This window comes from Megalops cyprinoides, chromosome 20 (assembly GCF_013368585.1).
Source record: "Megalops cyprinoides isolate fMegCyp1 chromosome 20, fMegCyp1.pri, whole genome shotgun sequence".
NCBI classification, from domain to species: Eukaryota; Metazoa; Chordata; class Actinopteri; order Elopiformes; family Megalopidae; genus Megalops; species Megalops cyprinoides.
The window spans coordinates 24,293,015-24,350,000 of record NC_050602.1 but is presented as its reverse complement, the minus strand read 5'-3'; the positions used below and the strand labels follow the sequence as shown (position 1 = coordinate 24,350,000).

Here is a 56,986-nt window from a genome sequence, read left to right as displayed (position 1 = left end):
TACTTCAAGGGCCGACAGCACATAAAATGACACTGTAACAAAAAAAAAAACAAGGCTGATGTATTTAAAAGTTAAAAACGCATGACCAGCTGGTCACCTGTCACATAAAATCTGAAAGAAAAAAATCTTAAGTATGGGCTAAGAGAAAAGACACGTTTTCTTACTTTACCATTAAGCTGAACGGAGGAAGTGCTGAGAGGAACATCGGAGAGAATCATCCCTCATCCTGTAGCAGATCGGTTGTGATATAAAACACATAATCGTTCGGTCATATTGGCGATAACGCTGGGGGGGGGATAAGCTTGGGACTCCGCTCAGCAGAGTCTTTTTTTTGCGCTGAGGTAGGTCTGAGATGACTGCACGACGACAGCGTGTCTGGCGATAAATCACCTCTCGCCAGATGGAAGGCTTTACATAAACGCTGCTCAGAGAAGAGACTGCCATCCATAACTTTCCATGACAAATGTTTGGGAAGGAGCAGCAATCGATGGGAAGTGGGATAGAAATGCATCGCCCTAACAGCCTGAGTCCCAGGTGACCCGTTTGGGTGAGAGAGGGGAACCAGAAGCACTTGGCTGGAGGCAGTCGCTTAAATGTGAGGGGGCGTGTCCGATTCCAAACACTGACTGGCTGCAGGAGGCGGCTTTCCGGAAAGACCTTTCCAATGCTAAAAAGTTGGAAGGGGTTGAGAAGGAAGTTTCAATCCCATGGGAGGAGGGGGGGGGTAAGACGCTGAAAGGTCAGACGCATCAGAAGGAGTTTAGCTTTTCATCAAAACTTCACGTTGCAATCTGCTGCCGCTGACAGGGACAAAACAGGGGAAATCACACCAGCGTTATTTATCGAGCGCGGCCTCGCAGCCTCAGGGCACAGCCAGGAGAAATTACACACCACCCCCCACCCACCCCACCCCCCTGACACTACTTTGCCAGATGTGGATTTGAAATAAGCGTACAGCTGTGCAACAAATACATCAAAAAGCACTTGATACCGTACCAGCTGCTACTTAACTGATTTCACAAGAACCACAAAATCATTTTAGGCTAACTGAAGAAATATTAAAACAAACTGTTAGTAAAACTGCTTCATGTGCAATATCCACTGTAGGAAAGGACTGCGCTGTATCAAAAGATAATGATGTCTTTCCTCGCTTCAAATAATCAGGTTTTCTCTTTCCTTGGGTGAAATAGCTGTGCTCGCTGGGGCCTGAATGAAGCATGGCAAAGAGGAGAATTCATTACCGAGGCGAGAGACCTCTGCAGCTGAAACAGGATCCAGTATGAGCAGTAATACAGTATGCATTTCAGTCAGGTAAAGCAGTTAGCATAGCAGTGATAGCCACCATTCAACGTGGTTACGTGGTAACGGCCATTCAATGAGTATCCAGTGCAGGGGTAGTGTACATTCCAACATAATAAAATCACAAAGTTTTTATTATCACCATTACAACAAACTACCGTTACTATACCACGACATTAGCAACAACTAGGACATGGAAAATATGGTGCCAAGCATTATAATTGGTTCTGTATTTCAAAACAAACAGAAGTCAAGGTTGAAAGCACCAGATTTCGAGGGGGGGGGGGGGGTGTACACTCTAAGGGGGGGGGGGGGGGGGGGGGTGGTACACTCTAAGGGGGGGTGTCTTCGGCTGTGGCCTGAAGCAGTGAATGACTCAGCTGAGGAGCAAGAAAACACAACGGGCACACCTCAGCTGGGGGGGGTCAAGGAGTGATTCATGCATACGATGTACCATCCTTACCAGCGCATTTCACAGTCTGATCTACAAGCACAATAATGCCCTCATAATTTCCCCTGTGTTGCAAGCTGATTCTCCAAACTAATAATGAGTGCGCAGCTAACCTGTAAATAATTTAAATAAGATGAATCTACATATTGTTTCTCTGACTGGAGGGGGAGAGGCAGTTGTTTTGATTCTAAGCATCACCTGTGCAGGGACCTGGCAGAGATGGCCAGGTGGCCTTTCATTTTCACATGTGATTTCGGGGTCCCAGCCGCTTCAGAGATTGTTTATCATCAGAGAGGCCGCACATTCTGCATGCCCTCCTGGTCCCCACAAAGGAGTTCCTACTGCATCTTAAATAGCTGAAGTGAAACTAGGGATACAGTTTCAAATTAATTTGAAATTTCTGTTCCTGCAGTATTTAAATTTGTAAAGAGTTTTTCTATTTGGAAAGTACTGTATATCACACACACACACAGTAGTTTAAAGAAAGTCACTTATTTACTGTTTGTATGTTTTGTTATTTTGCCCCAGTTCAGATACAGACCTGACATTTAGGTTGCTTGTCTCATTTTACATTCTGGTGTCATTTTGTGAAATTGCAAGAGGAAAACCAACACCCAATAACTAACATGAGTACAATCAAATTCAATAGAGCTCCCACTTATCCCTCCAAAAACAATTTAACAAACTACCAGTTCTAATCAATTCAAATACGTTATTCATTGTTTATATATATGAAGTTGTATTCACCCATTTTATTTACACTTTGTCTCTAAGAAACAACACATCTAGCTGTCTGAAACTGTAAATGTCTTTCTCCTGTCAAGTCACTTCTGTGGCCAGTTTTTACACCATGCATAAGTGATAATCCTCTTTCAGCGCCAAGATTAGATACTGGAATGAAACTGGAAATCTCTGCACATTTCTCAGCCTGGGCACAACGGCCTGAAGTCACAAACATTTGCTCCAAATGCACTCCCCCCTTGCATAGACACAAGGCAGTGTGCTACAAAATTCAAGCCCGTTCTTTCCTGGAGACACTCTGCTGCTAGTCCTGCATGCGCTCTGGTGATGGCCGTCTGCAGATGGAGTAGTTCAGATGGCAGAAGCAGGGTGTAAATACTGCTTTCTCACAGAGCTACCGAAGCCCTCAGAGAATGAGACATGCTGGCTTAACACTCGAGAAGCTGGCCAGATGCGAGCTAGTGAAGTCACTGACAACTGTGATCAAGTTTATATGCAGTAAAAAAAAAAAAATTATATATTATGTATATATGTCACAGAATTCTTTTGTGTTGGTTCATGGTCCTGTGGGACAGACAAAAAACATCTACTACGGCTGGCGTGATCATCCAAGTTTATTCTAGATCAATACAGTTGGCAGTAAACATTAGTATCACATGGCAGCCTCTCACGCATCAGCAGTGATCTGTGAATTGGCTGACTGCAGACAAAGTCAGAGATGCTCATTTGGAGATCACAGTCCATCAAGCGTAAAACGAAACATGAGCAATTTCTCTGACTCCACCTCACACCTGCTCGAAAGCAGAAGGGTGCGGGGGTTATCAACGACTCACATCCAGCCAGCCTTTCAGGTGTCAATCCAAAAACACCCCCCCCCCTTTCACTTTTACTGACCATTCAACACAAAAATCATTCCACAGACATGCCTTGGTGAAGTGTGTGTATTGGACTGCTTTTTGACTGGTGTTTTGAGCCTATTTCCCCAATGATTCACACTGTGAGCAGCTCACTAGAAATGCCACAGTGTCTCTCCAGTTGAGAGGTTTTCTTTTCCACAGGAAGCACCCTGGAAGGGGCCGTGTGTTCCTCGCCAGCGGAATCTCTGCGGTTATAAGCTCCTTACTCTCTGGTATGAGGACACGCTGGCTGCCAGGGCCCGATAACCCCGGTTTAACAGCAGCCAGCATGCAGGATTATTCCTCAGTCAGCAGATAAACGAGCCACAACAACTGGGTCCTTGGTTGGTGCGGCAGGCTCCCAGCCGAACTGCCAGGTCCTTCAGACCCTGAGCGATGCTGTCCCCCTGTAAGCCTGGGGTAAAACCCTTCAGATTCAACCCCACCCCACAGTCCCTCCTCATGACCTAAATGCCTGACTAAATACTATGTTCATCTGTGGTGCACTCCAATGACTGAATAGATGGAAGTGGTTGTTTATTTGCATTCTTTCCATCAGCCTAGACAAGTTCAATGGATGTATTATTGTGCATGGATATTGCAAAGGACCAACCACAGAAGCAAATAAAGGCAAAAAAGGACAGCCCAGCAATTCTCTAGAGATGTGCAAGGTCAATGTAATAAAACAGCAGACTGCTGAAGTGAGATGCAAGTGTCTCTTATTACAATAACTATGTCATGGTCTAAACTCTACCTCTAGTGCAGTTTTGCAACATTACATTCAACCCATTGAATAGTAATGGGTCCTCAAAAACCTGAAAATTGTGATTAATATTTTATTTCAGTGATCTAATGAGATTCCCTCAGCCATGGAATCTATCTACTTGTAGCTAAACACAAACAATGTTTGCAGACAAAAGAAATACCTCATCTAGATCCAGGATAAATACACATTTTAGGAAATTAGATTTTAAAGATTACAATTAAAGATGAGGCAAAAAATAAACATTAAAAACATTAAAAAGGTAGGATCAAAAACTAAAAGTGGGTTGTAAAAAAAGAGTAAATGCACTGCAAAAATAAGCTAGCATCAGAAAATGCCTCCAGGGTTTGAAACGTGATCAGAAAAGTAAACATTCTTCAAGCGTGTCCTGGCAGCAGAACTCTGGAGCGCCTTGTAGGCCCGTCTTTCTTTTATTTTTGTCACGCCCTCGTTAGGACGAACGAGGGCCCGAAACTCAGCAGAGGCGACCCTCCCGTGACCGCTGTCACACTGTGTCACATCGTGACCTTGCCGCTCGGAGCACACGGTCGGGGACTGAGCAAGGGGACGAAATAAACAGCGCTGGAGCGCATGGTTACTGCACTCGTCCAGCGGGCGCATGCCACCTGACTCTGAAGCTCAAACTGACCAGATGTTTACAGGGTACACAACACGCAGCTTCACCCACTGAGGGGTGTCGGCTAGCATAGCGCTCACTGATAAATATAGAGATTACTCAAGACTCTAAGCCTCAGCTATGCCTCTCTGCACCTCGTCTCCTTCAGTGTAGGGGTGCAACTGTCTGCCCATAGACACAGTCTCAACCTAGATACTTACTACATATTCCCAATCTGGCTGTAAAAGAGACTTTCACCATGAAAAGAAAGTCCCTGCAGCAAACTGAAAAGAAACATTCAAATGCTTCAAAAAAAAAAAAAAAAAAACAGAGGAGGCAAAAAGTGTGGGGGCGGAAAAGAGACTTTGGTGTGTCACTGACGTGTTCATTATGTACAACCAAGGCAAACATCTGAAGCGTGAGAAACTCTGGCTCTTGGTCAGATGTAGCTTCCCTCTCATATCTCTAACCAATACCCATCAGGTACCAGGTACAAACTGACATGTTTCCTATTGGCAACCAATGAAACTGAACAAATATGTGGCCACTCATCAAATTTTATGACCACCATTCCAATTTCATAAAGTTCCCATGAATCGCTAACTGACTGCAACTAATTCACTGCAATTATACAATCCACATACTGCTTACTGAACAACAAATGAAAAATCATTTCTAGTCTTAGTTTTTGCATTGGATTCCGGGTTATTTCAGGTAAGAACATTCAACATGCACATACACCGGATACTATGAATACTTAAATTAACACTCCCCCAATAACTGCTTTCTTCCACAACAGCATCACAATGGTCTAACACTAAGCTATTACCAAATGCATTCACATCAATATTTACTCATTTAGCATCTTCATTGATTTTAAATGAGTCAAAGTGAATGAACAAATGAAGAACGCCAAGAAATACAGAAATCCCACGTCAACCCTCCTGAGCACAGAGGAAATGGAGAAGGGACGACCGGCAGGAAGGGCACTGATGTAACATGAGAGATGTAAATGCCGCTTGTGGGCACGCAAAACAAGAGTCTTACAGTAATTCGCTCTGACAAATCTCGCGGTTCCTTTATCCGGGCCTCAGATTTAGACAGAGACGAGAGGAACCCTTCCTGCCAGCCGTACGGCAGGGCTGCTTCTAGCAGGCAACCTCGGAGACGTGCGGCTGGTGAGCTGAGCTACGGCAAAACAAACAGGAAGAACTTCATCTCTCCGTCAAGGGAAATCCTCTACAAATGTCTCCCTGTCCAGAATGGGAATGCACATCCACACACACTACAGGGTGGGGAGCAGGGGGCTGGGGAGTTTGAACGAACCACGACTATGCTCTTCTCTTTCACATCCCATCAGAGAGACTTCCCTTAATCTTCACTGAAATCCCACCGCATTCTTTGCAATTATAAACTTTTAACACAAAGGAGTGAGTGTGTGTGTGTGTGTGTGTGTGTGTGTGTGAGGGTCTCTTCAGGGAATGCAGACTGCAACACCAAACCCCTCCCAAGCTCTCAAGATACTGCAGCAAGCCAGTTCATGGTTGATGACTGTGAGTTGAGTCAGACTTCCAACTGAAATTGGGGGAAAATCCTGGCGACGATGCAGTCCACCAAATCTGGCTCCAACTGATGCTCCCTTCCTGTTTAGAGTCCCTATTGTGGCACTGAAATGTGTCTATTTGGCTACAATATGCCAAACCTGCACAGAATACTAATAACTTTGCAGCCTGAATTCCTCTAATGTCTTGAAACCTTAATGAATCATGGTAATCCATTTTAATTTAGCGCATGTAAACCATTTTCAGTGTTCCCTGAAATTACAAAGATAGCATCAACGCAACCAGCAACATAATTAGAATTAAAATATGCTGTTTAGATGCCGTAACTGAAAACCTGAGGCATGCACACTATATTACAGTAATCACGCCACAATTTGCTGGAAGTACAGTGGATGCGTTTATGTTACATTTAGAATAATTCGCTTATAGAAACAGAACACGTTTTCGTGAGGAGGATGTCCTAGGGCATGAGCAAGCACAACTTTGCACAGTTTTCATATTTTTTTATTCACGGGTAAAGACGAAAGCACAAATTGGTAGTACTGGCTTAGTTACAGCAGCGCTGTTGCCAACAGCAACGACATCAGTCGAACGCTGTCTGGGCGTAATTCAGCTATGGCTTCTGCACACGCACAAGAGACTATTGCAACTCGTAGGACCAGTGGCCAGCTGGCTAACATCTTTTGGCTATATACCCATGTTATGTTAAGCTAGGCAAGCGCTAAACACTGCAAATAACAAAATGAGCACTGCTTCCTCGCTGACAAAATGGAAAAAAATGTAGTCTAGTTAGAATACCTTCATGAGACAACATACAACATACGAAGGTTAGTCAACAAGAAATTGAGAAAAGTATTAATGCGTTAACTGTTTTCTTACCGGAGTAGTCCATGAAATAATCTGCACCGTAAACAAGTGAGGGGAATCTAAAAAGTTTACAGTGGCAACCCCTCAACTAGCTAGTTACGTTACCTAGTGCACTGCCTTGTCGCTACTCGGTCAGCACGGTGTGCAATTCAAGTCCGTGTGCGGACACACGCTGTCCCACGGCTAACGTTACGGAGTTCATGCGAAAACTGAAGAGAGATGACAGAATGCCTCCTACCTGAATATAGTAGGGCTTTTTCAGCCAGGCCCATGTAAGCAGACCCTTTGCCATGGCAAAAATGGCACATCTCACCACATCAACCTGTAAAAAAAACCAAACCCCAAATTAGCATACTGTGGCTTGGTATTGGCTTGTCAATATATCAGCAAAATAAACAATTCTTTCCTTTACCCGGTAATTCTCGTTTTCCAACCTTGTAGGTCTTTTCAAGTCTTCCTCTGGTGCTACAAAGCACCTCCTCGGCTAGTGCCGTTGTCTTAACACTGCAGCTGTTAGCAGACCACCGCTGGATACTTCAGTCAAACGCAGCGCATAAAGGCGCAGACGCAAATGATTATGCCGACACAAAATGCTAAGGTTACATATTGACCTAGAGTAGAAGTCAGTGCAAGCTTTGCTTGCTGTAATAGTACCTCTTCGTTTTGCTCAGTACTCAAAATGAATTACGCCACAGATTTGTCAATAAAGCAAAGACGTCCCTTCCAATACAACGATACACAATGCCATGCTCTTTAATTGCACATTAAAAAAAACTAACAAAAACGTTTCCTCACCGCTTTACCCGATCGGGAGTTGTTAACGGGACGCCACTATCAAAATGGACTTGTTGCTTTGAATCGTTCGAACGTACACTAGAAACTGCATATTAAAATGCTTAAAATAGTACTTTCGATAGCCTACTCTTGTGGCTCGTCAACAAAATCCTGCAATTTCGTAATAGGAAAACATACATGAGCATTATTTTTAAGTTGGTTTGCAAGGTCAAAAAACAACCGATTGTGTATGTGCTTTGAGTAGGCTATATTCCCAGCGAATGTGGCAGTGCTGTTTTTAGCCTTAAATGTTGGCTTGAGTTGATGCAGGACTTCTTTAGCTGTTTATAAATACAACTAGCCTAATGACGCTGGCCAGGCGCTGAGCAGAACACAAAAACGTTTACCAAATAAAAAGTTAACATATTTTTAAATTGCATTCATAATTTTGAAACAACTGAAATTCAATTCAAAACAACCTTCTAATCATAATCGATCATTGAAAACTGGGTTTGTGCCTAATGCAGTGATTTAGATGTCAGCAGTGGTTCTGCCTAGCTGGATATGATCATACAATCGCGGCAGAAGTCATTTGGTCTTAAAAACTCCGGAACGTTATCTGTGCGCGTGAGTCTATGAAGGACAAGTGTCTGATAGGCCCCCAATCTCAACATCAACACTGCAACTGTAGGTGTTTATTCTAGGAGTCTTAATACTTAATACTGCTGCAAGGGGCAGGTTTTCACAAATCAAGTCTCTCTTCTCTTTTCCTTTGCTTACTGCATTTCAGGTTACTAAAAATATTACTATTACCATTGAATTTGCTTCTCAAGTCTTTTGATCTTTTTCTTACAGACAGGTGGAATGCATTATCTCCAGCACTTTCCTGTATGGCCTTTCTTGCACTAGTCATCTTACTGGACTGGGTGGAACTGATTTCCAGCTGTCTCTCTCTTATTTTTGTCTTCGCCCACCTATCACCCCATTTCCTGAGTCTCAGTCTACTGCTGACTTTCATGCCAAGAAAGTTCACACCGTCCTCCCCTCTAAATGTTATTTATCAGTCACCTGGTCCTCTCGATTACCTACCTGCTGATAATGATTTCTCCTCTTCCATTATCCCTTAATCTATAGCACCAAGATATGCAGCGATTTCAGGACTGAATGGTTAAATGCTAACCTTTCACCAGACCTTCTCCCTTTGCCCTGCTTGTCATTTCTCTCTCGTTCCACTCCGTCCTGCCTACAAACCTAAGCCGTTTTCACAGACAGCAGTTGGGACCATTTTTCACTGCCACTTTCAGCCTCAGCCTCATCTTTCTCAATAATAACCTTTACTGCTTCGATCTTCAAATCTTTTTCATAGATTCCTTTTCTGTCACCTTTTTGATTGTGCTACTTCCATTCTCCTTTCATCTTACTGCTTTTTTTTTTTTACTGCCTTTTCCTTCTTATCTCTAGTATTGCTCATTCCCCCCTTTCTTTCTGTGGCTTACTTCTTATCTGTTAATCTCAAAAACAGCCAAAGCTGAACAAGAGCTCCAAACAAGAGCTTCAGACCATAGTTACTTATTGCTCACTCCTCTCATCGTTCTAATTGTTGGCCTCTGCTATATCTTAGGCTGTTCTACAGCCTGCAGGTAACACTCTGTGTAAACTCTTCTCCACTTCTTCACCTTTGATGAATCTACCTCCTCATCCCCATAAATCTTCAATTGCTTCTGATTTTTGTCTTTTTTTCCAAAACTAAAATGACTTTATCCATTAATGAATTTTACACTTGAAAAATTATGACCATCACCATGACCAAATTATGACAGTAATCACCATCATCAACTCTCATGCATTTATTTCTTAGAATTCCCTGATTTCTCTCTTAACAGATACCACTCCTCTTACCTTGTTGGTTGCACTTATGACTCCTCGAGAGGTACCATTTCTGCTTACTCTGCAGTACCCCATAGTTCTCTCTCTCTCTCTCATCCTTCTTACAGTGTTTTTTCCTAGTATCTCAGAATGCATTGGTCATCAGCTTCTGGATACATTCATATTATTTTACACGAAACCATTCCTTGTTTCCTTGTTCCTTCCTGCCTCTTCATCTACATCTATTGACACCCCTGCCTCATTGTTAAACCTGGGAGTTGGTATGACAGTAAGACCGCCTGATCTTCACTCACCTATGCCTTACTAATGCCTTTCCAGGAACATTACACACAACGCCTTGTTCGGAATTGGGTCATTTTTCACATTAATCACACTTTCTTCAGACAAATGCTACAGCACTGCACTGCCTGACCTCCTCCCTAACCCCCCCCCCCCCCCCCCCCCCCCCGCTCCTCCTCCATTCTTGCTCATACTCACTTCAGAAAACTTCTTCATCCCAAAGCTATGTTAGCCATTCAGCTCCATTACCACTTCTTTGGGTAATCCCCTTCACCTTCTGAGATCATCCTCAGCTGGTAGGCCCCTTCTTCCATTTCCTCATTCCTCTTTCGTTCTCATTCTTTCTCTTCTTTAGCTCTCCGGTGGAAGAATGAACTTCTGCCAACATTTGGACCGTCCTTTCAACAACCCATATGGATCTCCCCAACTTTTTAGGATCTCTTAAATTCACACACCTCATTTACAAGAATAAATTTACTGCGGTCATACCTCTTTCCAGTGAAACACCTTTTTTTCCTGTTGGTTTGTTTCTCATCAAGAAGGTCCTTACATATTAATGGATTTAATTTAAACATTTAGACATGATTTGAAAATCGACACATTTATGTGCCTCTTGCACTCATGATTTTTGTTTTGTGTGCCAAAGCCAATGACATTAGTAGCCTCATATTCGTAAACCATGTGCACTATTTTGAAAAAATTGCAGTGGTATTTTAATCGGTTGTGATGCATTGCCTGTTCTCATTTTCACTGCTGTAATTTGCATCACATTCGTTGAGTAATTTATCTTTATTTACATTTAAATATGTATCGCTGTTTACCCTCACAACTGGGAATATACAACCAAAAAAAAGATTAAATTCATGCAATGATTTCTAATAACTGACGTCATTGTTCGATGGACAGATCTTACAGTGAAACCAGGCGATCATCCAGCGGCCCCAAGTGGTGGATAGTAAACTCGGTGAAACCATCCAGAAAACGTGACAGCCAAGCATCCAAGTTAGCTTATCTGTACTACCCACTGGGCAGTGATTTGGCGACCTAAGGCAGCTATATAGTCTACTTGCCGTTGTATATTTTATCAAATACCGGTAGCAAAACCTCGAAATGCAGCAGCACGGACTAAGCTTGATAGTAAGTTAGCTAAATGTTAAAATTCCGTCCGAACTAAGTCAACTAACTGGCAAGTTAGTTTTCTCTTATTTAGTCCATTAATTCATAAAAGTCAGAAATAAATACTTCACATTACTTAGCACACTCCTATCTAGACGAATTGTTTTACTAACTTATACGCAAAATAAATTTGCTGTAGCTCATTGCTAAAAGGTACCATTAACTAAAAGCGATGTAGATAGTTAACTTGGCTAGAAATCAAGAACACAAGTGCGGAGATACACACCTTAATTAGTAAACACGACAAAACAGACTGTGTGTATACATCCTGTTCTTTGCATAAGATGTGTTGCTTATCTAACTTGCTTGCTTGTTTTGTATGCTGTGTAGCAAACAAACTAACTGACTTGGTGTTTTCCTCCCAACGTGACTGCAGTCACTGCACAAATACCCTGCCCTTCCTTTTCAAATATGGTTAGCTGACTAGCTATAAAAAACTGATATGTCGTTGCAGGTTGGGGCTCTTCCCAGAATGCAACCGAGTCTCAGCGGGAAACCAAAATGGCGAATGTATTGGGAGAGAACGACCCGTTTGTAATTTTTTAAAAAAGGAAAAAATCTTTTTGAACTCGGGGAAACCGAAGAGAGGGAAATCTGTCAGTCTGCGAAACATAAACGGGTGTGCGAGGGAGAAGAGCAAGATTTGTCGGTTTTCAGGCCGATTTGTTAAATATATGAAACATTTTGACCCCCCTGAAGTGACCGAATGAGGTAAAAAAAAAATTGTTCTGTTTTTTTTCTCGAGAGAGGGAGAGAGAGGTGTCCGGTACGTCCACGAGCAAACATTTCGCGTGATTAAAAATCCGTCGAATTAACCGCCACATTTGAATTTGTCTGAAGATAACCGTTAAAATGCACGCGGGGGATACATTGTGTGTGTGTATAGAGCCGCGTTCGTTGTATCGCTCAGCTGTATTTGGTAGAAGTCAAGTGGTGATCATTTTCATTGTTCGTTTTGCTAGCTGCCCGGCTAGCTAACAAAAGGGGGACTGTGGTACGAAAGGGGGAAAACGCCTTGAACAGCACAGAACTAGCCACTTAGCTAGCTACCGTCACCTCTAGTTTTTAATTCCGTATTTATGTATTACGGCTGGATATATCGTAAGTCCATACTGTCTCGCACATGTAGAATAGAGGCATGTTTGACATCAATCATCCATAATGTTGTAACAAAACAATCACCTCTACATTGCTCGTTCGGCCATTTATATTGAATGAGGCAGTAAACAAGGAACGTGTATTCACTAGCTATCATAATGGAAATTTTGGTCAGATGTAGATGTTCGGTTCTTGCAGATGTATGTTTGCATACTCGTAGCATTTACCACATTTTGTCATAAGAAGGCATGTCGTTCCCCGATTGCTTGACAATGAATGTCAGATCCAGGATGCATCCTTTCATTATTTTGTTATGTAAAACGTTACTGGCTGGTTACTTTTGCCAGCCATTTGTGGACGTTGAACTACATTTGTGTAGTACATGTGTGTGGCGAAACGAAAGTGTGCCCAGTGTGTTTTTAATACATGCTCTTCCGCAACAGAGACGCAACGGGAGCAGCGAACTTGTCAGTCCACCAAAAATCACCTTCCCCTAGGCAAAGCAAGTCGCCTGCGTCCCCGGGTAAACTGTCTCTCAAGGATGGGCACAGAAGGACCACGAAGCTTGCGAGCAAATTTGAAGAGGGCCAAGATGTCCTAGCTCGCTGGTCGGATGGCTTGTTTTATCTTGGAACTATCACAAAGGTTAAAAATATTGTTCTTTCTATGCATATTGAAAGTCTTCATATTTGTTTTTGTTGGGTGTAGATTTTAAGTTTTGTTGAATTTTATAACATGTAAATTGTACAGTTTTGCTTTGATTCCCGTAGTTACGGTGACATCTTTTCACAGATAAACAAAGAAAACCAGCGCTGTTTTGTTGTTTTTGAAGATAACTCAAAATCCTGGGTTCTGTGGAAGGACATTCAAACGGGCAAGTGCTTTCCACTTAATTTCAAGTTCGTGGGGATGGTGTTGTCGTTTGGAAAATGCGATTTATCATCAGAGCCTGGTTGTAGGTATATGTAGTCTTGCACCCTAGCTTTGCCTCTCAGCCCTTGGAGACATCAGTATCAGCATCTATGCAGCATGAAGGTATTGCACCTAAAAGCTGTTGGGGCTTTGTGTTGTGTAATGCCACTTGTACCATTTCAATGCATCAGTGTAGTTTCAAGCCTCTCTATTTTCTCCACAGGTATTTCCAATAGAAGACCGATCAACAGCCTCAGTTTTTAGATTTTATTTCATTTCACGCTGTGTAATTTATAGTTTGGCTTAAGTTCTTTTTTGGCTCTTATTTACTTGGTTCATTTCTTTCCACTATCTGCTCCATTCAGCTTGAGTTATCTTTAATTTGTCTCTGACAGTTGACAGACCTCAGGGTTTCTGGGCTTACACAAACTGTAAGCTCAACAAGGCTTCCGGAGACCGTATTAGGGAAGGTACTTTGAGTCTGTGTCAGTGTCCATGTATGTAATATGTATCTTTACTTTCCCTTCTGTGGTCTACATGATGTTTCGGTGTCCTATGTTGCATCACAGTGCAGGCTGATAGGTTCTCTTAGGGCATAAAACCAGTAGACTGTATTTTCAACCATATTTGAAGGTTCAGTCCTTTCAGATGTCTCCATACTCTACAGTAACACAACTGCCTTTAGTAATGAATTCAGGGGCTGTTGAAATGATTAAAAGGGTTTGAGCACTTGATCTATTAAACCAGGCTTGTTTAAATCCATACATATAAATACATTAAGCTCATATTTGGCATCATTTTCATATGTCCTCGACGAAAGGAAAGTGTTCTGTTTCGGATTTTCAGCTTGAGATGAGTACATGTACACCTGCCTAATGAAAATAGTGATTGATCAATGCTGTGAATTCAGCTCTCTGTAAATCTTGGTGTCTTTCTTTCCACCCTGTGTGTAAGAGTGCCAGGTGGTTTAGTGGGTCCACATTGTGGTGTTTTCTCTCTTTTTATTTATTTTTTTAATCATTTATGCTGTAATGGACAGCAGCCCTTGAAGACCTCTTAAGTGGTAGCTGTTTGTTGCAGGGGCCAGCGGAGGTGGAGAGATGGTCTGCACAATATGCCAGGAGGAAAGCTCCGAGCCTCCCAACGAGATGGTGATCTGCGACAAGTGTGGGCAAGGTAAGCCCCCGGCCCAGCCCTCACAACGCCCGGAGAGGGGCGAAGGAGGCGTCCCTGCCTGCTTCACCGTCTGAAACGCTGTCTCTGCCTGTCTCGCAGGATATCATCAGCTCTGCCACGCTCCCAACATCGACTCCAGCGTCATCGCCTCCGACGACAAGTGGCTCTGCCGTCAGTGTGTGTTTGCGACTACAACAAAGGTGCGGCCGTGGAAAAACGCTCTGGAAGACCCTGTCTTTCACGCAAAAATGCTGCGCTGTCTGTCATCCTAATGGAAGTTTACGTGCAAAGCTTTTGATGAGTAGCGCTCTGTTTGTGTGGTTGATGGCAGAGGGGTGGAGCGCTGAAGAAGGGGCCGAATGCTAAAGCCCTTCAGGAGATGAAGCAGTCGCTGCCTTACACCCTGGAGGACCTGATCTGGGACCAGGGTCACAAGACCAACATCCAGCAGTGTTACTGTTACTGTGGAGGCCCGGGAGAGTGAGTGTCTCGCTGCACGGACGCACATTCCCGCCCAAACACTCACTCACACGTGCACACATGCATGTGCATAGCCCAATGTCATGGTTGTGTTTTGGAATGAAAAATTCGGTTTATCCACATGGGCACACGTGTGCGCATAGACGCACGTTGGCACAGGTTGTTTTCCATGAATCCCACAGTGATGTAACCCTGCTGTGCTCTCTCTCCAGCTGGTATCTGAAGATGCTGCAGTGTAGCAGGTGCAAACAGTGGTTTCACGAGGCCTGCATTCAGTGCTTTCAGAAGCCCATGCTCTTTGGAGACAGGTGCACTGATGCCCTTTCAAATGCCACCAGTTTGGAGTAAATATGTTTGTTTGGAGCTGCCTTTGAGAAAAATAAATATGTTCTTGTACTTTTTTCACATTAGGTTCTATCTATTTATTTGTTCAGTTTGCAATTCTGGACCGGAGTACCTCAAACGTCTGCCTTTACGATGGTGGGTTTAAGTCAAAATTTCCTTTTCTTATGTTACAGTGATGTGCTTCAGCATGGAATGGAACAAACCCATTTTGTTCACATTAAATCATAAAATATTTCTGTGTCAACATAACATGTAACAATGAATCATCATTGATCAAGTCACATTTTCTGGGGCAGAAAAAGGAAAAAAAAATCTGTAATAATCCAAAACCTTTTCTGGCTGGTCACACCAAGATCAAACCTAGTAGATGGTCCTTACAGTATATGTAAAAATCGCATGGGTTTAATTTTCCGATGAATCATTTTTTTTCAGTGTACGCTCGTTAATCTCTTGGGAAGGGAGAGGTTGTTGTACCGCATCAATGTGAAGACCTTTTGCTTCAGTGATGTCAGTTCTGTTTTGAGTCCCGTGTTCTTTGTCATCCACAGGGCAGATATTGTACACCTGAGCCTTTACAACCTGAGTGTCATTCACAAGAAGAAATACTTTGATTCTGAGTTGGAACTGATGGCCTACATCAATGAGAACTGGGACCGACTGCAGCTTGGAGAGGTAGGGTTTTGGTCATTTTTACGAAAAATTCCTATAAGAATAAGACTAAATTAGAATTATCTTATTTGTTGAATAATATATATATTTAAAATAATAGAGAAAAATTAAATGGGAAGGATTTTCAGACACATTAGACAACCATAAGAGACAAAAAATTATAATTCAGGAAAACTGATGAGATTTCAGAAGTTTTGAATGTATGCTTCATTTTCTTACAGTGACCAGTTTATTTGGGTAATGTTTTCTTTTACTTTGAATGAGTGTAGGAAATGGAGCACTCGGCTGTTTATGAATTGTTGATTGGTTAGTGTTTGAAGGATATTGATGGTTTGCAAATGTGAGTGCAGGAAATAAAACACAGTTTGATGTTTAAATACCTAATCTGTCTTGTCTGTCATCCCCAGCTTGGAGACACTCCTAAATCAGATCGATATGAAAGCATTCTTGAAGCACTGAATAGCAACCACACCATGTAAGTTTTATACACTGATATGATTGATAACTGCTGTAATAACAGCGCTGGTTCAATGTCATTGATCTGTGTGGTCCTGCCGTTTCCAGGTTCATGTCAGGTAAAGAGATAAAGAAGAAGAAGCACCTGTATGGGCTGCGGATCCGCTTCCCACCGGCTCCCCAGAACACAGACTCCACGGTCGACCAGGAGCCCGAGAGGGCCTCCCACGAGATCAAGATCAAAGGCCGCAAGTCCACTAAGCCCTTACCTGAGCCCAGGTGAGAAACTTGCTCTAACCTGCAACCCGTGCACAGAAATGGACCTGTTCAGACAGCATTTCCCACTGATCCATGGTGTGGTTTTACTGATTGGTCACACTGTCTTGGGGCTTTGGTACCCAGCATCCCAGTGTGTGTGGCTTGTGTGTATCATTTTAATTTGTCATTATGTACATTATTTTCAAAATTCTTCTGCTTTACTGCTTGTCTACTTATTATTTATATTCTATCATGCAGTACTGAATGATACAGATTTATGTAGGTAACACTGCTATACAGACCAAGTTTGAGGCAACAGATATAGTACATAAAAGAAAACGTAGAACCGGCGTTGAGTTGTTCGGGTTGTGTTGTATGACTGCAGTGAGATGACCAATGGCGTGGTGCAGAAAGGAAAAAGGAAGCACGTTGACCACTCCTCCTTTGAGACTCTGGCCAAGCTGCGAAGATCCGGAGAGCTCTTGACCCAGGTCAGCACTACATTGGGGGGGGGTTTGTGTGCAAGTGTGTGTGCGAGTGTATGTATGTGTTTTTTTCCATGCACATCCTGCACGCAGGGAGTGCTGAAATGACGCATGGGCAGTCCTCTGGTATAGTCGCCTGATGCTGCTTTACAGAATGCAAGTGCATATCCGGAGAGTCCGAGCTGACCGGCAGACTGAGGCATCTCTCACTAGTGATAGCTCTGGACCTTATGGGCATCTGATAGGACACTAGGAGGTGACCATATGCACTGAGATAAGGAACTACCGTAGCACGACAAAACTAGTTATGTCCTGTCACTGTAGGCCCCTGGTCATCACTGGCCAATGACACAGCCCAGCTTCAGACTAACAAATATGTGATCAGCAGGGCTGTAGCTGTACTTGTGGCCAGGACCTTTACTGACCGAGACACAAAATTAACATTTTTCCGTGGTGATATCATTTAACATTAGCGTAGCAATTCTTGTAACATTGCTGAAACATGTTAGCTTATGTGTGCTATGGGCGCAGTCATGCGGTGAAATGGATCACGATGTAGACATGGAAAAACCAGCATTTTTCTCCATCCTGTACCTCCTGCTATAGGATAATGAAAAGCCACCCACAGTGGAGAACCACCCATTGGACCTACTGGCTTCTAAGAGGTGAGTGTCTGCCGTTGCCTCTTGTCTGGGAGTAAGAAGCCGTGCTTCACTACGTCAGCCTTACTCTCCAGTATTTCTCTTTGTAGCAGCAGAAGTGATAAATCTGCACCATCTTCAAGTACCTCAGATGTGGAATCTATAGGTGCCACAAGCACCACCGAAACTACCTCAACGAGTATTTCGAGACAGTCCAGGTATGTCTCTGCTCGCAGGTGGTATCACTTTTCATTCCTGTAATGAGTCGCAATGTATTTTTCATCCCTGAGGAAAATGATTCACAGTGACTGCATATGTGGGTAAAGATATATGGATGTGTTGTCCACAGGACTCGCAATAAATTCTTTAAATTGAAATTTTCTAGTGTGAGGCTACCAAGGTGGTTAAGAGTTCATCTAAATAATTCAAGTGTGGGGGTAGCAAGCAGGATTTATTGAATTTTTAATTTTATGTAGAGTTATGTTTTTTATTCTCCTCAGCCTGCACCGGTCGAGCAGAACCCGCACGGGCCGCCGGTGGCCAATCACACAGCCTTCCCTGAGGAGGGGGCGGAGACGGGGCCGGCCACGGCGGGCCCTGCAGCCCCCGAACCCAGAGATCCCCCGCGAGCCGGAGCTGCCAGAGCCCTGCCAGCTCCCGGGGCTTCGCACAGACATTGTACACAGCCTGGACCAGGACGCGCAGCTCAGCCACCTCAAGAGCTCCATCACCAACTACTTCGGAGCGGCCGGCCGCATGGCGTGTGGGGAAAAGTACCGCGTCCTGGCCCGCAGGGTCACCCTGGACGGGAAAGTGCAGTATCTGGTGGAGTGGGAGGGGGTCACTGCCTCATAAGCTTAACTTGCCCTGCATTTATCTTTCTATAAGATCTTTTTTTTTTTTTTTTGGTTGTTTTGGTTGTTTTTTTTTTTTCCTTTTTCTTTTTGACTTTGATTGAATAAGATGTTTTGAATTTGTGACGCTAGTTTTAACACACTGGGGCAAGACCAGTTGGTTGAATGTAAGGTGAGATGGAATGATGTGTTGCGATGTGTTGAGCTTTTGTTTTCATTTACCTCTGAGATGTGGGGTGGGAGCGTGGCCTTGCCAGCCTCTCACCCTGCGGAGGAAATGTGTGGTAGTACTCATCAAAAGAGAGGAACCGAATAAAGCATCTAAAAAGTGTGCTGCTGCAGGTTTATCATACCCATTTAAGACAGTTTGATTCTTTCTGAATATGCTTTGGAGCAAGAGCAGTGGTCAGAGGATCATACCGTTTTTGTTTGCTCGTTCACCAGAAGTTCCCAGCCTGTAACTCTGAGGAATTATTTGATTCTGAATACTAAATACAGTTTCCCTGGCACTTACATTGTTTCGAGATTGGTTTATGTATGCCTCACTCACTCCCAGTGGTAACTGAAAACAGGAGCCTCTCCTTGTGTGTGTCTGCTTCAAGTTCTGGCATCCTGTGACTGATCGTTTGCAGTATTATTTCAACAGAATTGTTATTTGCTTTGTCTTTTAAAATGGTTTTTTTTTTTTTAACATGCAAGTCACTGAGTTTAATTTGAAAGCTTAGCTGTTGAGCAAGAGTGGCAAATGACTAAATTTTTGTATCGGGTGGGTAAAAGTTCTCAAGTTTGATTTACTTTCTCAGTTCATCATTCAAACCACATCATTCATTTCATTTCAGATGTTTCAACAAATGGTTAAGAACTAATCGGTGCATATGCAATCATCGGTTATTTCCTGAATACACACCTCAGAGCTGTTTGTTGTTATGCTCATGGAGGATCTCTTTAACATGCTTTTCTTTCATTGCATTTGTATTTCACAGCTCTGTTCAGGTGTACTGAGTTGGTATATTGGACAGCGAGATCAAGGAATCCAACCCATTTGATGTTTCACTGTTGTCTCTGTTCTTTTATCGGTTTCCTATGCAACTCAATATTCAAGGAACTAACTTTGATCGGTTTTGAGTCTCAATAATTTAGCCATACCTTTGCTTCAGGAACACATTGCAATATTTTACAGTTACAGTTTACTCAGGCTTTTTATTACCGGTGCTATTTATTGCTTTCAAATATGTGCACTTAGATTCAGACTTGTACTGGTACCGCCAAACTCGCCCACAACTCTCAGGATATCGTCAGCAACTTAAAAAGTCACCATAGAGGTTACATCCAAGATAATGTTAACAAGCTACGATTTTCTTTTTTAATGGCCAGAAGAAAATGTGATGCTCACATGTGGAATGTACGACAATGTGGAAGAGGCTTTCCTGTGGTGTTAGTATTTCAATTATGTTTTAAGTTCTCTGTCAACGTTAAGACATTTCTTGAAAGTTCATGAAAGGTTTAAAACTCAGTTCTGGTTGGTTGTACATCACCATACAGTCATTTGGCCAACTTGCAATCAGATCAGTGTAATCCTTTGATTCCTTTTCTTGCCAGAACATCTTTTCTGATAGTGTTAAATGTTTCTCTGCTGTATCAATACATTTCAGTGTAGATGTGTTGCTTACTGTATTAAAGAGGAGGACATTTCCACATGAGGGAGCAGTGTTGGACCTTGGCATTGATACCTCTTAAATTAAAATGATTTTGTATAAATATATATAAATATATAACACATGTAAAGAAGCTTTCCCCCTGTCTGTTGGTGTGCCAGTGTTAGACTAAAGCTTTCTGTTTTCTACTGGCTTTGAACAGGCTTCTTCAGCCAAAGAATAAATCTTTGAAATGTATGTTGTCTCATTTGCTTCTGTGAATACTGGACTCTGATCCATCAAGAACTGAAAGTGGATTTACCTCAAAGCAAGTGTGAGGCTGCCAGCATTTATGGATCTGCCAGTAAGCTTGTAAAGTGTGGTTACATTAAAGAAGAAAGCAATAAAATTGAAGAACTGTCTAATTTGTCACATTAAGCATTTATTAACTTTGACAGCTTAAGTGATACCATCACTAGTGATTGCAGGAATTCCACTTTCCTTTCTTTGAAACAGGAGAGCTGTTCAAAAGAATAAAGCATTTTATTTGTAAAAGCCTCTATTTTAAGGTGGATTTTAGCCCCTGAAATTGTTACATTCATGTCATCATAATTGTTCTGGTTTTTTATTTAGCTAAAATCCTCAACCAGCCAGCCAGAGCCTGTAACTAGATTTTACTACCTTCACTTGGTGCTGTTAGCTATGGTAACATTGATTTGTGGAATGCTGGTCAGATCCCATCCATGTTCTGGCTTTTAGTTTTAGCCCAGTGTTTCAAATCACAAAAATAAAAAAAAACCCAATTGTTTCCAAATTGTTACAGTTGTACTGTTGTAATGTCTCCCAGAAATCACTTTGACTATTTTGTACTAGCCATCAAAAACTTTTTTTCAGGGCAGTCTATGAAAAGTCACCTGACAGGAATGAACATAATCTGTCATGGAATGAGGGAGAAGGCTCCCCCAACACTATTGATAGAGAGCCTCAACAGGTTTCTTGGATTTTAGTAAGTGGTTCTTCTTAAGCTCTCTCATGGGGAAGCACTCAGTTCCAACTACAAGATGTTACCCTCTATTTCCAAAGATGTGTATCCTTGGTGCATAATTATATGCATTTTTTCCAATTATGACATATTTTTGTGACTACAGTAACTCATTTATAAAGTAGACATACTAGTCATTGTCACGCAATTACATACTTAAAGAGAAACGATAGAACAATTCAGACAGAGTCGTACCTGGACTCATTTTTGTGAAACATCTCATACGTTGAAAAAAAAATTAATCAGGGTCTGCTTTCTTTTTTTATCTTACCACAGATGAGTCAGTTGCACACGGAAATTATGCTCATATTGTACCATTATATAACAGAACAATAACAGCTCATTGCATTCCCAAATTCCTATACGCACGTCTGCACAGTAGGTGGCGATGATGCGTCGTTGAGTTTGTCGTATATTTTTTATGTAAAGCTCAATTGGGGAGGCAACTTCTGATGTCGACTAACTTCAATATAAGAAACTGCACCAGTAATTAGCTAGCTTAAAGAAACAGTAATCTCCTACTGGATGAACTTCTTTGAGATCACTGGCTCCAGTCTAATTACTTATATTGCAGATATACTACAGAAACTAGTAACAAATTTAAAGGTTTTTTCATCAGATACTGGCAAACATTTAAATTATGTTTCAGCTGTGCATGACAGAAAAGAGGTAATGTTTTGGCTGAGGGTAGAGTTCTGTCAACATGTAAAAAAAAAGTAAAGGTTATTATTTTCTAGTACTGGTAGAGAAGATGTTTTCCCTGTGACACCACACAACTTAGCATCTTTTGATGATGCTTTAATACAGCTGTGCATTACAGGTATTGAGTTTAAATAAATAAAGCACAATGGGAAATGGACAGTAGCCACTGAACCTGCCTGATCTATGAGCAGGGCTGGGGATGGTTGGTACTTGGGAGGCTGGGGTTCAATGGCCTTGTGATTAGTGAGTGCCCTAACCCAAGAGGACTGATGATTAAACCCCCAGCTTAATCACACCAAGACGTAGAGGTGGGAGTTGGATAATGTCCACAGGAACAGGAATCCTGTCCAATGGGCTGTTTTTGTGTATTAGCTGCTTTGCACCACTAAATGAGCCACCCAGCCAGGGGCATGGCTCTTACTATTAACCTTTAAAAAGGACAACATTAAAGGCCATTTTATTTAATTTACGATTACGTTGGTAATTATCACAGAGAGAGGAAAATGACAGAAGGCATTATGTTATTTTCACGAATATCCTACTTCAATATTCTCCTCTGGGCTGTCACAGTTATCGAGTGTAAATGCTGATAATACTCACACTTCAATGAAAAGAGGTAGCTGTCAGCAAGATGTTATACATACATATAAGACTTATACACTACATTTACTTACAAAATCCCTTGTCAGAGGCTTGCTAACACCATTGATCAGAATCAAATTTGACCATTTTTATTTACCTCCGAAGTGCGCCACCATTCGCGGCTGCAGCGGTTCATGACCTCATGCAAACCTATCGTTCCTCCCAACCGTTTTCTGTCTCAGCCAATCAGCTAACGCGATACTGAATCTGCGTTCTGTTTGGATGTCAACGCAGCAGAAAAGTGTCCGCGAAGCTGCAGCGGCAGATGTGAACACAACAAAACTTGTCAATGGACTTAATCTATCTTTAAGTTTGCTAAAGGCTTTAAATCGTATTTTGAACAAGCAGGCATTAATTAACAAGGTCACTGTAACATACTCCCAATAAAGTGGAGTGTATGTTTACAGATACCTTTACTAGCTAGCTAGCTTTTAAGCTGAAAGGTATCCCTGCCAACAGGCGTTACTGGTTACAGGTGGCTCGCTAGGTAGCTAGCTAGCTAGCTAGCAGGTAACTTTAGCTACGATAATTGGGTAGCTCAGATGTTTGTATACTCTGGTTACCTAACAAGTTAACTTGGCTAAGGTTTTTATGATACGATCTATAGGTTACTAAAGCTAGCTAGCTAGCACAAGGTAGATGGGTAGAATTCTTTAAACAAAGTTATACTACCTAGCTAGCTTTTTCGCTAACTTTACCTAGCCATTGTACTTCATTTTGCTGCCGTTATAGTTAGCCAGCTAGCTGTAAGTTTAATTTATAGATTTTATAGATATGCGTATTGTAGCTGAGTGGTTTGCTAACACAGAAAGTGATGGACTCTTTCGCTTTGTAGGACTGGTGGCTGGTGAATCTTGACAGTCATCAATGTTTCACAGAAACGAAGATCTCGTGAAAGATGTAGTTCATTTAAGAAATCAATTAAGGATAACGGAGATCAATTTGCAGTCTGTGGGGGAACAGCTGAGGTAGGCGTAATTGATCTATTTTACAATGTTTGCTGAATGTTGCTGAATACTTGTACTGTTAGAAGTTATTTTGGACTGGTGAAATGTATTGTGTCTCAACAACTGATGTAGGGTCAATGTAAATCATTTCTTCTAATGTAATCACCCTCTGCTGAATCTCACTCTGTAAAATAGGACAGATTTTGGCTTGACCCTGGCAGATTTTCTTTGCAGTCAAGGTCATGGCGTCACATTTACACTCGTGGTGTGCCCGGATACATTTTGGTCTTTGAGATTTGTTCGGAACTGATGTTAATCCTTAATTTCTTGAATTTAAAGAATATGACTAAATATTTTTAAAATATATTATTTTCACAAAGTTTTTGTGACACCATATTCTAGAATAGGACCCCTTGTAGTTTTACAAATAGTGCCCATATTATGTTAGTTTATTAAGAATATTTAGCAAATAGAACATGTGAAGTGTTACTTTCCATGTTGACATGGAAGTGCATTTCTCAAGACTTGTTATCAAGATAGAAGAATATCATCATTTATTGCATATGAGATTGAATGTAATTATTAGTCAAGCTTTGTGTTTATAGCACACTTTTACCTCTGGTGTTTTCTTGAAACCTTCAGCACATATCCAAGTATTAGTTTTCTATCACACAACCCTCTATGTCTCCTGAAGCTTTAACTTTAACTTTGTGAGGTAGAATTTACTAAGCAGAATCATTGTGGAGTGACATAATGGAAAGACTGCTAAGATAAATACAATGATCTTAAGATTAAGAATCTCTACATGACAAAAGCATGAGCCATCATTCAAGAATATTTGGGGTCCGTCCCATTTCACATTGAATGACCCTGCTGGGCAAGTAATACTTACACTGTGTGTACATGGGGTGAATATAAGTATGGAATGGTGTCCGGTATCTCTTAGCTTACAATGGACCACGGATGGGATGATACAGTGTACATACCTGCTTGTTTTCATGTCTGTTCCACGGTGCATGTCGATCAGTGGCAGCACCAGCTCACACTCAGACCACAGTCCTCAGCGCGATCAACCAGGTGGCCTGACACTGGAAGACCTCCAGCAGCCTGATGTCACTCAGCCACCAACAAGCACTCCCACTGTCCCAGAGACCTCAGTTGGGATGGCTGAACAGAAGGCCAGTGGCAGTGCATCACTCACAGACCCCAGGGTAAAGAGCTGGATCCACCCTACAAAGCAGAAACAGTCACTAAATCTCTCACACACAATGCTATGAATTTTGCTGTTGTGTAAAGTCAAGAGCTTTTAATAGAGGAATGCTTTCCTTGAGTTTTGAGAACCTGTTGTGATGCTGGAAGTTTGTGGATTCACGCTAGGCCTGGAGTTACACAGAAAACGTTTAAGACAGATACTTATGGCCTTCATTATTATAGCAATCCTTTGACATGGTAACATTGACTTTCGTCCTGTCTGTGGAGCACTGTGAAATTTGCCTTCCTGTCATGCTCTTTGTCTCCACAAGCCACCCTCAGCCAGGGATGCTGAGATGGAAAACCATCAGCTCAGGAGGACGCTCAGCAGCATCCGTGAGGAGAACTCCTGTCTGGTGCTGGAGAACCAGAAGCTGGCCAACGAACTGGAGGCTGTACAGCTTGAACTTGCTGGCTCCAAGACCAAGGTTCATGAGTCCAATGAAAATCACTACCTGTTACCTGCTGACTAAATATTTTGTATGACAGCATGGTTACTTCTGTATGTTAAGGAGTTTATTTATTTCTCAGAAAAATATGGCCCTAATTATTTGTTTTTTGTGACCTGTAGCATTGTGTAACTGCCAGGGGTGCTTAATGCAGAGGCGATAGACATGTAACCGGAGCCTTTTGCAATGGATTGTAGAAACTATAAGCCGTGTAAGCTGGTCCTGTTTAAGACCCTTGAAACTGAAAGAATGAGTTTTACATATTCGTCCCGCCACTGTATTTCAGATCCGGCTTCTGGGCACCACCATCGGCTCCAAGACCTCCAGTGTGTCAGTGATGAAGGAGCAAATACTGGGCTTGGAGGCTGAGGTGGAAGCCCATGCCAATGCACTCAGGTGACAGAAGAGTCTTCCCTTTCAGCCAAATCACACCACATTTGTGAAAGAGAGACAGTTTGGGAGTCTGCGTTTTAGTTCATGCGGTTGTTCAACGTTAGATGCAAGACGCAGTGTGGTGTCTCTGTGTTTCAGCCAAATCACGCCACATCTGTGAAGAAAAGACAGTTTCTTTGTGAGTCTATACATTTCAGATGATGCAATGGCTCGTCATTAGATGCAAGACGCAGTGTGCTGTCTCTGCCCCGGGTTCTCATGCAGGGCGGCAGAGCAGAGGCTGGAGGAGAGTCAGCAGGCGGTGGTCATGAGCAGCAGACTGGTCAACAAGCTGAAAGATGAGCTCAAGTCTGTCAAAGCTGAATTAGCACAGAGAACCAGTAAAGGGAAAAGGTAATGCCCGCTCTCTGGCTCAGCATCACAGTATTGCCTTCAAAGCCTAACCTACTTACACACTACAATGCAGGATTTACTGAGTGAGAAACTTGCAGTGCAGCTTATAAGTTCAAGGGCAATTTGTGTTGCTTGCAGTCTTCTGTGTTGCACACTTTGTTTCCAATTGAAAGAATACTTGTTCCCACTTTAGTAGTTAAGGTAAAGTCTTGCAGAATGGAATAACAGCAGTCGTCCATCTGGGGATTGGATGCGTGACTGCCATTAGGAACTGCTGCCCGCTGCGTTATGTTACACAATATGTTGAATTGAAATGATTGCAAAGGTATGAGGCATGAAGGACCACATGGATTTATGTCTCTGCCTTGGCAAGGACTGCGCTGTTCTTACGGAGTGTTCTTCTCTTCTAAAGAGCTGAGCAGCAAAGGAATGAAGCTCTCCGTAATGCTGAGAAGCTGACAGTGGCTTTTAAAGAATACAAAGAAAACGTTTCAGAAAAACTCCAGAAGGTAATGAGTCAGTCCCTTCATTTCCAGCTGCAAGCTTCCAAACCTTAGGTGAATCTCACACAGTTCTATGTATATCCATAAACACTGTGTTTGCAGGGAGAGCAGGGATATTTTGTTAATGGTGAATTGTTTGATGATTAAAAAGAAACTGTTGTTCTTTTTCCAAGGTCATTGAAAATGAGGTCAAACTGAAGGAGAGCCTGATTGAGTGTGACAGGGAGAGAGAAGAGCTGGAATGCAAGTGTTCTAAGCTGGAGCAGGAGCAGGCAGATATGACTCAGCTGATCCAGTGAGTGTGATCTGTTTCCCCTACCAGTATGTTTACTGTGGCCCTTTCCAAAGGGATTTCCAGAACAGCAGAACCTCTGTATATATCCATGTTTGCATTTGGCAGCAGGAATAATAGTTAACCTGTTTTTTGTCACAAACTGCTTTGTATTGGACCACAGGTGGGGCATTTGTAGTGTCAGACAATTCAGAGAAGCCAGGTTACTGTAAAAGGATCTTTTGATATGTATTTCCTGTTCTGATGTTAGATTGTTTGTGGAGTATTGAAGTCAGTGATGCACTACTGGATTGAGAGACAGTGGATCAGAGTAAAGAGGAGAGACTGCAGTCAGGAACTGAGCTCTCCGGTGGATCAGTGTGTAGGGGAGAGACTGCAGTCAGGAACTGAGCTCTCCGGTGGATCAGTGTGTAGGGGAGAGACTGCAGTCAGGAACTGAGCTCTCCCTGTTCTCCGCCATGCTGCAGGCAGCTGAAGGAAAACTCCAGTAAGATGCAGGCGGTGAGTGTGGAGAATGCGGCTGTGAAAAGGGAGAACAGAGACCTGCGTGCCCACAGCGCCTCGCAGGAGCAGAAGCTGGCCCGCTGCCTGCGGGAGGCGGAGGAGAGCCGGGCGGAGCTGGCCAGCCTGGAGGCCATCCTCAGCCTGCTGCACCTGCGAGAGGTTACCGTCGCTCTGCGTTACACGCACACACACACACACACACACACACGTTGTCAGTCCCATCACAGCTCCTCACAGCTAGGCCTGCCATCACCCTCCAAGCTCCTGTCTTCCTGAACTGAGGACTTAACATAGAACTTAATGATGGAGGTGTGGCCTTTGTTTGGGTTTCAGGCACATTGTTTTCGGCTCAGTCAGAACTGATTGATGGGGCTTCCAAATCACACGCGTCTCAAGTGCAGGCTGAGCCCTTCAGCTGGGGTTTAGTCCTGTGCCATTAGCCAACAGCACAGGAGAACAAATGGGCTTTGTTCAGAGTAAGGGTAGGTCCCCTCATATCTCCGCTCACAGGTACCCTGTGGCAGTGGAACTCCCAGGGCTGACTGCTGACATGCTCCTCTCGTGTTTCAGGGTGAAGGCGGAGCTCTGTGTGCAAAGCCATGTATCCTGCCTCCTGTGCCACACCCATCAGAGAGTGCCCTCCATGACAACCGGCCAGGTGTGCGCCCCGCCCCTCTGTCCCGGCTCCCGCTTTCACCCTCTTTCAGTTACTGCAAAAATGTTGGGTTCCAGCACTGTCATTGCCAAGATGGGCAGTGCAGCTACACTGAACACTAAACCTCTTTTTGCTGCTTGTAATTGCCTCCTTTTAAACTGTCAACATGGGTGTCAGTCATTAATATACTGCTTGGCTTGGAAGCCAGGCTTTGCCCAGTACCAGCCAGTGTGGTTACGCTATAGGTAAACGGTCTGAGGACTGTTGTCTGCCTTGTCCCTTGGGGTGCAGGGGAGCGGTACCAGCAGCTGCTGCCCGCCCTGCAGGCGCTGGAGCAGGAGAGGAGCAGGCAGGCAAGCCTGGTGTCGAACCTGCAGGAGAGGCTGAGCAGGGCCCAGGAGGAGATCTCCACCCTGCAGTGCAGCATGGCCCAGCGGGCCAGCCACTTCCAGCACATCCACAACGAGCTGATGGAGAAGGCCAACGAGGCCACCCAGCTGGAGAGGGAGGTAGGGAAGGAGACCCTGCCAAGCGGCCCGAAAAATCCCATGCAAAGATAAAGCTATATGATATCATTAAACAAATAGATCCATAATTTCAAAGAACACTGGTCAAAGTCTTTGTGAAAAGTATGATGTCATGGCTTTGATGCAAACAGTTCAGTCAGTAGGTGGCTCTGATCCATGGTGAGGTCCAGAACCTTGTTCAAGGTTACAAAGGATTGCCTTATCTTCTGGTAAAAACTGAAGTAAAACTGACAATGCTACATTTGTTCATATATATATTAAGTTTCAAATGTTCCGATCCTGTGAGGAAGTGAGAGCTTTGTGTGACTGTGTGCGTACGTGTGTATGTGTGTATGCGTTGTGTCCATGAATGCGCTTTTTTTTTTTTTTTACTAACAATGTCTCCCTCTGGTGGTTGATGTGTGGCACTGCAGACGAAAAAGAAGAACACCCGGCTAACAGCCTTGGAGAAGCAGTTGCATGAGAAGACCACGGCTTACTCATCGGCTGCAGTGAAGAACTGCGAGTTGGAGCAGACTCTGCTGGTAACACACACACACACACACACATACTAAATAAAAACAAAAATAATCATAGTAGTATAAAAAAAGTGGAACAGCGTGCTTTCTTTAGTGCGATATCCACTGCCTTCCATACTGAAAACAAGTCATCTGAAGTCTGTGAGTAAATACATGGTAGATTAGATAGTGTATGCAAGGTGTGGGAGCTGTGGTGTGTGTATTCTGCTGGAAGCAGTGAGAATTTGTACACTCGCCCCCTCCCATCACACACCCGCAGATTTATCAGATGAGGTCATCTGGATCCCTGCCTTGGTTGCTGTTTTGGGTTTTTATGTAGATATACATTCATTTGGGGGAGGGGTTACTGACCTAGGCTCCAGATTAACAAGATTAAAATTGAGAGTTCTGGTATCTGATCTGTGTCAGATCAGATTTGTGATATAGGTTGTGTATGCCGCATCAAAGAAATGAAACTTTTAGCAATAAAACATTGGAATAATTTAGTGTTCCCTCAGAACTGCAATTTTTGCTCATAACCATTGCAGTTTCTGTAGTCCACTGACATGTAAGCGTGGTTAGCTCCTCCTCCTCCTCCTGCTGCTGCTCTCACTGCTCCTGCAAACGAGTCTGCTGATCGTGTTGCGTGTTAGCTTTGTGGAGTTTCCCCAAAGTTTCTGCTATTTCACTCGGTTTGCTTGTAGTCCTCCCCAGCTCCATGTCCCTAAGCTCACTCCTCTAGCGGTCATGGCCTAGCTACTTGTCATGTTGTCTGTCTGCATGTGTGTCCGCTAGTGTCCCAGGTGTCGGCTTAGTTAAGCTGTGAGCATGATCTCATTGCTGCTGTATTGCCCCTTCTGCTTGTGTCTAGCTTCAATGATGTAAATGGTGCTTGAATACACTTCCAAAAATCAAAAACTAATCCCTGCACTGCCACCAGCTGTCACACTGTCCTAACGTGGCTGAGCTGCGCAGGAGTGAAAAGGGACTGTCTAGACAGCAGGTGCGGTGAAAAAATTTGCCTTTCCTTTCAGCGGCACGGACAATTCGTGAGTTTTGTTCATAGCGGAGCAAGGTAATGAAACAACTCAACGGCTAGAGAAATAACACAGATTTCACAAACTAATTTCAGTGTTCGGTGAAAAAAAGCCATTTTAAACAGGGTCTGAGTATGCCGTCCATTTTCTCAGCCACAGCGTCTCCTCCAAACAACTGGGAAAGCTTACTCAGACATGAATAACTTACTCCAGACTCCCAGATAAGGACTTGCTTTTATAGGGATATGCTGAATTTTCCTGAATCGTTTTCCCCCCAGTAAAATCCCACTTCATTGTACTCTTTCAGTGCCTCAGACCGTGTCCCATTGACACACTGATACCTTCCTCTTTCAACACAATATTCATTATATTTGTTGACAAAAAGTACACAAAATGCACAACCGATCAAGTTCACAGAAAACAGAATACAGTGTCCGTAAAGGATGTACTTGTTAACTACATAACTAACGTTATTTCCCATTTCTTTTCATGACCTGCTTCCCCTCCCTGGATCCCTCAAATTGTCCTTATACGCCACTTCCTGTTCATTATCTAGCCTTTATGCAGGCTTGTTAAGGCCGTGGAAGGCCTCTGAGCTATATTATCTCATCCAGTGTAGGAACCACACTCACTGTCTTTAGTGGTTGTGTCCTCACTGACCACAGAGTGATTCATAAGTCATTGTTTAATTCATACAGAGGCCTGTAATTCCATCACTTACAAATATACAAGCAGTGAACAAGAAAAGGGGAATTCTGCAAAACAAGTAATATTGTTTTTTGTCCTAAATTTTAAAGGCCAGACATTATTTATAAAAAAAAATAAAATAAAGTTACCAGTCAGGCTTATTTCTCTCTGTCTCTGTTCTCAGGAAAAGACCTACCGTGTCCAGCACTTAGAATCCCTCTTAAGCAAAAAGCAGAAGGACTACCAGCAGGCTCTGGAGAAGTCCAAGAAAGCAAGTTTTGAGCAGGTCAAGCAACTCCAGGACCAAATAGAACTGGTGAGTTTTTTTGGTTTCAGTATTCATCATGTTTTTGTCTTGAGACCTTAATATTGACCTTATGTGAGAGATGTTGTGTGTCTGTGTGTGCCTATTCCATGGACTTCTTTTTTTCATCCCCCCCCCCCCTCTTTTCACCCTTTGTAGTAACAGTAGTGTGATTCATCTGATCTAAATATGCGCAGCATTCATGCAGGATTGCTGCAGCTTAATAAATGCATTCCCCTAACACACTCAATTACAGCTTACAGCTATTTTTCACACCACAGGAGAGCAAACACCAAATGATTTTGTGTGTGTGTGTGTGTGTATGTGTGTCTGTGTGTATGTGTCTGTGTGTGAGTATGTGTGTGTGAGCGTGAGATACCATGTTTCGCTGCTCTGACTGCGAATGCGACCGCATGTATCGGCTGTGTGAGGCATCCGTGTGTTCCTCCTGCAGCTGCAGCTGTCTCTGGGTCAGAAGCAGGCACAGGTGCTGCAGCTGGAGCAGGGCCTGTCTGTGGCACAGCAGGAGAAGCAGGACGCCCTGCGCAGAGTCGACCTCCTGCAGGCTTCCCTGTCCCAGGCCGCACAGGTCGGCCCCGGTCGTCCACAGGGCTACAGCGCTTACATTTAGAAAACGCAGAGCTAATAATTCCACACAGCCACACCCCTTACACTCAGACATCACAGGGCCAAGCCATATTTATCCTAATAATTTCACAGAGCCGTTCCCCATATATTCTACTGCCCTAGATAGTTACATGCCTCCATAGGGCCACACCCCATAAACTCATTTCCACATGGCCACGCACCATGCGCTTTCATTGCTGTGCCTCACACCTACCTGCATATTCAGACATTAAGCCATTAATGAGTACGTTAAATGAATCTCCCTGTGCTGTCATTAACAGGAGAAGGAGATGAAGGTGATACAGATGGAGAAAGCTGTGAAGCATTTTGAAGAGCAGGCTTCAGAATCTGCGGCCAAGGTCTGTGTCTTCACTCCAAGTCCAACCACAGTGCTGTCATTCTCAAGGCTATGCTGAGGAAACCAAAGAGAATTTACCTCAGCTTTGTGTGTTTATTGAAAGAGAAATGGGATGTATAGTTATTTCTCTCACCTTTGCTCAGTACTCTTGAGGTGTTACATTACTTACTTTACATTACTTTATTTGCACCAATTATTTGCTCAATAAATTATTCAAATGAATAATGTTTAACACTAAATGTTAGATGTTTTATATGAAGTTGGTCAGGTCTTCTTCTGAAGGCTAACTTAAATGAAGATCTTGAAATTAAATGCATATATTCAAGAAATATTATACTCAAGCTATTCAAAGCCCAGAATGCATTGATTTGCCTGTCTCCTCCTCTCTGTGAAAATTAAGTTCGCAGGTCACTGTTTTCACTCAGTATTTCAAAAATGTTTTGTTTACTTAAATGCAAAAATAGATTCCAGATTCGTAATTAAGATTATTTGCACCATACTAAGTAAAATAATAATTTATGTACATGTAATCATATTGCTAGTTGCATTCTCACAGGTGGAAGGGACACAGCTAGGTACATAGTGCATTCTGGGAATTTGAGGTAGACAGACAAAAATTTAGAAGAGAAGACTTATGAAATATCTTTCAATAAAGAGCAAATGTAAGAAAAATTGTTCAGGATAGCTGACAGTACATGCCTTGACATCTTAAATGACAATGAGGAAAATCCTCAAACCCTCATTCATTACAGGGAATAGAAATTCATCCATTCACCACATTCTGATTTCAAAGTGGAATTTTTGTAGAAAGAAATGGAAATGTTTCTGCTGTAGAACTGGCTCCTTGTTCTGTAATGTGCATCCATTGTAGAATACAAGATGCCTTAAAAATAGTTTGAGATCTGGCTGAGATTTCTTTGTACTCGTAATAGTTAAAGCAGTTCATACTGGCATGTATTTTAACTGAACAGTCTGGAGCATAAGAAGTTTTCAGTTGTTTTTATTGGTTCCCTGATCGATTTGCAGATGAGATTCTGCAAAGACAGTTGCTTCTTTTGTGAAGTGTTAATACTGAACATTTGTATCTTTTCCAGCATATGAAAAGAACTTTGTTTTTCAAACACAGAAACATTGAAACCATTGCCGATGAAAATATCCTGACATTCTGCTGAACTAAAATGTGGGGATTATAGATCAAGATGGATTTTCCAAACATGATAATTTGAACAGGAACATATTTTAAAGAAAAATGTCGCTCTTTATCCCAAAACCTGAACAAAATTTAATAAATGCTGTAAGTCGTCTTGTCGATATTGTCTCACAGATGGTTAAGTAAAGATTTGTATTTTTGCAGTTCACCGGGTATTGTCTTTGTACAATTGGGGTGGCAGCATGCCATTTGTGTTTAGGGATCTTAGATGGTAACCAGTGGGTAGTAGGTGGGAATTGCAGGTGTGACAGTTGTATAAATGCTGCTGTAACTCTGACCAAGCTGCCAAATCGGAATAGTAAATATCCAGTTATTTAAATAGATTATATGTTGGTATATAAACTCTGTAATTTGCCCTGATAACACTGTCTACGTAGCAAACGAATGATGCGCTCTGCAACGCTTCTCTTTAGGTCAGGAGTCTGGAGACGGCACTTTCGTCATGCAGGAATGAACTGAACATCTATCTGCAGCAGATGGAGGAGGCCAAGGTGCAATATGAGAAGCAGATCGAGGTCAAGTCTAAAGAGGTGCGGGATACACCGAGCTTTTACACACACATATCGGCTGTGCTGCCTCTTAACTGCTGAAAAGTGGAACCCATCTGTCTTTATCAGGAGATTTGAGGTACTCTTTTTATTTAGCACAATGAAGCCACTGTTTGCTGGCCGTGTTTCTTCATCTGCTGCCTATGTTTGGAACGACCTGACTTCTCCACGCCATGTGCTTCCAGTCGCTGCACTGCTGTGAATTCCAACCCCCACGATGAAAAGCGATTTAATCTGTTTTTGTATTTCGGGAAGTCCTGTGAGCCACGCTCCAGCACTATGGGCAGTATGTACTTGCCCTGGCCTTAACTGGCTGCGACCCCTGTGTTCCAGGTGGTGACCCTGGAGGAGGAGATAAGGAGCGACGCTCTGGCCTCCAAGGCTTCTGACAAACACATCATGCAGCTACAGTACACCCTGCAGCAGCAGCAGACCATGCTACTGGAGAGCAGCGCCAGGGTCTCTGAGCTGGAGGACAGCCAGGCCCAGCTGCAGAAACAGGTACCTGAAACCACAAAGCCAGCACTGAGGCTCCCTCTGTCACTGGGCCCGTCTCTGGAGACAGGACAGGTTGGCTTGAGTCTCAAGGTCTGACCCCTCTGGTCTTTCTCACCAGAAAGGAAGGGAGCTGAAGTTCATAGATGTGTGGATTTTATGATCTCAAAAGTCAGATGATTGTGAGACATCCCCCATCTTCTTGCGTGTTTCTTTAAAGCCAAGAGTAAATTTTAAGCAGCTGTGTGATGGATTTATGTTAGCCAGATGGTTTGTGTGCAAACTTTGTTCACTTTAAAAGGTCTAAATAGATGTGTTGCATACAGTGTGTTTACCGCTCTGTGACTGTAATTGAAATCCCCTTTGATGAGAGCTTCAGTGTAAGAATTAGAGCAAAGTACAAAGGCCTCTGTGATGCTTTACTGAAGAAGGTTTTTTTTTATCACAGTGCTCATCTTAGTAGGAGACCGAGTCACACCCGCGAGGCAGTTGAGAGGAAACGTTTCAAATCTTTTTAATTACAGTTGTTCAACTCTGGCTGTGTGCAGAAAGGAGCATTCATTGTTGTGATTTGATGAGAAAAGGTTTTTATATGAAAGCAGAGCATGTCAGGTTCGCAGGGCTTACTCCAGAGCAGTTGGAAGGAACAGGCAACGAGGGCAATGAGCAGGTTTCCACTCATAGTGTTACGGTGCTGTGGCATGAGCATGCATGTACGGTTTGTGGGTCATGAAAGCAGGGTTGACTGAAGTGAGGCTACATCATGTGGCAATGAAGGAATGTTCCTACGCAAAAACAGCTCCTATTTTTGACCTTGTTTAAACTAAGGCACTGTGAAGGACAAGGATACTGCTGTGTAGCTTACTTCTGCTTCAAGTCTTACAGAGGAGTAGGGCATCTAGATGTTGTTTAATTATATTTGATTAATAGGGGGCAACTGGTGAAGGTACTTGTGGCCTTTTTTTTTTCTTCTAATTTTTTTCAGCCGCGTTGTCTGTAAAATTGACACTGTTTGTTGCTTTTTCAGAAACTCTGAGCTTTATGGCTGTTAGTTGAATTTCTTGTTTTCAACAAAATTCCTCAAAAATCCCCTTTAAATCAGTGTATTGCAGATTCTCTATGACAGTTTTGCCGTGGACCATAAAGGTGTGGCAACTTATTCAGCAATTTTATTTGTGTTTTCTGTGTCAAAACACTGATGCTGTCATATACCAGTTAATTTGTCCTGTTTATGTGTAAAATCACATTATGCTGCGCATATTATATGTAGCACTCCTGACAACTCCTGAACCATTGGTTGAAGCGGCCAGAAATTTAATAAACAGCAGCTTTCTGAAGTTATTCTGTAAATCTTCCTACATAAGACAATATAGCCATCTCAAACTGGCGTGAGGGCAGTACACAGAAGTGTTTGCGTTGAATTTACATCAGCCTTTTCCTCCCAGGTTTCACAGCTGGAGCAGCAGCTGGAGGTGGAGAGGGCGGTGACCGCCCAGGAGCTGCAGAGGAGAGCGCAGGAGACCAGCCGGGAGGTGCAGACAAAGGAGAGAGAGAGAGACAAGCTCAATGAATCCCTCGCGTAAGATGCGCCTTGTATTTTGTATCTGAGATGAAACTTGCATCTCAGGTGGCTGTTACTGTCATGACCTAAGAGATCCACTGGTGACCATCTCTGCCTTAAGCATCATACAAGAGATGGTTTGTATTCAGCTCTGGTAGAGAGTGACCGACCTCGAAATGAAGAGGTGTAATGCTGCTGACAAAAGCATTGGTCTTTGTTTTCTTTCATGTGTATGTATATTGTGGCTGGAGCACAGGAGGCCTCTGATTATTATTGCGGCATCATGCTATATGATTTCATTGCATTTACAGCACATCTGCAGTTGGCAAGAATTACTGTTTAGTGCTGATAATACCGTATATTAGTCATCTTGAACTAATGTGGCAGAAGGGAACAGCAATAGCTGTGTTCAGGCTGACATGGTAGACACTTTGATTATTCATTTTTTCATTCATTATTACGGTTTCTGCCAGTCATATATGATTGATTCCCACAGTGCAGAAACTGTGCAGGGTCTGCCCAAGCAGAGATATTTCCCACGTCCACACTCACAAACCAAACATGGAACAATGACAGGACTTGCAAATCATTTCTTCCTTCACTGGCTGCTTGATCGTTTTCTGATTGTGGAGCAATGCACTAAATGTCAGGCATGAAAGTACTATCAGTGCATGTTCCCCTAAACCCCGGGTTTGCATTGTCCTTTTGTCCCTTTACTACCTTGCTAATGACCTTTCAACTTCTCAAAGAAGGAACAAATGAGCCATTGCAGAAATCAGACAGTATGGCCACCTTTATTTGGCCTGTGATACTTACTAACTTCTCTGATTTATTCAGTTCTCATGTTTCGCTCTTTAGACTTCATGCCTCCTTACACAGCTGGAAGTGATGGATAACTCACTAGTGAACACGAATAATTAGCTACAGGACAGAGCACTGTGAAATCTGTTTTATTAGGTATAAACAATTGATAGCTATTTGGCTAACTAATTTTGCAAAACAAAAAAGGCTTCTTAAATAAAAAGCAAAAGGTGTGAAACTGCACTGAATGTGCGGTAAACTGATGCTAAGCTTCACTTAATTCCTTACTTTTAAAATTAAAGACATTAGCAGCCAGCTAATGCCCCTGAAAGGGTGTTTTTAGAAGGATTTTGGAATAACTGACTGCTTACGTCTTTATGGTTAAGGCCAGGGAGCAATTCCAAAGGCGAATGAAAAGACTTCAGTTATTGGCAGTTTTGGCTTCATTGCTTTCTGGATTGCTGTAATTTTACACATTATCTTCAAGGGTGATGAGAGGGTAGCCTCATCCTCTTGTGATTAAGACCAATGTGAAACAGAGTCTCAGCTAGATTACTGTGAAGTTGTCCCAGTTTTCTCTCACTGGATCAAGTAAGAAAGTGGCTAAAGCATGTGGATGGTAAGATTTGCTGGAAGCTGGCTTTGGCTGTGGTACAAGGCAGGCAGAGGTTGTCTCTGTGGGTAGCAGTCTGGACAGTAGTTGTACTCTCAACCTTTCTAGCGCAGCATGGAAGTGATTTGTTTTGAGTGGACAGCTGTAGCCACACAGCATCTTCACAGCTGTGACCAGTTCTGGCTGAGAGTTCAGGGCCAGACTACTGGTGGGATTTGAGAATATGTCCCTAACTCTGCTGCATCAGTGAACATTAGTTAATTGGGGAGCATTAATTATGAATTCATCATGGAGTTCGTGGATGACAAGTTCCAAAGCAGCTTTGAATTAGTGTATGCGGGATGCATAGAGCTTGTTAAATGTGACCTGGTTAGAGCAGAAAATATGAATGGCTTTTTTAAGTATGTATTTGTAATGCTGCGTAAAAGTGTTATACATTTTATTGCGTACAAGTGTTATAAATCTTTATTTTGCATCTAACTTGGCAAACGCCAGCTGACTAAAGAGTGAAAGCCAGTGCTCGACACGCTGAAACTCTCTGCCCCCAATCAGGCATCTACATTATGTGGGTCGAGGGCTAAAATGTCAACTAGCCACAGGGTGTTTGGAGCTGGTCTCATGACTTCCATCTGAAACTTTCTGTACTCAGTGCCTTTTTATATGTAGGCTATTTCCAGCCTTGAGAAGGGATATATAAGCAGCCAGTCCTTCATTCCTTACTGTGAGACTGTACAGAGAAGGCTCAGGGCAGGGGAGTGCACACACTCTCTCTCTCTCTCTCTCTATGAGTGTGGGGCTCAGTAGCCAGCAGATTTGGGAGAGCAAATAGAATCTCAGTAGGAGATCCCACATACTGACCTCTCACTACTCGCCCGCTGGTGGAGCTTAGATGCAGCTTAAGTGAGGGGAGCAGACGTAGTACTGCCACACAGGGGCTAGGACAGCGTGAAAGCCTAGTGTGTGTGCACACTGAACCCCGAAGCAGCCCCCAAAACAGCGAGCGCAGGCGGCCCGGTCCGGCAGGGACGGAGCGTGCTCAGTTGCGGTGTTCGCGTCCCACAGGCAGCTGAAGGCGGAGATGAGCAAGACGCGGGACGAGCTGACGCAGATGGAGAAGGAGCTGCTTCTGCTGCGGAGAGACAGCAGCGCCAAGGCCTCCCAGATCAGCCAGATGGAGGAGATGCTGCAGGAGACCCAGGGCCTGCTGGAGAAGAAGTCAGAGATGGGTATGGCATGCACCGGGGTCCCTTTTAACCATCAGCTTCATCTGTCGTTTTTTCTGTTGATATCGGTGCTCTTTGTTTGTGTCTTTATGTTCTGTGCTAAGATGTATAGGTCAAAGGACCTCCACAAAAGTGTTTGAGTGTTGAACAAACCTACTTCTGTCCTAAGTTTAGACTTTTTTGCTTGCATAGACACATTTCGTGCTCTTTAACGCATGTCCCTTGTGCTCTGTGTGCCCTGCAGTGATGGACCTGGAGGAGAAGCTGCACCGCAGCGAGATGGACCGCCGCAACTCGCTGCAGCAGACGCAGCTGCTGGAGAGCCAGCTGAGCAGCGTGCGGGGCGAGCTGGCCGACACGCGCGGCCACCTGCAGACGCTGCAGGACGTGCTGCAGCAGACGCAGCTGGCCTGCGAGGAGCACGTCGTCGCCAAGGAGAGGCTGGCCGAGGACCTCAGGTGAGGGCCCCCCACCCCCGCGCACCTCCGTCCCCAGCCACGCCACCGGCCGCGTTCTCCCAGCGTGCTCTCCCAGTCCTGCGGGATTCTGGGAGTCGGCTCACCCACGGTGGGAAGATGCCTTCCGGTTTGCCTGCCTGCCAGGTCCGCATCCTCTTCTCCTCCTCTGGGCAACAGACTGGGTCTGAACGCACTGGCAAAGCACAAAGTAGGCGTGTGCAAAGAATTAACAAGAGCTGTGCTTGTGAGAGCTGCTTTTGAATGTCTTCTCTTATAAACAGTAATGAAAGGGTGTACATCCTGCTTCTCAGCTATCGTAAATATTTATTATATCCACTTTCTGTTTGCACTTCCCTTCGCTTCCCACAAAGATTGCTGAACTTTTCACTTATCTGTTGGTTTTTGCTGATAAATGTTTACAGATGTCAGTGGACTGCTTCCAGTATTTTGTCTGTGTCCAATGCAGACTGGATTCCGCACTTGTATTAAGAACACAAGCCCCCTGCTACAAGCCCATGAAAGGCACAAGATGGTGGCCACATCAATCCCCTGCCCTTTTGGTCTGGAAATGTCATGAGTTCCTCACATGAAGGAAAATAAGTGTTGACATGTATATTGTTGTGACAATGTTTTCCAGTTGCAGTGGTACAGTAGCTGTAAACATTTGTGACTGATTTACATACTGTGGGGCAATACTTTGCTTTCCAGTAGTCAACTGCTACACTATCTCCCTTGAATCCCAGAAAATAAGGGATGGTAAAAAAGATTAATTCTCTGAAGTTGCATTTTCATGCTGTGTTCGGGCATATTTTCCCACGACAACTAAAATGTGGGAGTGAATGAGTACTTGATTGAGTGCCATTTTGTCACTGGCAAAGGTAGAAATGGGTGACATGCATTTTCTTATTTAAAACATACATCACTCTGATAATGTAATTTGTGTTGGTTTGGCAACCTGTGTTTTTGGGAACCTCCCAAATAAACAAGCATCACATCTTTATTCTGATGTACATGTGATCAGGTGCACCGGTCATCAAGATGCGTTTGTCATGTTCTTCTCATGAGATCTGCAACATGTAACTCCTAAGATCATAGTTGTGAATGAGCCCACCTTTCATTCTGATTGGCCTGTTTTGATTAGTTAAAAGCTAAGTCATGTATATTTCCACGTATCTCCTGAAAGGTGAAATTGATGTCCCGTTGTCTCTTCTCGCGTACGTGTAAGAATTGCACCCTTTGTCCTCATTGGAAGATGTGCTACCAGGACAAAAGTGCTACGATTTCCAAGAATGTTATCTTGGTTCACAAGGAAACACCCTGCAAAATTTGTCCTTCTTTCACACTCTGTTAGTCATGCTTTATGTGACACAAATAAAAAAAAACACCCTGCCCTTTCCCTTTCTTCCACCACCTAAGACCTGTTGAAAAGCATTTCAGCACAGTCCCCATAAGTCCTCAGAACACTAACAGTCACCTGGGGCAGGTTTTTTTTTTTTTTTGTTCAAAGCAACATTGTGAACACGGCCTTCTTCCGTGGTGTTGCCTTTTATGCTTTCCCTTTTTCTCACCTTATTTGGAATCGACACACATATTAGGCTTGAATCACTGCAAATCTGTCAGTGCCACTCTATGCAAATGGTGTTCTGCCGCCACAGAATCTCAGTCCCATTGAAAGGGAACGACATGGCTCAGACTCATACTCAGGTCTGGGCTTAAGCCCTAAGCCTGTGCTGGCAATGCGTGCCTTAGCTAACAGAGCCACATGGAAACTCAGCTGCCCTGTTTACATGTGCTCTGCAGCCGGGTTTATTCATGCCCTTTCTAGGACACAGCCCGGTTCCCTTATCCCTTAAGCATAGTTTAAAAGGAAATATTGTTTGTTGTTCATGGTAGAGTGCTTGTTGAGTCATTCAGAAGCTCAGTCTGTCAAAGCTCATGTCTGTCCTGTCTTCCTGCTCCGCCCCCCCCCCCCCCCCCCCCCTTGCCCCTGGCAGCCCTCCTAACAAAACAATGTTTGCATGTTTTCATCATGTTATACATCTGAAGGCCTCTGGTTTTCATCTACACCTGGTGACTAACACATGAGTGCACTGATCACAGGAAGAAAGGGCTGAGGCCTGCTGAAGTGCTGTCTGTGCCCCATGCTTTTCACCTCTGACTGAAGATGACCAGATATGCACTTATTGTTGGCATCGTAGTTTAGCTGTGCTCTGGTGTATCTGAAATGATTAATGACTTCAAAAGAGAAAATGCAAGAATTGCATTCAAATTTCAGTAGGTAACTGAAAGTGTTACCCCTTAATCTGTGTAAATTAAAATTTTGAATGTGTTGCAATAGGCGGTAGACAGATGTCGTCTTTGTTTATCGACAAGTTTATTTCATTACGCTACATCAGTGTGTGTTCTGCCCATTTGCTCATTAACAGTCTTGCAAGTTTGTGCTCCAAAATCTGAGAAGGGTGTTCATGATTTGAGAACCCCCCCCCCAATGTCCAAAGTTGTCATGCTGTTCTCATCAGCGTCCACTTAACACTATTGACATTTAGTCACATTTATGAGAAATTGAGTATCGAAGTAAAGTTCTGACCGAAAGCCTTGTTCTGTCCTGTAATTGGTTAACAGAGTTAGCTTGCCCTGTCTGTGATGTTGTCCCTGAACAGCATCACTCTGCGTCTCTCTGTGGGCTGCTGGGTGAAGCTCAGACTGAAAGGCCTGTTGTTTGTGGTCCTGCAGTGAGAGCCAGAGGGAGCTGGAGGAACGTACCCACGAGATCCTGGACATGGACACGGCACTCCGGGAAAGACAGGAAGAGCTGCAGAAGAGAGCACTCCAGGTAGAGCCAACTGCTGTCAGTCACACAAACTAACACATGGGCACATCATACATGCAAGTGGTTAGATGCACATCATTCTCACACACACACACACACACACACAAACACATGGGCACATCATACATGCAGGTGGTTAGATGCAAATCATTCACACACACACACACACACACACACACACACAAAACTGTACACATGTACTGTCCTTACACATGTTCACTGACAAGTAGTTCCTCTACCCATGCTGTCCACACACAGTTCCCTCACATGCACAAATGCAGCCAGCTGACTGAACATGTCAGCTCCTCCCATTCTCTGGTAAGCAGAGTGAGATAGGGAACCTGAGAAAAACGAGTGGTCATGAATTGTTCCAACTAATTCACGTGTGCCCTGTAGTCTCCTTATATAGCCCTTATGGATCATAAATTGGCTTGGTTGAAGAATCAACCACAGTGAAATGGCAATGTCAGTGTACCCCCATGGGTTTACAGTTAAACGCTCATCAACAATACTGATCTCTGATGAGCGCACACAGATCATCACTCGCTAAACTCTGATCGGAAATGGGGTTCCTCAATAAGCTAGGGAGTTGTTTGTGTCCTTGTCATTACAGAAGGACATGTGTGTGATCTTGCATGCTGACTGTCATTGTAAAGGAATTTAAAGCCTTAATGGATGAAGATCGTTGATTTGACAGAGTTAATTGATTTGGCTCTTTTCCCCTTAGTTCAGCCAGCTGGACATGAACATCAAAGAATACAAGCAAGAGATGCAGGAGAAGGTCCTCAACCTACAGAAGGCACTGGAGAAGTCGGAAAAAGAGCTTCAGGAGCGTACCAAGCATGTGAGTTTCCCTGACTTGTTCCACGGTGTGTTGTCTTTTCTCTTATGGCCTCTTTCCACCATTGTGCTCAGAGCAGGCCCAAGATGCTCACCCCGGCCCAGTCTTATCTGCGTTTGTTTTCTGGCTGCTCGAGAAGAAGCCGTGTGGCTTTGGCACTGCCATTCTTCTGACCATAGCCATGAACTTGCAGAGATGTTGTCACGGCAACATAAGTGTATGTAGTGAAAGCAGTAACAAGGAAGTAGATGTGGCAGATATTGCTCTTACTTGACAAACAACAGATGGCAGTAACTAGATAAGTGGCTCACAGCAATGGATATGGCAAAAGCTGAGTGCAAATGGCAGTTTTTTCTCCTGCTTTGAAGAAAATACAAATAATGGAATCTTTTTTTCTGCATCTAACATAATTTAAATTAGTTTTGGCCCTGCTTTGTAAAAACAAATAAGTGAAACATAATGTGATAGGGTTGGGCTGAACTGATATCTAGCATTGTGATCACAGGTATGATTTTCAGAAAGTTCTTTTATGAATTATAAAGTACTGTCTATTTGCCACTCTGTATTGTAACTTGGAGCTAATGTTGGGGCAATCAGAATGTATCGTAATGATTTGCTGTTCTGTCATAACAGGAAGAAAGAGTGGAAAGTTTAACTGTTGGGGTGTTGTCTGTGACCCTGATTAGATTAGTCTGTGTAGAGATTGGAGGGTGTAAGATTTAGAACCAAAATAACTGCTGCACTTTGGAAATTTTTCAGGTTCAAACTTAATGAAACAGAAAAGCCGATTTACACAAATTATCGATGGAAACATCAACTTTAAAGGAAGCATATTTCTTTAAAAGGTGCGAATATGACAAATCCTCACTCAAGGTTTATATATATATGGGCAGTTCCACGTAAAGTTGTCCAAAATGTCAAAAACCACGTTCTAAAGCTGATGATGGTGCGATAGCGTTTGAGGGTCGGAAGTGGGTGATCCTGCAATTTGAGCACAAGTTAAAACTCCGTCTAACGTTCACCCACGTAGCGCTGAGCCATCGTTACTTTGTCCCACCAAAATGTTTCGCTCTGTCGCTACCTCCATCTCCCAAACTCAATGACGTCTTTTATAAAATGTGAAAAATATTTTTTAAAGTTTGAGTTATTTCCAGCTCACATAAAAACCAAGTGTTAATTCGACAACACGGTCGTCGTTGTGAGAGACAGTATTACAGTGTTAGCGGATTTTGCGCGCATTTCTAGGCGCGTGGCTAGGCTAGGCTAACCGAACCTCTCAGGCCTCTCAGACCTCTCAACTTATGTCCAGTTGAAGGTTAATAAGCTTTCTAACGTCATTTCGAAACATATTGGACCCATTAACTCGGGCAAGAGTACGCTGAGCTACCGCTCCTATGTGGTTTATATGTACAGTAATTTTAGCTGCTGTCAACTGAAAACGATCAAGCAGTTGATTGCTATCTTGCTAGCTAGCTGTACTGTACTCTAGCAATTTATCTGATGCTGCAGAGGTAGTTAGCTAACTAGCTAGTTAGCAAAATATGTTATTTGTTAGGAAATGAGTTACAGATTAAGCTGCCTTGATAGTTTTGGAAAAGAGGACGAGCTTGCTAGCGAGCTAAGTTACTAAAAATTGTTAGTAGTTAAGGTACAGAATATAATGTAGCTAAGTAGTGTCACTATCCATAACGTTAACTCTAGGCTATGCTAGCCACCTAGCTAGCTATGTTGTAAGTCCTTAGCTGGGTAGCTAGTTACGAATATCTAGACAAAGAGTTTCTTTGTGCTATAAACAAATTTGACAACGGGATAACTCTAGCAAACGTTAATTGTATCATGATGTACTGTCAACTCCTCGTCATTGTGGTAACGCTAAATGTTGCTGTAGATAAGCATTTAATTTGTAGAGAAAATGCAAATGTTTGTAGATATTTTTTAGGCATAGCTATAGATTGACATTTTATTGCTTATATGAACAAATACAAAATAGTGAGCTGTGGTTGTGTACTGGTGTAGACAAAGTTTTGGATGGTGAAACAGATTTATTTTTCTATTAAGTGCAAGGTGTATGAACAGCTGCAGATCTTTGTAACTGAAGTAAATGTGGCCCAGTGTGTCCACTGAAATGTCTGCAGTGAGTCACAGGTCAGGGTCATGGTTATCTCTGCAGGAAACTCCAAAAAAAGCACTCGGTGCTGTGTAAGTATAGAGTATGCAAAGCTAACCTGCAGCTTTGTAGTGGCCTGTTAAGTTCCCATTATCTGTGTCTCTGGTGCAGGTGGAGTTCCTCAGCGAGCAGTTAGAGATGGCCAAGTCGCAGCTTCAGGGGAAGGACAGCCTAGAAAAGGTACAGCATGTCCCATTGATCTCCCCCCCAGAGGAGTCGATAGTTATATCAAGAGGGGGTTACACATCAATTTAGCGACAAGACAAAAACGGCAACAGTATCTGTCAGCATTTTGCTGGTGTGAATATTCATCATGTTGCTGTCTACTCTGTGCCTCCTGTGTGTTAGGATGCTCGAGAGCAAGGCCAGCAGCTGCGTCTGTGTCGTGAGCAGCTGCAGACGACTGCGCAGGAACTGCAAGAGACACGCAGTCGCTGTGACAGCCTCGCCAGGGAGCTCGACAGTAACAGCCAGCTGCTCCATGAGAGGGTAAGGCATGTCCACAACAATAAGAAGATGACCACCCTCACACACAGGACCCTACATGGGTGGCACCTGGTGCTCGTTGGATGTTGATTTTTGATGACACACGCCGTTTGTTCAGTTTGTTCTGCCCTGTCCTAGTTATTGTAATTAATAGCTACCAGAGTAGCTACAGTAGATTAGGCAAACTGAGCACAGTAGCAAAGCCTAGCTCTCAAGAAATGCCCCATGCTACATTCTCTAGCACTGTTGTCAGTGGATCAGTCTTGTTTGTAAATTTTGACGATGGAATAGGAAAGCTTGTTAACTGGTTTTGCTTGCCCAGAAATTTCCTGAGCAGTATAATGTTTGTCCTGTCAGCGCCAAAGTTGTGCTTCATTGATTAGGAACAAACCGGCTATCATATTTCATGTTATGTCAATTGGCATGATGACTTTCTCATATGATATTTTACATACAATGCTACGATACAGCAGAATATCCCTCTACAGCTAATTTATGGTGTGTCCCAGAAGTAACTGCAGAGAAATCCATACTTCAGTATAAAATGATGCACCAAAAAGGAGGACAAATGAACCATGAACCAACTTTGGCCTGTTCAAGATTTGTTGGCCATTTTTGTTGGGCACAGTGAATACTTTCAACACATTAAATATATTAAATTTATTCCTTCACCACCATTGCTGTCTCACCCACACTGTCACCAGTAGTTACACACATCCCCATTGGTCTCCAGGATTATTTGTTGAATTTTCACCGCTTCCATGTCACATTGAAGCCTGGTGAGTCTCAGTCTTTACAACAGTGTTTGGATAAGTATTGATTGTTTAATACTTAAAGCACACACTGCCTCCACCTGCACTGTGTTAAAGAGCTGTGTTTACATATCCACCAGAGTGTTTTGATGTGCTTTGTTAATGAAGTCTGAAGACAGAGATGAATGCTGTGAATGGAGTTTAATGTTTCATGAGTGGGAAGGTGGAAAACCAGGAGCCAATGATCCCAAGCATTTTTGCCTTCAAAAACTGGAAAGACATTAAGAGACAATGTACAGTTAGAACTTAAATGCTTGTGTGGATCATTTCATCAAGTCAGTTTTTAAGCAGTTCTCCTTAGTCACTCTCATTTCACATAGTCTGTCATGAAATCAACGCAGTGCTGTGAAATCCTGCTGAAGTGCAGGATTAAACACCACACATTCACAGACTGCTCTGCCCTGTAGTTTACCAGTGTTATTCATGAATTTACATTGTGTTGGAGTTTTCCATGACTGATCATTAAGGTTCTTTGGGTTTGGCTAGCACTTGGATAGGAGACCTGAGAAAACCAAGTGTCTGCTGTAAGCGGTATTGGTGGACCAGTAGGGAGCAGTCTTCTGACTGGACCCAGTAGAAAACCTTAAGGCAGTGATGAGCACACTGTGCTCCAATAGACACTATCCTTCAATGAGACATTAAACACCTTTCCTAACTTGGTGAGGTCCTTAAATATACCATTACACACCTGGCTCACAGTCTGGCTGTGTTATCATGCTCCACCTTAACTTTCTACATAAAGTCCTCCCTCTCCATCTCAGCTAATGTGCTTTGCTGAGCATTTCATGTACAAGTGGGTGCCATGCAGCACCCATGTGGGTGCTTAACCCTCACAAGTTGGTTAAAGTGAATCGCACGCCTTTCAGGGTAAAGCTCTTTGAGATTCCCGAAAAAAGTTGTGAAATAAGTGCAGTTCATAATTGTTTATTACTTTATAGTCTATGGAACAAGAATGTGAGTAATTAAAGAAGGAACCGTTTCACCTTACATACACTGTAACTGCATCAGTATCAGTAGTTTATTAGGTGCTACAGCAGGCACACCTCCAGTCCTTTTATTGCTATAACCTCTTACCAGTCCTAGGACTGGTATCTATGTTGTTTCGTTTTGCTTTCCTTTCTTAAGTTATTACTTTATGGCACAAAAATCCTGACTGAATCTAGGAATGCTGTCTGGCTTTGGTCCCTGAAAGTGTACTTTTTCACACAGCATTATTATACTTTTACACATACTCTGCAAGCTTGTTAACATTTAACAGTATTTTGCAGTTCCAGTTAAGAGCCATATGAGGAAAATGGTGCATGAGGATGTGTATATCTGAAGCCCCTGGGTGTTCACAGCCCCACAGTGTGTGAGAGCACTCAGTCTCCGGCTCAGACTCAGTCTCATTTCTCTCTCTCCTTTCTTGTCCCACCCCTGATAGGACGCCGAGCTGAGGCAGGTGGTGCAGGAGCTGGCGGCGGTGGAGGTCCGGGCGGCCCGCAGGGAGGCGGACCTGCAGGCCACAGTGGCCTCCCTGAAGAACGAGCTGGAGCGTCTGAAGGAGGAGCACCGCAAGGAGGTACCAGTATCACCCCCCCGTTCCTCTTTCTGATCATCAGAGGGTTACAAATACAGGTTGCTCTGGCTGGATGGTCTGCAGCATCATTACAGCACCTGCAGTGGTTTTTGAGTGAGCTGTTGTGTCTTGTGTGGGTGTGGATCAGCCAGCAGATCTAAGGCCAGAGGCCAGATCTGTTCCTGACGCTGTTCTCTAAAGATGCAGATCAACACAAACCACAGCCACAGCCTTTCCCTCCTCCTTTTGACATTGCTGGAATTGCTTTTTGGCCTTTTCAGAACCTGTTTTGTCCATGAGGCAAAAATGCCTGTAGCCTGCAGCAGTGCAGGTTTTCCCACACTAGTGTACATGATGAGTATGCACCGCGGTTAACAGCAGTGAGTTTTGCTACCAGTCAACCTCTTTGACTAACCGGTTACATAGTTTGTTAATAGTTTATAATTCCCTTACAGAAAAACGTAGCACATCATCTTGTGATGTTTTTTTCAGGGAATGAGAGGATTAAACATTAATTCTTGAAGTGTCAAAGTAATGTCTTATTAATATCTCAAATGCTTATTTCAACCTGTCCGTTTTAACAGATTTAAGAGACAAACGATGTCAGTTTGTTAACAGCTTTGTTCTTGTATACATTTAGGCTACAACCTCTGACTACCTTGCTAACCAAGTCAATGCGCAGCTGTCTGTCAAAATGTCAAAATGAACGTGTCTGAGCAAATATTTTAAAAACCTGAGGTTATATGACAGCATTCACGGTGTACAGTAGATTTAAGTTCCACAGTGCCTGTGAGATTCAAGAGGAATTCTCAAAACAAATTCTTCTGCTGGTGGCTAATCATGTTGTATTTTTTGTGTGTTAAAAAAAGACATGTATCAAAGTCAACATTAAGTCTAGTATTTTTTTTTAATCGTTAACTATAACAATTTATAGTTGCTTAATGGTTAAGCAGTTAATAACAGGCTTGGTGTGCACAGTATTGCCTCCTTCAAAGCTTACCTTTAAATACAGAAAAATTCATATGCATTTGTGTTTATTTCTCTGGAAAATAGAGGCTGGCTTTCATCATTGAAGCAGAAGGACTACCATGGTTCTACTCACTAAGAGGAGTAATCAGGTGTATGCAAATTGCAGAGCATCCATGTTATAGTAGGTTTGAATCAGGACCTTTGTTCACATTCAGACGATAAAAGACTATCTGCTGTGATTCTAAAATGTCAGGTAATTTAGCAGCACACGGTGCGAACATCCATACAGGACGCCATAACAGTAGAGCTGTCAGCCAGCGTAATAATGCTGTTTGTGTGGTGTTGTCCTTGTTCCCCAAGCTCTCGGCTCACCAGCAGAGTCGGACCCAGCTGCTCAAGTTTTCAAAGTCTGGCAAAGGGGCAGCTCGAGTTGAGCAGCTGGCTGAGCAGCTGAAGGTGAAGGATGTCCAGCTGGAGGAGGCCCAGCGGCAAGTCAGCAGCCTTCAGGACCAGCTGCAGAAAGCAGGCGATGCTCTGCTGCTCAAGGTGCGTTCCTGTCCCCTCACTCCTCTTCGCTCAGGCTTTTTTTCACTCCTCTTCACTCAGGCTTTTTTTCACTCCTCTTTGCTCAGGCTTTTTTTTTTTTTTTTTTTTTTAGCTCTGAGCCACATTCAGAATCAGAATCGGACTTTACTGGCCAGGTGTGCTTTTACACATACAAGGAATTTGACTCTGGTTGCAGTGTCACCATATCACCATATCTGATAGTAACTGACAGGTCATTATCCTCCGTTCTTTGCAATGACACATAATCTGAATCTTTGGTTAGTTTATGAATGTCAGTTGTTAGAGTTTTAGTTTTAGTAGTCGGTTTATCTTGCACTCGTACACAGAGCATGACTGTGCAGTTATGAGCCTCGTTGTGTGGTTTGCAGGAGTCTGAGATCACGCGCCTCCGGACTAAGATCTCCAGCTATGACAGAAGTGCGGAGCTGCAGACTGCCCCGCAGAAGCAGACTGCCCCGCAGAAGCAGACTGCCCCGCAGAAGCAGACTGCCCCGCGGCAGCGTGAATCTGTTCCACAGATCACCCCACAGGAGCCTGAACCCGCTCCACAGAAGGCCCCCCAGCAGCGCGAGCCTCTTCCCCAGCCGGAGGCTGCACCGTCCAGCCTCCAGGAAGAGCAAGGTGACTCCTCCATCTGGGCGGACGATGACTTTGTGGACCTCGGCCAGAACATGCAGGACAGCGCAGAGGCCCCCTACAACTGGCAGGGTCAGAGCCAGCTGGAGGCCACCTCCTCCGAAGCCTCCTTCAACCCCTTCACCTACATGGCCAACGAGGACACGGTTGAGGAGTCCTCCAGCCAGCATTCACAGGACTTTGATTTCAGAGACGCACTGAGTTTCTTCAGGCTCTCCATGGGAGAGAACCCCTCTCAATGGACGTCCAGCTCAGACACTGAGAGCTCGCCTCAGGAACAGCAGGTATGCTCACTCTGCATCTCTCCGTCTCTCCTTCATCCTTCCTCATTTTCTTTTCCTTTCTATCTCTCCATCTCTCCCTGCATTCATCATTTTCATTTTCCTTTCTTGCTCCCCTTCCTCTGAGAAAGCACATAGAGGAATGAGCACAAAGAAATATATCTAACTCTAAAATGAGTTCTCTGTTGGGAACCCTCCCATTTCATCTCGGTCTGTTTGATTTTCAGGGAGACCTAAGGGAAGAGGACCAGTATTCTCCAGGGGACATATAACACAACGACTGTATGGACAAAAACAATTGTAGCCAGTGGTAATTGACTTTCACACTTTCCTGTCTGTAAAAACAAAATTGTTCCTGTGCCTTTTTTTTTTTAACTTTGAAAGTGCGTTATCAGAACTGAATGAACTTGACTTGAACACCGTCTGTGCAAATGCAAATTTGCAGATTTCCCCTGAACTTGTTTCTTGTTTGTTGAATTCACAACTAGATTGCGTTAATCAGATTCCTGGAGCTGTTGTGTCTAAAAGAGATGTAGGATCTAAATGATTGTACTGAAAACAGGTGTATGTTTACAGAATTTTCCTGTTGTCTCTATCAACAGCAAGAAGTTTTGTGAAATCAAAACTTTGTTCCACCAGCAAATAACCCTAAAACAATTTTCCCATTGGACATTAGTTTAGTCTAATTTGACCTATCAGCAAGAGGATTTTGTAGTAAATTGAACATGTAAACCCAGGCCAGAGAGTGTAGCAGAATGAATTTTAGAGTTGATAAAAAATCTATTTCCATCTCAGGTTTATATTGTCAGAGGCCATAATGGCAGTCAGCCTTTTAACTCTAGGCCATTCAAACTCAAATCAGCCAGTCTCTAGGGGAGCTCATGCACTTTGGTCTTAGATTTATTTCATAGTGTTAGAAAATATTTTCCAGTAAATATTCATATAAAAAACTTTAGGCTCTAATCTGAGAAGTTTTTTAGATATGCCTGTGCATTTAGCTCAAACTGTCCATTTTTGCTAGTGAAATACGTTGACTTGAAGTGAATCTGTGTTCAAAGTGCATGAAGAATTGGTTTACTATAGTATGTGTTTTTACCATATATGTATCAATAGTTCTGTTTTTATTTTTTTATAATTTTTGTATGGATAATTTTATTCCTTATTTTTAAATGTGAATAAATTATTTATTCTGATACACGGTTTCGGTACACTGTTTTTGTTGTGACACTGTCTTTTGTAGCTTCTCTGCCTTCCACAGTTTCATGTCTCCGGTTGTGTAACTTTCACTGTGATGAAAGTGCATCATTTCAGCATCTGCTTTGTGTAACATCTGAGCAAATTTCACATTTTATTTTCTTTGGCCTCATAAACCGTGGGACTGTTTCAGTCTTGCCACCTGTACTTCCACACAGGGGCAAAGAGACCATCAGAAGTGGTGCAAGTGGGCGGTTTGCTAATAGTTGTGAAAGTGAAAAGAAGTGGCGCATTAACAATGCTCAAGCTGCTGTTAGTCCTGCTGAAACGCAAGCTTGCGGCCCATCACATAGCCTTGCTCGACAGCGCCAGTACTGCTCCCCTTTATATGTGCATCACTGCAGGCCGAAGCCTCGCCGGTAAAATCCACAGCACAGAGGTGACCTTGCAGGCTTGGGAGTGAGCAGTGGGAGCTGATCCACTTGGCTCTGTGTAGAAACCTATTTAATGAAAGCTAACTTTTAGGCTTGCGAAGGCTGTTCTCCAAAGCCCAGTGAACCAGGTGTTTTATTGGACCCACTAAACATTTATCAGCTGTAAGATGATATCCGTCTAACCTGTTGTGGGCTTTCTCTCTCCAGATCAAGCATTTGCCCTGCTTTTCCTTTCCAAGTTATAATGAAAAGCACACACGAGTCTCCTGCAAGTAGAGGCACAGAGAAGGAGAAGTTGGCAAAGTTGTGTGGGGCACAGTGTTGCCATAGTAACGCAGTTGGCACGAAACTCAGCTCGAGGCCAACTCTACATGTGTCCAATGAATGCCCAGCGCATAATCAAGGAAGGTAGTTTTCATTTTCAAAGTAATGAACAATGAAATTTAACATGTAGTTAGTTAAGGGAGGAGCTCTGAGGTCATTTGAGACAGCACTGCTGTTAAAGCTCAGTGTCTGAAACAGTGTCAGAAGGAATGGAAACTTGTTGGGAAAGTTATGGGAAGCTGTTCGGTATTTTTAATACATTATTTCCACTGATGTGCAGTTTCAGTATTGTGAGTTTTTTGTGACGCTGTTTTCTCTGCCCACAGCCTTTCTCAGCATCCCGTTCCAGTGCATTCCTGCGACTCTGCCAGTTTAATCTGTCTGTGACTCTTGCCTCATAGCTGACATCCGCCGCTTCGCTGTGAAGTGGACTCGAGTGACGTGTGGTAAGCAGGCCGAAGCAGCAGACTCCTGATGTTAGCGCGCCGCCGCAGCAGCTAAAGGTAGCACCCCAGCTGTGGGGGTGTGAGTGTGCGGTGCACAGTGTTACAGCAAGCTTTGGGGGGATTAGGAGGCAGAGGGCTCGGCCCTCGCTGGAGGCAGTTGGCCGCCCTCTGTCAGCCAGAGGTGGAGACTTCCTCGCTGCCAACATTTGGGAAGCAAACACTTCCCTCCCAAACTGCCAACATCTGTGCACCAGTGACCAAATGGCATAGTTAATATTGCTGTGCTTTATTGCTAGTGATGGTAGTTGTGCCAACTGCGAAGGGTGCAGTATTTGTCTAACAGAATGTTTTGCACTTCACAGGCACTCGAAGGGATCTGTGTTTTGTTCGTCCTGGGTCAGAGCTGAGAATGGCATGGCATTTAAAGCATGAGCTAAAAAAATCCTGATACTGCATGTTTTATTCTGAAAATGACTGGATTATCGCATGTCCAGTTTCTTCTATGGATCTGTAATGGAATGAAAACTACTCTGTAAAAGTGGAGTGAGAGGAACAGAAAACACACAAAGTTTTTTTTTTAGGCCACCTTTGTGTTCATTTGAAGCTGGGTATTTTTCACCTATTGCTGTAAATGCAGGCTTGCGTGCAAGGCTACACCGAGAATAGAGCTGTGGTCTGAGATGTCTGTTGTGTCATCGTTGTGGGCAGAATCCTGCTGCTGTATGCTGTCTACTCTTAATGCTACTTAAGGTTTCTGTGTTCCCACGTTTTTTCAGTTCTTCAAATTCTGTGCTTGCCGCACACAGTTGCTGTCGCTTTGACGTAAATGGCAGGTTTGCTCTGGACAGCATTTATCTTACTACAGGTTAGAAGCTGAGGTGTGTGAGCACACCATGTTCCTCTTTTCGCTCTGTCCAGATGTTTCCTCTCAGAGATGGGCATCTCTTGTTTTTTTTGTTTCATTTTATTTCCTAGAGGTTTAAGGTGTTGGGTGGTAATGGCCAGTGGGATGGCTTTGTAAACATACACAGCTTCGTTTTGCATTTCATTTGCATCTAGTACGTGTCATAAACACATGGCGTTTTGCATGATGTGGAGACTGAGAAAACTCTAAGATTTACGTTCTCTGAGTTTGCTGGAAACTGACCTGGAAATTAGTGCTCCTTCATCCACAGTTTGTGTCTCTTCAGGCAGATTAGATTTTTTTTTGTTCAGCTTTAAATGTAAAGCAGTCATTTAAAATAGAATTGAGCCTTGCAAGGGACTCTTATGCCTTTGACGATTACATATATTATGATTGGTACCTCCAAAACACAATGAAGAGCAGATTTACACCTGATATACAGCCAGTGTAAGCGATTAATGTGCACATCAGCACTGTGTGAGCTCTGAGGTGGTTTCAGCTGGCACGCGACTGTGGTTTATACCCTAGTACTCTGCTCGAGGCTCCATCGCTCCAGGAAGTGGCTTTGCAGGCTGGCACAGGGGTGGTTGTCTGTGCCTCTGGCGGCTCACAGCAACGAGCAGCACAACTTCGTTTTCAGTTCAAGAGATAATCAGTTCTCTCCCACCATTATCAATTCAGAGCTTAATAAGCAATGTGCTTCTCCTTGTTTTGTCCAAACCTCTTTTCTGTGTAATTTACTCAGAAGCCTCTTGCACTGTATGCTCAAATGAAACATTTAAGCAGGAAATCCATACCTTCATAACTAAACTCAAATTGTCTCCCTCAAGCCTTAATTTTTTAACATGCTTTCATTGCAAGATAGTGGTCAAGATAGTGATGTGAAGTTAAGTTATTGGAAAGACTTGTCCAGTTATATGTCTAATATGTTGTACATAATTTATTGTCCTTGAAACTACGTTGGATGTTATTTTCAGCAGCAAGTGAGGTAAAGTATTTCCCTCCCTGAGTACAATAGCAGTTTCCCCACCCAGGATTTGAACGGGCAGTCTTTGAGTTGCTAAGTGTCACTAACCATTACACCACATGCTGTTCAATCATAAAAAAAAAGAGACAAAATAAAATGGTGCAGCCAGGAAACCCGACAGACTGTTTGAGGTACGTTCAAAGCCCACATAAAGACAGACTGTGTCAACTCATTGTCTCCTATTCTCTTACTGCTCTCTGCACTTCTCCTTGCTTTTGAGATGCATTCCTCGTGCTAACTTTGTAAAGAGAATAGCCTGGGACGGAACTCCAGCGGCGGTTACCATGACGAATTGGTGATGGCTTGTTGATCTTGCAGCTGTCTCTGATGCCACGGCCTGTGCCCCAGAGCTGTCTGGGAAAAGAGTGCAGTGCTCCCGAGGGGGGTGGGGGGCTTCATCCGGGAAGCCTTCCCCTCTCTCTGCTCTCGAGTGGCACCTTTATCTTCGGCCCAAAGCCACCGAGCGCAGCCTCAGAACACCTTTATCTGGCCTGGGGTTATCATAGTTGGTCCCTCATTGTTTGAGCTGACGCTGAAGGGTAGCTATCTCCCTGTTTTTCTAAGGCTGCTTATCTGGGTGACTTTGTGGCGGAGCCACAGGTTGGCAGGGCTGGGCTGGGATTGAGGGCACATTATCTAGGACCACTTACTATGCTAAATCGTACATTTTCAATAGAATTCTAGTGAAGGGAATGAGGTGAAGTGTCCAGTACAAGGGTACAATGACAATGTCCAAGAGCCCTAGTACCTTAGCGCACAGCTCCATAGGGAAAAAAAAATGTTGTCCGCAACACATTTTGTGGTCCTGTAGACCACTCTCATGCATAGCCTTTGCCTCTTCCCCAACTAACCCGACCTGTTTTTGAGAGGCATAGTGAAATGACTGTATCTGGCAGAAGAGACCATGCAAATTGCTTATAGAGAAGTCAAAAGCAGGAAGAGGAACTGTGTGCCACTGTGATACTAAATAGCATTTGTATGATACTGCAGTGAGCTACATAAAAAGGCCATTCAGCCTAACCTGCAGTATTTAAAGAGGTTAATTTTTAATAAAAAAAAAGCTAGTTCAGGAGCGGTTAACTCAAGAGTCACTGCTGCACCCGCAACACAAGCAATAAAACTGCTGTGTCACAGAAGAAGCACCAAGCGACTAAATGTCTGGGTTCACTAGCTATAGAGCAGACATCACCTATCATAATATCAGCTGTGCCCGGGAGTCTAATCTGGCAAATCCTGCCCATTTTTGGAGAGGAACTTTGCTGTCTGGGTGAACGTTGCCCAAAATGTATGACCCATCGAAATCTGGGCGGACAGGAGCTCTATGGCTCTGCATAAACATTTTTCATTAGGAGATCGAATGCTCTTGACTTCATGATGGTGATTTGTGCCCCAGACAGAGTGAGATTACAAAGATTAAAAAGTGCATCCTCTACCACTAATCGCTCCTAAAGACAAGATTAGTCAGTGCGCGGTTAACTTCCAGGTGTCGGTTCGTGGTGCATTTGTCATCCTTTTTTTTGTCGATTTGAACTGACTGATCAATGGTGAGAGTGAGGCAGTTCTCTGTGTGTTTCTTCCGGGCTGATAATGCGGTCTCGCTTGGTGTGAAACACAACCACCACCTTTATTAACAGCAGGTTTCTGTCTACAGAGGCATAGCTCCCTGTGTGAAGTGTGAGCTCATAAATAAACCATCTCTATCCACGACGTCTTTATACTTGCAGAGAATAGATTGATGCAAACAACATATGTTTCATTGTAAGCGAATCTGTTGATACAAACTGCCCCTAAGGCTGCTTGGTCTGTTCTAGGCTGTACAACCAGCTGGAATTGCAAGGAAAGAGGGTGGGCACTGTTTCGATAACCTTGTGCTCTTATAGCGGAAGGAGAAACTGTTATGTTCCCCGTTCATTTCCTTTTGCTTGGTGCCAGTTTGTCAGGCATGTTGTGATTTACAAAGAAATCCTTTGGCTTGCCGGGACACTGGCACTGCCCTAATTTGTAGTGGAATGTGGCTGTAAACACGTTAAGGTTAACGGGTGCCATGGCTACCGGGTCCCGAGATCTTTGTGTTTCATCAGTAGCCATCTCTCCCTTAAGCCAGTGCTCAGCCGAGATGAAATATAGAATGATTCCCCTGCAACCAATAATGCATTTGGATTCTTTGGAAGAAAGCTGCGCCTGCATGCTACTTTGGTGCTGCCTTCCTGCCTCCCTTTTATTAAGCAGGATTACTGGTTCATTAGACAAGGACCGTTAAACAAGGATCATTAGTTTCTCATTGGTCAAATGAACACACAAGCATTCCATTTGGTTGAGAAGCTCTCCCTGTTGGTTAAGTTGGTGTCCTTTCTCACTGGATGGTTAAATAGTGTACTAGTTTTGCAATCCTAGAGTGCAGGTGGAAGTTACCTTTTGGAGGGATGTGGCAGAGTTCTTTGTATTAAGTTTTTCTGCTGTGTATGTACCATA

The 56,986-nt window shown here is 43.4% G+C and overlaps 3 protein-coding genes across 4 annotated transcripts in view; 2 read left to right on the top strand and 1 right to left on the bottom strand.

Annotated features, from left to right (window-relative positions):
- The window catches only part of dipk1aa (divergent protein kinase domain 1Aa), a 27,882-nt gene extending 20,173 nt beyond the window's left edge, over positions 1-7,709 (bottom strand). The window contains exons 1-2 of the mRNA XM_036554369.1: positions 7,608-7,709; positions 7,434-7,517 (exon numbers count right to left, since the gene is read on the bottom strand). Of these exons, the coding sequence (XP_036410262.1) occupies positions 7,434-7,487 (54 nt within the window). The 5' untranslated portion in view covers positions 7,488-7,517; positions 7,608-7,709. The remainder of the gene's footprint in view (positions 1-7,433; positions 7,518-7,607) is intronic.
- A 4,101-nt stretch (positions 7,710-11,810) lies between these two features.
- mtf2 (metal response element binding transcription factor 2) lies at positions 11,811-18,753 on the top strand. Of its 2 annotated transcripts, XM_036554676.1 has the most exons (15): positions 11,811-12,022; positions 12,853-13,054; positions 13,202-13,283; positions 14,402-14,497; positions 14,597-14,697; positions 14,829-14,977; positions 15,190-15,285; positions 15,389-15,457; positions 15,871-15,994; positions 16,399-16,466; positions 16,556-16,726; positions 17,091-17,196; positions 17,797-17,855; positions 17,942-18,049; positions 18,332-18,753. In XM_036554676.1, exons 1-15 carry the CDS (start codon positions 12,018-12,020, stop codon positions 18,684-18,686), a joined length of 1,791 nt encoding a protein of 596 aa, XP_036410569.1. In that variant the 5' UTR covers positions 11,811-12,017; the 3' UTR covers positions 18,687-18,753. The 2 variants fall into 2 exon arrangements, with proteins under 2 accessions (XP_036410569.1, XP_036410570.1); XM_036554677.1 differs by lacking the exons at positions 11,811-12,022; positions 12,853-13,054 and having other exon boundaries at positions 13,215-13,791.
- Positions 18,754-23,531: 4,778 nt separating this feature from the next.
- Positions 23,532-51,043, top strand: ccdc18 (coiled-coil domain containing 18). The gene is made up of 27 exons (XM_036554583.1): positions 23,532-23,673; positions 24,680-24,863; positions 25,176-25,331; positions 25,639-25,748; positions 26,010-26,138; positions 26,551-26,647; positions 26,815-26,936; positions 27,401-27,596; positions 28,008-28,095; positions 28,384-28,601; positions 29,033-29,143; positions 31,025-31,156; positions 31,599-31,733; positions 32,053-32,130; positions 33,753-33,869; positions 34,221-34,388; positions 35,828-35,961; positions 38,420-38,583; positions 38,825-39,038; positions 41,772-41,871; positions 42,596-42,712; positions 44,988-45,056; positions 45,225-45,365; positions 47,598-47,735; positions 49,062-49,247; positions 49,637-50,188; positions 50,413-51,043. The coding sequence occupies exons 1-27, from the start codon at positions 23,573-23,575 to the stop codon at positions 50,455-50,457; spliced, it is 4,002 nt and encodes a 1,333-aa protein (XP_036410476.1). The 5' UTR covers positions 23,532-23,572; the 3' UTR covers positions 50,458-51,043.
- The last annotated feature ends 5,943 nt before the right edge of the window (positions 51,044-56,986 follow it).

Bases quoted from the DNA above. Each gene is read 5' to 3' on its own strand.
- ccdc18 (XM_036554583.1), top strand. From the start codon at position 23,573: ATGTTTCACAGAAACGAAGATCTCGTGAAAGATGTAGTTCATTTAAGA. The intron at 47,736-49,061 runs GTACCAGTATCA...TTGTTCCCCAAG, and splicing joins AGGAGGAGCACCGCAAGGAG to CTCTCGGCTCACCAGCAGAG. The intron at 50,189-50,412 runs GTATGCTCACTC...TTTGATTTTCAG, and splicing joins GCTCGCCTCAGGAACAGCAG to GGAGACCTAAGGGAAGAGGA.
- mtf2 (XM_036554676.1), top strand. The intron at 14,978-15,189 runs GTGAGTGTCTCG...CTCTCTCTCCAG, and splicing joins TACTGTGGAGGCCCGGGAGA to CTGGTATCTGAAGATGCTGC. The intron at 18,050-18,331 runs GTATGTCTCTGC...TATTCTCCTCAG, and splicing joins AGTATTTCGAGACAGTCCAG to CCTGCACCGGTCGAGCAGAA.